We start from the raw sequence: 71,793 nt of genomic DNA on the forward strand, positions 1-71,793 counted from the left end.
ATAAGAATACATTTGTATTTATCTCAAACCAAATTCATGTATGTGGATAGTTGTGCAGATTACCAAGCACCATTAAAGAATTATTTTAAAGAGTGGGACAGTATAGTGTAAATGGGAGCAAAAGACAGCTTTCCATTCATAGACTTTTTTTTTTGTGAAGGGTGTCATTTAAGTTTCTAATTTCTTTCTTTGACTCTTGTTGTGACCGTGAAAAGCTTTCTTTAGGGAAGTTTGGCTCTGGTCAGTGTTCAGGGTTGTAGAGTTTATCCACTTAATGAAGCCTTTGAAGGCGTGATGACTCATCTTTTCCTTATTTGTCCCTAAAAGGTACATTGAGGTTCTTAATGAGAAATTCAGTTTCCTTTGGTGTAACTTTGCTTTGGTTTTAATTCTCCTCCCCTGATCACAAAGGGGAAAAAAAATGCTCAAGTGGTTCCTGCCACATTTTTTCTCAAGGTAGACCGATTACTCTTACAGGTCTGTTGGAGTAGTGAAAGCCTTCGTAATGCCTTCCTAGCAGCACTTTATTTTGAGGCCTCTGGAGAGATTTGGGGTCCTGAGTGCAAGTGGAGACCACACCATGAGCAGCTGGGGGCCTGTCTGAGGAATGAGGAGCTGAAGGAGGAAGTTTAGTAGAGCAGTTTTTCAGTCACTAAATGCAGTTCAATTTCATCTTGTTTTATTGGCATAGAAATAGAGCTCCTCAAGGGAGGGACCAGAGCTTGAAGAAGCTTGAGTTTTGCCAACAGGAAACACAGACTCGAGCTCTTCTGACTCAGCGTCCTTCACTGTAGAAAGCTCTGTGTGTGCTGCAGATAAACAGAGATTATTTTCCACCCCGGTTCACCTCTTTAAAGACAATCTATACTACCTCTCCCACCCCCACCTATTTCAGTATTCATCACTGTTAGAGTATTTGCATTTTCTTTTTTGCCCAAATAGGAATAACACATGAATTAGCTATTGTGATCGCTGTGTCTTGTTGGAGGAAAGAAGTTACATCAGAAATTTATGGGACTAACATCAGGATTAATATTTGCATGTTTGCTTAGTCATGTCCTGGATTTAAGTGCATGCAACAGGTAAAGAGTCCACACTCTAAATATAATTCTTATTTCAAAAAGACAATCTCAGGTGTGTGAAAAGGAAGTATAATCAGTGTCCTACTGGAGAGGAGGACTAGGTGCTGAGATGGTAGACAGATGTCCTGATATGAGGCCAGGCGGCTGTGCCCTGGGCTTAGCTGTGGCCTACTGGGCCCTTGAAAACCACGGCCAGGCCCACTGGGACAGCTCTGGAGGCCCTGACATCCCTGAGGGGTGTGGGAAGACCGAATGGCAGGCATCAACATGCTAGGAGGGTTCTTTCTGGCCCAAGAACAAGGAAATAAGAAAAACACAATTGAAAATTACACGACCAGCTACCAGTAGAGGTTACGTAAAACAGGGTTGGTTTTTTGGTTTGGTTTGGTTTGGTTTGGTTTGATTTTTTGGTTTTTGCACCAGATCTTTCTGATTTATCTGTATTTATTTTTTGTTAAAAGATATAAGTTAAAGAAAAACTGGTAAGAGCCCTGGGCCAAGAAACTGAGAACTCCATAATTCTTTGTTTAATCTCTAAGGCAAAGCAGATCTGTATCTAAAATTAAGTGGACATTGAATAAACTTAGTGTGTGTAAGGGCACTCATGCTTGCAGATGTCTGCATCTGTTAAGGGCAGGGTAAGGGGAACAGGAAGTGCTGGGACTTGTATTTTTTCTGGAAGAAATCGGCATTCCAGATGTGTCCCATAGAGTCTTTTTTCCTTCGTGTATGTTCCTAAGTAACAGTTTCTGAAAGAGATTCAGTCCTGGTTGGGGACTGGAGATGTGTTTATGCTGTGGGTTGTTAAATATATTTACAGCTTTCTGAGAGTTCAGTGGGGCTTCTACAGCTGGGCTTCAACAGCTGCTGGCTGGAACTAAACCAGTGTGATTCTTGGGAACATTGTAAATCGCTTCAGACTGTAAGGAGCAGTAGGAAAGGTAATTTGAAGGAAACTGCACATGTTGTTAGTGTTCTTAGTTACAGTGTGTCAGGAGAAGGATCTAAGATGGGAGTCTGTCTGTGTTTCAGCAGGGTGTTTGCTCTTACTCCGGGGCTGCCGGGAGGTTTGCCCACTCTGGTCCTATCAAGTCTGTTGACGCTCCCACCTGGGGACGGGGCAGAGGCAGTGCCGGCTCCTATTCGTGGGCACTGCCGCCGCCTGTGCATGGGGTGGAAGGTGCAAGCGTGAGATGCACGGGGCCTTCACTGTCCACTCTCTGTGACGGGCTTGACCCTTGGGGGACCCCCTCCAAAGCCAGGGAGCCGAGGTCTCTCCCTCACCTGCAGGATCAACCTGACCCAACAGGCATTCCCACCAGGGTATAAACTGGGGCTGCCATTTTGGAAGATTTGGGGGAATGTGTAGCAAAATGTAAAATATGCAGTTTAGACCAGTGCAAAAAGATAAATATTTAATGGTGCTTGTTATAACAGTTTAAAATGGTTCCCTTTAAATTACTGAGAACTCATATTCACACACCAGTGCCAACAATGGGGACTTGGTTTAGGAAATTACAGAAAGAGATTCAGCACAGATTGTTGAGTGGAAAAAAAAAAAAGGCAGCAAGAGCCCTTTGATCTCTTATGTAAAAGTGTGTGTGCACACAAGTGTGCACAGAGATGTGAGGAAGAATAACCACCAAACGTGGGTGGTGGCTTTTTCAGGTGGTGGGAGTGCCTGGCTTCCTCTGAGATGTGAGCTCGTGGAGACCTGCACTGATGTTTCCCACTGGAAGTGCCCAGTGGCCAGCGTGTTTCCAGTTGACACTGGGCGCTGCTGTAGCTGAGATGCCTCGGGACACTCTCCCACCAGCACAGTGCCTGGAAATGCTCTCAGTCTGTAAAGTGTGCGCTACCTTTGGACCTCGTCCGCTTTGAGAAGTTTAGCATATGGAATATAATGTGAAAAAATAATTTATCTCAAATCCTACCTCCAACAGTAGTGAGGCTCTACTCACAGAACTGATGTTGTGTGGTTTACATTGGGGATTCAGTTAGTGGTTTAAAAAGTTGTTTGATTCAGAACGTGAGCCAGTGTATTTTGTGGAGAAGTTCTTTAACAGCCACTTTGGACCAGGCCTTGCCATCCACAGCACCACCTCCCTTGCTCCCTCTTGTCCACTTGCTTCCCAGGCGCCTCCCCTCCACCCCATGCACCTCTTCCCCCAAGTGGGATCGGGTCCCGTCCTTGGCAACACTGTCCCTGATCCTGCAGGCAGAACCTGCTGGTTGGTTCCTCCTCAGTCTCCACAGTGTCTAGGACGATCCTGGCACCATCTCCCTCCAGACCTGTGCTCGCCGTGGCAGCCTCAGGAACAGCCAGGGTGGGGGTGAGGGTAGGGGTTCTGCTCCAGAAACACAAAACCCCTTCCATCCTCCTTCTCGTGTTGCTCTTTCTTGTGAGTCCTTGGTGTTTTTAAACAAAACCTCTCCCTGGAGTTTTCCTTTGGCCTCTGAGGCTGGTTCGAGCACAGATCTGCTGGTTCTCTGTGTTTGCAGAGAGAGGCCTCTCGTGCGTCCAAGCTCCAAGGCATAGAAGGTGCCTCCCTTTTCTTTGCCCTTACCCTCTCTGAGTCCCTCCTGATGTTGTTCCCCTTTCCATTTAGCCTGGTTGCCCAGGTGTTAAGGGAGAATCACTTCTCTGGATGGATCAGGACCGTTACCTGGACGATAGGTCATCCCTGCTGTGCTGGGGGGGTGCTCATGGAGGCAGGTCAGGGATCATGCGTTTATGTTCCTTGCAGGTTTTTTGAGTGTGGCTCTTCCTATTCAGTCCTACCAGTTAAATCCCAGTCCCCCCTTGGAAGCTGTCGGATGAGGGTACAAGTGTGCAGGCGAGCAGCAGATTCCTGTGTCCTGGTGCCCTCCCGAGACAAGCACAGGTCTTAGGCTGGATGGAGCTGAAGGCCTTGGGCACCTGCTCTTAAAATACCTCCACCTGCCTCTGCAGCCTTCTCCTGTTAGGCACACTCCCAGCAGCTGGGAGCCTTCTGGGTACGGAGCCATGTGAATTCCAAGACCATCTGGCTCTTTCCTTAGGGTTTTATCCATTTGCTCCTGAGCCCCTGGACTGACCATGTGCAGCAGTGCTTTTGTTTACTGAATGTGGGCGGGTGGGGCCAGGGGCCAGGGACGTGGGTGGTTAAAGGGTCTAAAAGATCTGAGGACCTTGAAGGAGGCTTAACAGACTGAAGAAAGAGACCTTTTTCAACTGGAGAGAATTTGCACTTTTGCATTATTGTTAAACTTAGTGTCCCATCCCTTGATGAGCATTTATAAGCTGCCTTTGTGCCTTGACCCTCTTGGTCTGTGTTACATCAGGTCTCAGAGCTGGATTGGTGGAGTCACCTGGAATTTGTTGGTGAGTGAGAGGCAGCCTGTGGGGTCAGCCAGACCCTGGTTCAAACCCAAACGCGACCCTTTATCATCAGCTTTGCACCCTTAGGGAAGTCTGTTAACATTTCTGAGCCACAGTTTTTTCAACAACCTAACGACTACCTCCAGCAGGGCTGCTGGGACGGTAGCTGAGGAAATGTCTGTGAGGGGAACCAGCGCAGCCTGACATGGGGTGGGTGCCCAGGGAGGCAAGGACGAGGCCGGCTGAAGACGCCGGCCCACGTGCGCGTGCACAGACGGGCGCGCGCTGGGAGTCGCCATGGGACCAAGCCCAGCCCCGCACACCCTCAGTCCTGGCCCAGAGTCTAAATTGCTGGGCCTGCACAGAGCCACGCTGCTCCTCAGAAGTAACAGTTGGGGAGGGGCTTGGTGAACTTTGGTGAAAATGCAATCCATTATTTACTTGAGTAGCATCCATTTAGAACACATGGTTCTTTATACCTTAAAGTTGGAATTACATATTCCGGTCTTTGAAAACTACAACTATCTGAAAAAGTAACTTTCTGCACAAGCTACCCGAGCGTAAGAACAGAGTCTTAAACTTGTTGGAAAATCCATCAATGTCTAGCAGTTAGTCCGTGATAAGTCCTAGATGGCATCGTGGATGGAGTACTGCATGCTCTCCTTTCTTCTTCCCCAGTTGGGGCTCTCGTAAGCATTTCCAGTCTTAAAGCAACTTCCTGAATTTCCCCCAAAGCAAGCAGCCGCCTAGTTGAATTTCACTGTCGTCGTAAAGTGGTACTGAGGCAGTCACATTTGGGGGGTGCCTGGATGGGAGAGCACGGTGGTGCCTCGGAGGAGCTGAGTCGAGATAAGAAACATTTCCATCGAGGCACAGAGGGAGGCACCATGCAAGCCTCTAATTCGCTAAGGTCCCTGCTGGCAGTTTTTAATGCCCTGTTGATTTTATTAAACATTTATAATAAGAAGTTGGAGTTTTGTTTAGGCTAAAACCATAATGATAACAGCTGTCTTCATCTCTCAGAAGCAGTGAAAGTCACATGGTGGAGGAATCAGCACTGGATGGGGAGCCGGCCCAGGTCACAGGCTGAGATGCAGCTCCTGGGAGGTACTGGGGGTATGTCTGGCCAGGGCGCCAAAGGGCAGGGGGTTTTGTGAGTAAGATTCAAAAAGACCAATGGTTCTGTTGAATTTATTTTACTCACAGAGGTATTTAAACTGAGGAACAAATACATAATTGTGTTTTTAACGCATCTAAGCAAAGGGAACTGAGTCTGAGTATTTGGGCTGGAAGAGTGACGCATTCAAAGGCTGTGGCTGCGAGGCTCTGTGAAGCCCCGGGGGACAAACTTAGGAGGGCGAGTGCGTCCAGGTCAGCCGGGGTGCTGGTGCTGACAGTGCCCTGGTCAGTCAGGGCTGTCATGGGTTAGCCTGTGGAGTTTCACAGCTCCCAGCTTTTCTAGTTCTTGCTTTTTGGGTTTTTCCAGTGGAGCCATCAGCAGGGTGGTCAAGAAGGCAATTTTGCTATCAAGCAAAACTAAGTTCAAATTCGGGCCCTGCCCTTGAGAAGCCAGAGAATGTGGGCAAGTTTCTTAATTTCTCTGGGCTGTGTTTACCCTGTAGGATGGAGATGCTATGACCTGCCTCGTGGGTAGTTCTGAACTGTTGCCGTCATCCAGCCAGCACCTCTTCATTATTCAGACCTTCCCTTGGGACCGTTGGCCATGTCCACAAAGAGAAATCAGACACCATTGCTGCCTTCAGAGGGCTTATTATCTACTTAATGTAAGACTTGAGAACAGTTTACATCAGAAAGTGAGAAAGACCACATAAAAGGTTCCAACAGAACGTTGTGCTGGTTCTGTGGGGAGTAAAGCATAGCTTTGCGAGGAGTTGAAAACACAGCCCTGAGCAGAGACCCTGCTCATTAACAGGGGACGACTTCACCCACAGAATTGTTTAATTTCTGTAAGAAAGCAAAAGCCAGCAAAAGAAAAGCTTCACCTGATTGGTGTTATGCAAATTTTGATGGATGGAAACAAAAATCTGGAACCTGTAATGGATCTGTGGAGGGATTTGGTGCTGGCATAAGTCAAAGCTGGTGGTATTGCCCTATGGGTTTTCTTTCCCTGAATTTATTTCTCTCTTGTTAAGAAAAAGTAAGAGTTTGCTGTGCCAAAAGGACATGGAGTTAGGTTGAAACTAACCATAATCATTTTATTTGTTTCATTTACTTTATTATGTGGATTAGTTGAGAATTCACCCATTCTTAAAATATTATTAAGAAAGGATTGAAAAATGATAAAAGGTTGGTATTTTGTTATTATATATTTTTAGTAAGTGTGGTGTTCTAGTTGAGTCTAAGACTTGGAACAGTGTTGAAATTGTTTATGAGTGGGAAATAGATGGAAGTAAATAAAAAAGACTTATAGTTAGTGATTTGTTCAGTATCACTTAGCAACATCAATATTTTTGTCCACAAATAAAGGTCCCCTGTTTTGTGCATGTTGAAAATATTTGTACACTGAAGTGTTTATGACCTTGTGTACACAGTGTCTAAGGCACTAGGACATTTTGGTCATTGCTGGGTTTGCAGTACTTAATTTGGGTGTCTAGACTCTGGTTATAGTGACAGAAAACCGTCTGAAAATATGAGACAGGATTTTAAAGAATGACACTCTTAAAATATGTCTGCAAACTGCCTCTTAACACAGAAGTAAATTAAATTACAGACCTAGAAATATCTTAAATTAAAAGGATTTCTGTCTTCGAAAATAATTATTTGCATGGTTTGAGCATCACTTTTTCCTCTTCTGAAGCTGAAACATTATGTTCCGTGAGCTGAACCAAGAACAGGGGCAATTACTATTAAAAACATGGAAATTGATTAATCTTCAGTTCTCTGGTACTTGATTATCTGGATCCTGACCAGCTCAGACACAGTGGCTCTTCATTTCTCCTGCTGACAGCAGTGTCCTTCGACATAAAACCACAGCCTGGGTGTCAAGACAGGTGGCAGTCCTGGCTGCTCTCATGATGTGGTCTTGACCTGGGAGCAGGTCAGGTTAGCTGATCTGTCCCTTTTGTAAGTCTGTCTGGTATTTGTTCACTGAAACTGCCATTCATACAGCAAATTACTGAGTAAGTCTCACTGTCCAAGGCTCTGTCTGGATGTCTCTGCCTAGCCCATTTTCACCCCCAGGATGTTTTATTTCTTCTAATTATTCTAGTCACATGGCTGGAATTTAATCCCATTATCCCACTTGTTGTCTGTCTTGTGCTTGAATAGATCATAGAATTGCCTTGTTTTTCTCTGCTTCCCTGAGCCTGGTGCACAGTGGGCGCTCATACACGAATGGTTATTAAGCCAATAGACTGATGGACGGGGTCAGAGACTGTGCAGGCATTACATACATTCTGTATTCCAGCTGTTAGCTCAACATCAGGTGTTCAAACTTAAAACCATAATTCCCATGTAAAAATATTACAAATTATGGCCAAAATTGAAAATTAGACCATGGTAATGTATATAACTGAGAATGTAACAGATTAGTTGTTTATGTGTTTTTCTAAGTCAGGAAGCCCGTGTATGTTCAATAAAATAGTTGTACATTTTTAGTGCTATTTCAAGCATTTAGTTTAAAACATGGCTTTAAACGGGGCCTCTTCTGTTGATAGTTCACCTTCAAGTCTGATTTGGAAAGGGAGTGTGTGGGCTGTCTGGACACCAAAGGCTCAGGGGCCAATGACACCTGCAAATGAGCTATTTAATTTTTGCTACAGTGAACTATTGCCCTTTAATATTATTATTTCCTTTAGGGAAAACTGATGTTCAGGAACATTATAACAGAATTTAAATTTTGGTACCTTGACGACTAAAAATAATATTTTAATGAGTAACTTGCACATATTTTCAAAAGGTAATCAGTAATTTATGTAAATGTTGCATCCCCAAGGATGGAGCCTAACTCCTTACTCCTTAGGGAGGGGCTATACGTACTTCCTGCCTTCCAAGTGTGTGACACACAACGGGGGAAGAGGAACTTCACGGTGGAGAGACCTGACAGCCACAAGCTCGGCCAGGGCAAGATGGCAGCGATGAGTCATGTTGAGAGCACTGGCTTTTTTTTTTTTTTTTTTTTTTTTTTTTTTTTAACGGTACGCGGGCTTCTCACTGTTGTGGCCTCTCCCGTTGCGGAGCACAGGCTCCAGACGCGCAGGCCCAGAGGCCATGGCTCACGGGCCCAGCCGCTGCGCGGCATGTGGGATCTTCCCGGGCCGGGGCACAAACCCGCGTCCCCTGCATCGGCAGGCAGACTCTCAACCACTGCGCCACCAGGGAAGCCCCCTAGAGAGAGCACTGGCTTTTGATATGACATGACAGAGATGACTCTGGGCTTTTATGGTCTTCCTCCACAAGACCGAAACGTGCATTCTAATCACACAAGGGAAAAAATCAGACAAATCCCAGTCAAGGGGAATTCAACAAAATACCTGACCAGCCCTGCTCAGAGCCACCGAGGTCATCAAAAACAAGGGAAGTCTGAGAAACTTGTCACAGCCAGGGGAGCCTAAGGAGATGTGGTGACATAATGTAACATAGTGTCCTGGACGGGGTCCTGGAACAGAAAAAGGACATTATGTAAAAAAGGAAATATAAATACACTGTGGACTTCAGTTGATTTTTCTTTGAATTGTAATCCATAAGAGGAAGGCTGACATCCAGTTGAGTCCTGCTGCCTTTCTGAGCTAGTTCGGGACACGGCATCCAGAACGGTTGTGATAAGATCCGTCATGGCCTGCCTCCTCCCACCTCCTCCTCATCTCTTTCTCTCCTCTTCCTTTTTTAAGAAATTATTCTGCTAGATTACTTCTGATGAAATGTCTTGATGTTCTCTTACCAGTGGGATGCAATATTAGATAAACTGCTGATTTTCAGGTTACTATTTTCATTTGAAATGGGCCAGAAGATAGTAGACTCTAAGTGTCTAAATTTTATTGTGTGGCTCAGTAAGATAGAAAGCAGTTGTTGCCTTAGGGCACAAAGAAATGTAGATGAGTTGTGTTTTGAGTTGAAAAATTACTTGGTCTGTCCTAATAAGCAAGCCAGGCATGCCTCAGAGAAACTCACTGTTTTCAGACAAAGAATTATAAGTTGAGAGAGAAGCTTATAGGGTATATAGTTGAATGATCTTACTCCATAGGTGGAGTAAATCCAGAGTTAGATGATAACCTAGAGCTTGTTTGGCAGTTGTATTATCTTCTGAGAAGGTGGGTAAGTAGTTTTTTGTGTATGGATTAGTCTCTTGCATCCTGTTTTAATAGCTTCATCAGAGTCTTCCTTGTGGCTTCGTTATTATAGAGAGAACGTGAGTCTGTGTTAAGCGTTAGACTTATTACCCATCTGGCCTGAGGCAGATGATGGTTTTGGAAAGCATTCCTGCCCTATCTGGTCAGTCACTGAGAGCGATAACTTGCATACTCATAAATTGGGTAAAAATACCCTATCTTCTTAAGCATCAGTGTATGTTGTTTTCTATAATTCGTCATGTCTGGAAACTTGATTTAAGTATGAGCTATTTATTTTCACTTTGAATTTCTGAAACTATTGGTTATCATTTCAATCAGGGAACATTTTTAGTGAGCAGAGCTTTCCTTCTTGTGATGGGGTCATCATCCTTTCTTCATGTTGTCAGGAGGTCACAGGGCCTCACTGGAATGAGTACATTTGAATTGACAGAAATTAGATAGGTATAAACCCTGCTTTCAAGAACTTTGCAGTCCAAAGAAGCACATGATTACTTGTAATATATGTCTCCTGAAGCGTGTGAAATACGTAGGTGAGGAGTAACGAGGATGCTTTGGGAGAGGTGGGCTTGGCTCTGCCTGAACCAGATAAGCTTTTCATAAGAGGAGGAGTTATGGGCCTAGATCAGATGGCCACATAGGGACTTCTTTCTGAGAGCAAGGATGGCTCTGTGGAGCCGGTGGCCTGGAGGCTGGATCTTTAGTGTCAGTAGGTTTCCAGAGGTGCAGGATGCCTTTGGGGAGAAAGGAATTTCAGCTGTTAAAGAAAGACATACCACTGGGGAAAGTTGAAATATATTTGGAAAATTCCATGATGGGGGATTGGCTGTTGCTGAACCTCCTAGTCTTCGTACATCAGATCAAGGGTGATATTGCCAATGTGATTTATGACTGTGGATGCCGGCCCTCAACCTGGTTGAGGTAATGTTTGTCAGCTCTCTTCGCTGTAAAGTTACTGTCTTCCCCTTATCCAAAGGGAGCCACCCTTTAAGGGGTGGTTAATGCTCTATAAAACATAGGTATTATCAACATATTGTGATGAAAATCATGGATATTCCAGACCAGTTATCAGGCCTAAGAAAATAGTAAACAAACACTAAACTTTACGTACACTTTGAAAAAGAGCCTCATCTAAACTTGACCTTCTCAAAAACTAGTACCTAAAGGTAGTTTCCTTTAGGCAAGGTTTGTTATAGGGAGACCAGAAGTTGTTAAAGAAATGAGTTAAGAAATGACACTTGTCTTAGCGACTGGTGTGGACTAATTACTGTGTAAAATGTCAGGCTTCATTTCCAACATCACCTTTATCATCATCATCATCTTCTTCATTCTCATTGAATAGCTGAAGCTCCCAGATACTGGACACCAGCATACCCAAATTCTTGATAACCAATCTTATTATTTCCACTTTGAATTTGAATTTTTAAAAAAGTTTTAAAACAAAAACAAAATCTAATCATTTTTCAAGGTATAAGGAATTTCATACGTTGAAGCCATTCATATAATGAATGGTTTTTGCAAACTTCGGCACTTTAAAAGGTGTTGGTATAGGCCACTCTGGGAGATTGCCTATTGATTGCACTGTTAATCAGTTCCTAACCAACCACTGCCAGATTTATCTGCACATTATACAACTTGTATGTTATCCAAGCTGGTTGAAATTCTTACCCTTGTACAAATATAGACCAGGGAGAATGGAGCAGGACTGCACTCAAGCATACCTTCCAGGAGGCGTGTCTCTGGAAGAAGAAAACAAGAAGCAATGAGTTCTCATGAGGAGGAAGACTCCCTGGGAGACCACCCCAGGATGGGCACTGCTGTGGCCCCGTTCTCAGTCCTCACCCGGCTTCTCTGGCCAGCGGGGCAGCTGCTGAAGTGCTGGGGAGAGGCGCTGCTCCTGGGGAATGCGGTTGCCTCTGCTGTCGGCAAGGTTGCCGTGAGCTGCTGTAGCCGAAAGGAACCCACGAGTCTAGACGGTAAATCACCAATCGTTAGTGGCTCTGAAGGTCTCTTGAAAAAAAGAGCGAATCCCTACTTTGATTTTTCCTCGATTAATAATTGTTGACTAATTACTAACAAAGGGTTCCTCCAGAGCCCAGTGGTGATTAGAACAACAGCAGCTTCACGACAGGGCTCTGAGGCGTTGCCAGCTTCTTGTGGGAGTCACCCCCTGGCCTGGGAAGGGATGAAGGAACAGCAGGGACCTGGGAATGGCACCTGCCTTAAAACAGCATTCATGGAGAATGTCTAGATGCTTCAGCCAAGTTATTTTTATAAATTGTTAATTACATATGAAGCCCAGTCCACTAAAAACTGCAACAGGAGTATTAGCCTCTATTTGTCTAGAATTGGAATTTCTAAATATGTATATGTGTGTGTGCATATACATGTTTGTATGTATATATGCACATATGGATAAACACATGTTTGTGTGTGTGTGTGCATATATGTACATATAATCTACATATTACTTCCTCGAAGTCTGGATACCAAGGTCACACTGCTTGAGCGTCAGGAAACTGAGTTCTCATAGCAGCTCCACAAATTACTTTTTCAATGATCTTGGCTAAATCATGCCTTTTCCTGGCCTCAGATTCCTCGTCTCAGGAGCTGATAGAGATCAGTGAGGCCTCTTCTAGTTCCAAGATCACATTGTTTTTGAGATTACTCCTGTATCTGGGCAGCACCCTAATGCCCTCTAACCAGGGCAGGGTGTCAGTCTCTGCCTGTGAAATGTCCAGTTTGCCATTCGGAATCTACCGGGTTGGGTGTTGAAACCTGCAGCAAGGATCCCTTGACCAGTCCTTCCGTCTGATAGTTTTCTCATCTGCTTGGCACTTTCTAGCTTTTAGGTTAAGTGTTAGCAGAAAGGGTAGAACTCCTCAGTTCCTGGTTTGCTTTTATTTTTTCTTTCCAAAATTATGTTGTTCAAAACAAATAGAGGAACCAGGGAATTATCTTCAGGGATTTGAAGCCCTCAGTAGGTGAGGTGATTGCACGAGTGTCCCTTTGCTTTTGTGTCTGTTGGCAGGTGCCAGCCACGTCCCCAGATACTGTAGGCCAGGCGGCTACAGCAAGAACCCCAAATCACTAAGAGTCTGTCTGGCTGCTGGCTTTTCCTCTGTGGCTTCTGAGCAGGTTTTCAGAAGTGATAGGTAACTCGGCACAATCTCAGAACCAAAGGGAATCTGGTTCTTACTTCCTAGGCCGTGACTCTGTCTTTGCCAGCCCCCAAAGAGCCTGCATCTTAAGTACCGTCTCCGGACTGGCAGGAAGAAGTGGGGCTCCCTCCTCTTCCAGGGGACCCCTGAGGACGTGCATTTCACATGACCCAGCAGGACTAAGTGGGTCACTAAAGTGACAGGATTTTGAAAACAAAATTTCTTTTTCCTCTTCCATGAGTTTTGAATTTAATCTTTTTTTCCACAAGACAAGAAATCAGACAGTTTATCTTCTTAGCTTGTCTGTGAAAGGGTCTTAATGAGATCAAGCCTCCTTTTTCAATCTTGACCTTTTATTTTGAGAATAATATTTAAAGAAGACTCCAACCTCAGCATTGATGTGCAGGAAGTAGCAGCTCCTATTGATGTGGTTGATGAGATGTGGGGCCTAGAATGCGGAGCTGGGGTTGAAGTTACCTGTCAGAGTCTCCGGGTGAGCAGTGAGCTGGTTGGTGCTGTAACTGTGGTCTTTTGACACAAAGCTGTCAAGTATGTGTGGAATAAAGGAAGACCATGAATCTAATCCTGTGTTTCCACATGACCTGTATGACCGTAGGAGAGTCTAGAGAGCTCTGTTTTCTCACTTGTAAAATGGCTTCTGATTGTGTCCTGTGCCTCGAGGGTGTGTAAAACACCCCAGTTTGCAGGTCTTACCGTCTCAGGGGACGTCCCAAGTAGGTATTAGGGGCCCTGCCCTGTAGCTATTCTTTAGGTTCTGTGTTTGAAGGGCTGAAAGACTTTAGGGTTTTTAACTGGACATGAACTGGTAAAGTTATTTAGGGGACAGTATGTAGATAATTTGTTTTGTTTGTCCTTTTGAAATGGGCCTCTTAGTGTATCTGTTGCACTTTACCCTTTCCTTAGGGCACCACCCACTTATGTTTCCTCAGGTCATAGAATTTGGAATTCTGAAAATTTCTCAATGAGAAATAGATGCACACTTACAGCTCCTTAAGATCTTGTGCTTGTAATTAAATTTTTGAGCACCATTTTTATATTGGAGTAGATGAGATAATTAAGATTTTTCAGGAAGAAGTATATGAGAGGATAAGCGGTTTCTGCCATGTGATTAAACATTGCGGCTGAGATACTTGATGAGCAGAGGAGGTGTTTTTGGAAGTGCACTTCACCACCATCCCAAGGGCTGTCCTAATGGTAGTTCACGACAGCTGTCCAGAGACCTAGAGTGTGGTGACGCCCATTTACGAGCACATGCCGTAAAACTTACCTTTATTTGATGGAGGATTTACACTGATGGTCCTTGGGCCTTGTGGGAGATCAGGCATGAAAATGTGCATGGTTTACTCTAGTGATCCAGAATATTAGGAGGATACACTATGAACCTAAAGGTTCTTCTGACTGTCAAATCCTCGTGTAATTATAAATAATTATTGTTTTATATACTAGAAAAAACTTTAAACCCGAGGATGTACAACAGCGAATAATAGTAAGAAAGAAAAAGTAGAAAGTCTAAAATATCTAGTGAGCATTATATATGTCCTTAATTTTACTCAGCTGTCTGGCATCACCTCTGGGATGGCAGAGTGATTGAAAACCTTGGGGTTAAGGAGATTCAGGCCCCAGATTCATGACTTTGTGTGCCCTCAGGCAAGTTGTTTGGTACCTGTACACTTCTGTTTCTTCATCTGTGAAAGGTGCCTGCTTTATAGGTAGACTGCCGTGGGCGTCGATGATGATGAGCCCTGTGTTTGGTCGAGGGTCTGCCCTGGATGACATCATCCCTGGCCCCCAGACTGGCCACCTTGGGACTTTGAAACTGACGTAACTCAGTTCAATCTGAGCTCCTCTCATTTCTCCACCCTCTTAATTATGTCCTTTCCGTTTCAAATTTGTTTTCAATGAATTTCAATTTAAAAAAATTTCAGTAAAGGCCATTAACAGGATGTTGATGAACTTATGAGAGATGCAAGTTCTGAGTTGGCGCCCCCCGCGCATGGAACCCCTGTTTCTCCCAGGCTGTGCCCTCGTGTGTGAGCTGAAGGTGGGAAGTGGCACGCTGGCTTCTGGAAACGTTCAGCTGCCAGGTTTCCTGTGCTGCAGACTTAAAGTAGATGAGACTTGAACGACTCTCCCCTCTAGACTGAGACTGTTCTGCTTGCTCTAGTGTCCCTAGCACAGTCATTCCTTGGTTAGGAGTGGAGGAAGCTTAAACCCCAACTTCCCATTTCTGACTGTTTGGGCACAGACCTGATGGCTTACCCTGGGTACCTGAAGGGTTACTGTTTCTTGTCACTCTGTCTTTTTTTTTTAATAAATTTATTTATTTTTGGCTAAGTTGGGTCTTTGTTGCTGCGCACAGGCTTTCTCTAGTTGCGGTGAGCGGGGGCTACTCTTCGTTGCAGTGCGCAGGATTCTCGTTGTGGTGGCTTCTCTTGATGCGGAACACGGACTCTACGCGCATGGGCTTCAGTAGTTGTGGCTCGCGGGCTCAAGAGCACAGGCTCAGTAGTTGTGGTGCACGGGCTTAGTTACTCCATGACACGTGAGATCTTCCCGGACCAGGGCTCGAACCCGTGTCCCCTGCATTGGCAGGCAGACTCCCAAACACTGCGCCACCAGGGAAGCCCCTTCTCTTTTTCTTTTTTAAACCATGATAACTTCTTTTTTATTGAGAAATAGCTAATGTATAACATTTTATTAGATTCAGGTATACAAAATAATGATTATTTGTATATTCAGGCATACCTCAGATATTGCAGGTTCGATTCCTGACCACTGCACAAAAGCAAATACCACAATAAAGTGAGTCATGAATTTTTCAGTTTCCAGTGCATATAAAAGTTATTTTTACACAATACTGTAGTCTGTTAAGTGTACAGTAGCGTTATATCCAAAAAATACATAATTAATATACTTCATTGCTAAAACATGCTAACCATCATCTAAGCCTTCAACAAGTCACAGTTTTTTGCTGTTATAGGGTCTTGCCTCGTTTTTGCTGGCTGCTGACTGATCAGGGAGGTGGTTACTGAAGGTTGGGTGGCTCTGGCAGTTTCTTAAAACAGCCATGAAGTTTGCTGCCTTGATGGACTCTTCCCTTCATGAACGATTTCTCTGTAGCATGAAATTCTGTTTGATAGCATTTTACCTACTGAGCTTCTTTCAGAATTGGAGTCAGTCCTCTCCAATCCTGCCCCTGCTTTGTCAACTAAGTTTAGGCAATATTCTAAGTCCTTCGTCGTCATTTCAACACTAGTCATAGTATCTTCACCAGGAGTAGGATCCATCTCAAGAAACCACATTCTTTGCTCATCCTTAAGAAGAACTCCTCATCTGTTCAAGTTCTGTCATTAGATTGCATCAATTCAGTCACATCTTCAGGCTTCATTTCTAATTCTAATTCTCTTGTTGTCTCTACCACATCTGCAGTTACTCCCTCCACTGAAGTCTTAAACCTCTCAAACTCATCCTTGAGGGTTGGAATCACCTTCTTCTAAACTCCTATTAATGTTATTTTGAACTCTTTTCATGAATCATGAATGTTCTTAATGGCATCTAGAATGTAAATCCTTTCCAGAAGGTTTTCAATTTACTGTGCCCAGATCCATCAGAGGAATCACCATGGCAGCTATAGTCTTACGAAATGTATTTCTTAAATGATAAGACTTGAAAGTCAAAACTTACTCCTTGATCCTTGGGCTGCAGGATGCATGTTGTGTTAGCAGGCATGACAACAACAGTGCAGAGCTCAGCGGTCACCTGTGGCTGAGGTAGTGAGACGTGACGCATCCTGTAGTTGTCTGACACACGCACACGTGGTTTTATTTGATCTTTTATGACACTCTTAGTGCATGTAGGGGTGATGAGGAAGAAGGTTGTGTGACTCATGCAGGTCAGACTATCATCAATGTATTTATAGTACGTTTCCCATGAAGATGGAGTTTTGGGGAAGAAGCTGACTTACCTTGTTTAATTGGGAGAAATGAAATACTTGAATAGTCAGTTACTTTTTCAATGGGTACCTTTCAAACTTTTTTAACCCTGACCTACAGTGAGAAATACATCTCTTATCCCAACCCAGTTCAAACACAGATGCATACATGCAGAGCCCAAGCACACCTTCCACAGTGCTTATCCTCACTATTTGCTCTCTGATATTTTCCATTCTATTTTGTGTCTTGAAATGCACTATTGCACTGACTGCCTAGTGGATAGCAAGCCTGGGCTTAAAAATCACTGTTCAGTTTCCTTTCTCTCTGAAGGCCAGAAGGGTAACCCGACGGTTAGGGAAGCGGGTGAGCTGTCTTCCACAGCCACGTGGGAAGATGTGCTTTGGGCCAAAGCATTAGTAGTATTTGGTAGAGTGTATAAGATGTATTGTCACTTGTATGCTTGATGGGCTTGGCACTGGGTGGTCAACTAGGCTTTTAACCCTTTTAAGGAAAATTCTTACACGATAAAGAGTGTAGGTATGATTTTTCCAAGGTGGGATGATGAACGGCGTGAGCCCTTCAGTTTTTAATGTTACATTTAACTCTTGGAAATCCAAGATGAGAAACAGGGCCACAAAAGATAAAATTTGTAATCTACAAATAGTTTAGAAGGAATTTAGTTTCTTCTGGAAGTTATGGTTCCCAGTTGGAGTACAGAAGGAAACCAGAACTTGGTGAAGTGATCTAAGTTCGAGCTGTTTCTTATGAATTTATTATCTGACTCTCATAGTTTAAAACTTGGTTGTAGGAATGAGCATTTACATGTAGAGATATTTTTAAACTTATGAAGGGCTATTTGCAAAATAATAGTATTTTTTAAAATTTCTCTAATAGCTTGACTTTTTTTTTTTGGCCTAATATTGTTTCCCCAGCAAGACTGTGAGGTTTTGTGAGCTCGCCTGGCCGTGGCAGTTCCTGTTCGTCCACATGCTGCACAGTGGTGGTTACAGACCCTGGGGGTCTGGCCTGTAGGCAGAAATGGAGGAGGGTTGTGCAGGAGCACAGGGTGGGGGCATCGGCAGCCTTTCTACATTTTTCTTTTCCTTCCGAACTTCCTTATACCCTGATTTTCCATCACTGACCTCATTTAACCTTCGCCCGTATCGTATGTGCACACCCGTCCCAGGGTCCCAGAGAGCCTGTATCTCCAGAGCGGTACTGGGGGGCCGCTCGCCCCTCCGAGGCAGCTCCTGGTTCCGTCCCTTGGTCCGTCTGCCACTCAGCTGACACTGCCAGCCACCACGGTGGATTCTCACCCTACTGGTTCAACTAGACCTTCCTCTAAGCAATGTTGTTTAATTTATACCCTTTGTGAACCACTGGTTAACAAAGAAACACTAATGTTGAAATACTAGTGAGGATGTTAAAAATCATAATCACTCTGCAGATTTCTTTCAGTGTGGTCTCAGGTCTCTGTGTTCCATGATACTGATAATGGAATATCAGAATAATGATACTATTCTGGTTTTTCTGGTTTCTGGTTTTTCAAAATTTAATGTTAAAGAGGAAAAATATGTTGATAATTATATGCAGGTTAATTTTATATTTATTGAGAATAAAGATCATCCACAGCTTAGAAAGATGCTCGCAATCAATGGCACAAAACAGAAATATTACAAAAACAAGCCCATTGATTATTAAACCTGGAAATACAAAAATTGTAAACATCAATTAAAAGTGATCGTAATTGTTAGTGTTTAAAGTAATTTCATTTCATAGTTCTTTTTTATTATACCAGCTTTATTGAGATATAATTCACATATGCCATACAATTCCCCCATTTAAAGTGTACAATTCAGTTGTTTTTAGTATATTCACAGAAGTGCACAACCATCACCATGGTCTAAATTTAGAACATTTCTGTCTAAAAAGAAACCTCAAGCCCATTACCAGTCATCTACCTTTTCTCCCAAGCTCCCAGCTCTAGCCAACCACTCATACTTTTTGTCTCTGTAAATTTGCCTATTTGGGACATTTCATATTAATGGTCTTTTGTGACAGGCTTCTTTCACTTAGTGTGATATTTTCAGGGTTCACTCAGGTGGTATCATATATCAGTGCTTCATTTCTTTTGATGGCTGAACAATATTTCATTCTGTGGATATGTGACATTTGTTTATCCATTCACCTGTGGATGGACATTTGAGTTGTTTCCACTTTTTGGCTGTTATGAGTATTACAGGATTTGTAAGGACATATGTGTTCATTTCTTTTGGGTGTATACCTAGAGTGGACTTGCTGGGTCGTGTAGTAACTGTCTGTCTAACTTGGTGAGGAGCTGCCAGACTGTTCTCCACAGCAGCTGCCCCGTTCGCACCCCACACATGATGCAGGAGGTTTCCAGTTCTCCATGTTCTCACCAACACTTGTTACTGTCTTTTGATTCTCGTCATCCTGGTGGGTGTGGAGTGGAATCTCAATGTGGCATTGATTTGCATTTCCCTGATGAGTAATAATGCATCTTTCATGTGCTTGTTGACCACTTGTACAGATTCTTTGAAAAACTATCTATTTAGAACCTTTGCCCATTTTTAATTGCACCTTTATATTATTGAGTTGTAAAAGTTTTTTATATATTCTTGATATAAGTCCCTTATCGGCTCTCTGATTTGTAAAAAAATTTTCTCATTCTGTGGGCTGTCTTTTCCCTTTTCCTTGATGGTGTCCTTTGAAACACAAAAGATTTTAATTTTGATATAGTTCAATCTATTTTGCTTTTGTTGCTCATGCATTTTGTGGAATAACTAAGAAGGCTTTGCCCGATTACAGATCACAAAGATTTACTGGTGTGTTTCTTTCTAAGAGTTCTAGTTTTTTAGTTCTTCCATTTAGATCTGTGATCCATTTTGTGTTAGTTTTTGTGTTTGGTGTGGGGAGGAGACTCAGCCTCCCTCTTCTGAGTGTGGACATCCGGTTTTCCCAGCACCATCTGTTGAAGAGACTCTCCTTCCCCAAAGACTGGTCATGGCACTTTTGTCAAAATGAACGAACTGTAAATGTGAGAGTTTATTTCTGGACTCTCAGTTCAATTCCATTGATAATGCTCAGCCTTATGCCAGTACGTCATCATTGGATTACTTGTTTTGGCTATTCTGGGTCCCTTGAATTTCCATATGAATTTTAGGATCAGCTTGTCAATTTCTGGGGGGGAAAAAAAAAGCCAACTGGGGTTTTGATAGGGATTATGTTAAATTTCTAGATTAATGTGTGAAGTATTGGCATCTTAGCAACATTAAGTCTTCCAATCCATAAGTATGGGGAATAATCCGTTTAATTGTGTCTTCCTCAGTTTCTTTCAATGATATTTTGCAATTGGAAGAGTATATGTTTTATACTTCTTTTGTTAAATTTATTCCTGAGTATTTTCTTCTATTTGGTGCTATTGAAAGTGGAATTGTTCTCTTAATATCACTTGCAAGTTGTTTATTGCTAGTGAATAGAAATATGCTTGGCTTTTGTCTGTTGAACTAATGTCCTGCAACCTTGATGGGCCTATTAGTTTTAACAGTTTTTTAGTGGATTCCATAGGATTTTTCACATACAAGATCATGTCATCTGTAAATACAGATAGCTTTACTTCTTCCTTCTTAATCTTGATAACTTTTATTTCTTTCTGCTGCTTACTTTCCCTGGCTAGAACCTCCATTAAAATGTTGAATAGGAGTGGCAAGAGTGGAGATCCTTGTCTTATTCCTGATCTAATTAGAAAGCCAACTTTTCACCACTAAGTATGATATTAGCTATGAACTTTTTATAGATGCCCTTCTATTCCGGGTTTGTTGAGTGTTTTTATGATTAAAGGGTATTGGAGTTTTGCCAAATATTTTCTCCATATCTTTTGAGATGATCATGTGGTTTTTGTCCTTTGTTTATTGATAGTAGTGTATCACTTTAATTGATTTTTGGGTGTTAAGCCAACCTTGCAGTCCTAGAATAAATCCCAGTGGGTCATGATGCATAATTCTTTTTATATATTGCTGGATTCAGTTTGCTAGTATTTTGTTGAACATTTTTTTTTATAATAAGAAAAGCAATTTTATTTTTGTCTCCCACTGATACTTTTTTTTTTTTAACATCTTTATTGGGGTATAATTCCTTTACAATGGTGTGTTAGTTTCTGCTTTATAACAAAGTGAATCAGTTATACATATACATATGTTCCCATATCTCTTCCCTCTTGCGTCTCCCTCCCTCCCACCCTCCCTATCACACCCCTTCAGGTGGTCACAAAGCACCAAGCTGATCTCCCTGTGCTATGCGGCTGCTTCCCACTAGCTATCTCCCTTATGTTTGGTAGTGTATATATGTCCATGGCTCTCTCTCGCTTTGTCACAGCTCACCCTTCCCCCTCCCCATACCCTCAAGTCTGTTCTCCATTAAGTCTGTGTCTTTATTCCTGTCTTACCCCTAGGTTCTTCATGACATTTTTTTTTCTTAAATTCCATATATATGTGTTAGCATACGGTATTTGTCTTTCTCTTTCTGACTTAGTTCACTCTGTATGACAGACTCTAGGTCTATCCACCTCATTACAAATAGCTCAATTTCGTTTCTTTTTATGGCTGAGTAATATTCCATTGTATATATGTGCCACATCTTCTTTATCCATTCATCCGATGATGGGCACTTAGGTTGTTTCCATCTCTGGGCTATTGTAAATAGAGCTGCAATGAACATTTTGGTACATGACTCTTTTTGAATTATGGTTTTCTCAGGGTATATGCCCAGTAGTGGGATTGCTGTGTCATATGGTAGTTCTATTTGTAGTTTTTTAAGGAACCTCCATACTGTTCTCCATAGTGGCTGTACCTTTGTTGAACATTTTTGCATCTAATTTGTGATTTTCTGTTCCTGTGATGTCTTTTTATGGTTTTGTTATCATCTCATAGGATGAATTGAGAAGTGTTTTCTCCTTTTATATTTTTCAGAAGAATTTGTAAAGACTTAGTGTTAATTCTTCTTTAAATATTTGGTAAAATTCACCAATAAAGTCATTTAGCCTGGGCTTTTCTTTGTGGGAAGTTATGAAATTACTAATTTAATCTCTTTTTATAAGTCTATACAGATTTTCTATTTCTTCTTGAGTCAGTTTTGGTAGTGCCTTTCTAGGAATTTTCCCGTTTTATCTGTTGTCTAATTTGTTGGCATACAGTTGTTTATGTATATTCCATTATAATCCTTTTTACATTTGTAAGATAGATACTTAATTTACTGGAGGGCAGGTCTAACTTAACAGCAAGGAAATGCTCACGGGTACAGTTCATTCTGCGTCCAGCACTGTCTCCCCTGAGGTGTGCAGACTCTCTTCTCCACTGCTGGAGGTCAAGGTTCTGTCTGTGCAACTCCAGCCCTCTCAGGAGCCTGGGTCTCAGAGGGGTGATTCATTCCTTGAATCTTCTACACGGGACTTGTATACCAGGGCCCTTCTAAAAATAGGATTTGGCTCAGGGGTCATCCTGGGACCTGCCATGAGCAGAGCCATTCTGACAGGTGGTCAGGAGTAGATCCCAGGGGAGACTTCTGGTTCAGGTCCCAGCACGGCCACAGTCACTGTGTGACACCGCGCAGGTCACACGTTCTCTCTCTGTGAAACGGGCAGTCACGTGTCCTCGGTCTCCTAAGACACTCGTAGGGGTTCCCTGGCTTGATTAAACGAGTCGAGTGCATTGGAATACTGCCTGACACAAAGGAAGCACCGTGCCCGTCGTGCAGGGTTTATGTGGTTGTTTAGGTTAAGTGTCCTGCTTTGTGCTGCTCCCACGGGACCCTCACCCACCCGCCCACTCACCTGGACAAGGAAGAGGACAGCTGTGTCTCTCTTTGTACCCCTGTCCCCTCACACTGACTGGCGTGTGGTCACTGCTCGGCTCTGGACTGACCTCCCGTTTTCAAAGGTGACTGAGACCGGAGAGCCGTGCTTCTTGTCTTGGAGCATCTGTGTGACTCACGGGGCTGGAGGAGCCGAGGGTGAGAGCAGAGGGCAGGTGTCCAGTCTGGGGAGACTGAGGTTAACTCGGTATTTTGGCCTGTGATTTTTCCAGTGTTTGGCCTGTGCTCTTAACACAGTAACTAAAACCCTGGAATGTGCCATGACTTTATCTCAACTTTTGAAGAAATTAATGCTTTTGCCAAAACCAGGAACCTAAAAGGTCTCAGAACTGTCTGGACACGTCCCAGAATTTATAAGCAAGATGAAGAGGAGCCCCAGAGACAATTGCGGGCACGTCTCTCCACATTCAGATCCTCCGAGAAAGGCTTGTGGTTGCGGAGTGACCACTGCCTTAGAATCTTCCAGAGTAGTGATCCCAGCGCTGCCCTGTAATTTAGCAACAACACACACCAAACGTGGACACGCACGTGCCACAGCTGTGTGTGCAGAGTCACGGCACCCACGTGGAGTGCAGGCTAACGCAGTGGGTGCCGGCTCTTCAGGGACAGTCAGAGTTCTGTGGGAACTGGCATAGTTGTGTCTAGGATCTGAGTTATACCACAGTTGTGGCCCGCCCAGACCTGTAAAGGTTTTTCAGCCTTCCAGCTTTTGGATGAAATTGAGAAATGTAATATATTTGAAAAGCAAAATAAAACATTTTTCTGAATAGCCACTTTGAATATTTTAAATATTAAAATATTCAGTGTGTTTTAAACTACGATACATATACCTTTCACCTGAAATGTGAAGTGGCAGAGCAGACCATTTCCACCACCTCTTGAAAGGGCCTCCCTTGACCCTGGTGTCAGTTTAGAGCCTCCCTTGACCCTGGTGTCAGTTTTGTGAGGGCACCACCACACAGCCCTGCTGGTGGGGAAGGCAGCTTGGGGGTGCCCTGAGCTGACCACTGGCAGAACGCATGCAGCAGACGTGGAAGCTGTTTCTGGAACTTTCCAGCCAGGACTCTACTTTCCTGGTATTTGGCTTTCTCAGGCTGGGGAGGCTGGTGAGAGAGCTAGGCCGGTTCATAGGGGTGGACCGATGGCAGCTGCATAATTCTGTCTTTAGAAAGAGTCTGCTTCTGGCAATTGAGTTTTTCCAGAGGCAAAATTAGAATTCTTTCTTCTTTCCTGAGGGACTTTTGGAGTTCTTATTAAGAGTGCTAAATATCCCAGAAATTGTATTCCGACACCATAGCCTCTGTTACCACAAGCTGGTTGGCTGTGCCGTTCTCGTGAGCCCTGACAGCACCGTCCGCCCAAAGGGTGTGATGGGTCAGCACGGTGGGAGGACAGCGGGAAACACCTGCCCTGTGGACCAGGGCTGCCCTCGCAGCATGCCCAGTTTACACGTGTGCACACAGCGTGCTGAGCACCACTCTTGAAAATTGTGTTGAGTAGCAATCACTTAGGCCCTGATTCTGCCTTGTTTCCTCTGTGTGGTGTGTACAGGTCACAGATTCTCCGAGCCCCAGTTTGCTAATTTAATCCAAATGAGGAGTTTGGATTGGTCCAAAGTTTCAGAAGCAACCTGGGGGTTTTGTTTAAACGCACGCTCTGGTTGAGCCAGGGTAGGGGTGGTGCCCGAGATCCTGCATTTCTAACCAGCTCCTTGGACCACACTTTGAGTACAGGCTTAGATGGGTTGTTTTATTTCACCTTCCCAACGGCTGTTTGATGGAGGACTCTTAGCCTCATTTTACGGATGAGGAAATGGGCTTCACAGCTGATAGAGTCAGGTGGCAGGACTGGAACCCAGACTGGGGTCTAACTGCCCTGAATTTATCCACTATAAAGACTTCATACTGCTTTCCATTTTCTTCTGGGTTTGCAAGAGTAGCTGCTGTTCTCACAGGAGTAAAAGCCACTTAGTAGGGAGTAGCTTAGCTGTTGTGAAAATCAATACTGCCATAAACGCAGAATAACAGTAATTTTTTTTTTCCAATAGAGGGAAAAAGTACCATAGTAGCATCAACAGTGTGTAGGTAAACTCCATGGTCTGTTAATATAGGGGTATCGTTGCATGTTAGGAAACTATTTAATTTAGACTGATTTATTTAATAAATGTTTAATCCGCCGTCAGCTTGCTAGCTCTGTCATGCTGCATGACATTTCTACAAAATGAGGGGCGTCAGGTGCTGTGGTCAGAGCACGTATAGGGCATTCACATTGCTATATAAGAACTTCTCTGTGTTGCAGTTTTTTAAGCACTAAGAATACATTAGTGAATTATTCCCTGCTATAGGCTGACGTCCACAAATATCAAATAAACTATTACTGTGTTTTGAGTCTGCAGGAATATAAAGTTTGTGTTCTTTTAAAATCCTCATTCATGACTTTGTCGCAAACTTACTAAAATGTACTGTTTTGTTTTTTAAAGGCCAAATTCCAGGGCTTAAGTTTTATGTGGAAAATTTCATCTCAGGGCAGAATTTTACAGCGTAGTCATAAACCTCAGAGAACGGGAATTTGTAATGGACAGAGGCATCGACTCTTACTGGAGTCGCGTTAACAGGCATACGAGACACGTGAGTGGCTCCAAGGGCCTCTGGCAACATGTAGAGATACAGAATCTTTAACATGGTTTTGCAAGTTAGTGCCTCAAAGGAATACAAGTAAGTCCACAGCGATCTGCTGACCTCCTCCGGTTAGTTTCAGGGCCCTTCATTTATGATTGGGGAATTCTGAGCTCCCAGCCTGCCTCTCGGCAGCCCTTGAACCTTGGACAACATGCTCACCTCCCCGAGCCTCGCTCCTTCCCCTGTAAGGTGGGAATGAGGTGATGTGCCCTGCTTGAAAGTACCTAGAACTGAGCAGTGCCTCTTCCTGAAGGTTTACAGATGCTAATTTGCTATGCAGCCACGTAAAGACATTCCTAACTCTCCAAATGGTGTTTACCTGTGAAAGTCTCTGTGGGACACCCATGGGGTGTGGAACTTGGTGGGGACACAGGAGGCAGGGCCGAGACGCCCATGGTGAGTAAATGGGAAGATTGGACCAGGCTGGACGCCGACCCAGGTTCTCTGTGACAGAGACTCTGGCCTAGCAGAGCAGCTCTTTGCCACCCGAGATTTTCTCTGAAGCTTATGAGCTCTGAGGTAAAATCCCTGCCCTGTGCTGCCTCGTTTGGCGATTCAGGTCACTCCTCTTGTCATGTTTGGATCTTGGCTGGAAGCCAATGCCTGGAGCTTATTCAGTTCCTTAGATCAGCAGTTGTCTGCAGACAGAACCTAGGACGAGTCCACCCGACAGCGAATGCCTGCCTGCCAGTCACGTTCAAGGTCCATACGTTTCCTCCTAAGGACTGTCCACGTGGTGTGTATGTGTCACACGGATCAATGAATGGAGGACCTTTGCAGAGGGAACCTTGGGGATGAAGGCAGAGGCTTTGGTCCTGGTTGCCATCACAGCCCCTCGTGAAAGTGTGTGTCTTAGGTGCCCCTTCCTGGCACCATCTCCAGGGCCTCGCTGCACATAGGCAGCCTCAGGCAGCTTGGAGACGTTTTGTCACATTAGTGAAATCAGCCCATCAGAGCACTCATTTTAAAGATGTACATGTACAGTGAGGAGGGAGGAAAGAGTTCTTGGCCGCACGTGGTTTTACACTTTCCTGCTTGTGTGTTTGTGTTCAGCTGAGCACTTTCCCCACACCCTTCTCGCATGGGTGCTGCTGTGTTCTCTGAGTGAAGGGAGAAGAAATCCTGGCACCTGTCAGCTAAAAACATGTTGTCAGGGTCAGCGGGAGTGAGTGACTGTTAGGGCCGGACTCCTGGATCAGGTCAGGCAGTCCTGCGTTCCTCCCGAAGCGTCCTCCTGAGGCCACTGCTTAAAAGGGCAGAGGAACAAAAGTGAAACCAGTTCCTGAGGCTTAGCCCTGCCAGTCTTCACTGAGGCCAAGGAGAGGGGCCAGGCCCGCATCAACCAGGCAGCGAGGCTCACAGGCCAGACCGGCCCTGCTGGGCTCCCCTCGGCCAGGCGCAGCCAGACAGCGTGCACCTGCTCTGGGGTGTGGGTGCCTGCCATCCATAAAGACAAGCCTGTTTAAGTGATTTTTAAACGATTAAACAAAATGCACAAGGAGCTTAATTTAGATAGACTCCCCTGCCTCCAAATGCCCCGTGGTGAGGAAGCCAGCCCAACAAGTGGGTGTGTAAAGGCAGAGGGGGCCCAGCAGCCACCAAAAATGAAAAAATGTTGATTGTTTTGATGCATGAAATATACATCTTAAATAATGTCAGGGCTTTCCTGGTGGCACAGTGGTTGAGAGTCCGCCTGCCGATGCAGGGGACATGGGTTTGTGCCCCGGTCTGGGAGGATCCCACATGCTGCAGAGCGGCTGGGCCCATGAGCCATGGCCTCTGAGCCTGCGCGTCCGGAGCCTGTGCTCCACAATGGGAGAGGCCACAACAGTGAGAGGCCCACGTACCTCAAAAAAATAATAATAATAAAAATAAATAAATAAATAATGTTAAACCCCAAAGTGGACTCTTTGCAACCATTTCAACATGCAATTATGTCCCTCAGCAAAGGACAGAACAGGTTTTCAGGTCTCAGATTGATGAAACCCCTACTTTTCAAGAACCAATTCACTTGGGGTCTTATGAACATCCCTGCCTGAGCTGACCAGAACTGCCGGCCAGGACCTCAGCTGCAGGGACGGGGAGGGTCCTCACCCAGCCTGTGACTGCGAAGAAATCAAGGAAAGTGTAACACAGGGAAGGGAGTTACGTTTTAGGATTTTCGCTCAAGAAAAGTCAGGCTGGGGCTTCCCTGGTGGCGCAATTGTTGAGAGTCCACCTGCCGATGCAGGGGATGCAGGTTCGTGCCCCGGTCCGGGAAGATCCCACATGCCGCAGAGCGGCTGGACCCGTGAGCCCTGGCCGCCGCTGAGCCTGTGCGTCCGGAGCCTGTGCTCCGCAACAGTGAGGCCACAACAGTGAGAGAGGCCTGTGTACCGCAAAAAAAAAAAAAAAAGAAAAGTCAGGCTGTGTTGAGTGACACTTGCAAATGTGTACAACTGTTAATTTTCCTACTGAAATTCCTATTTCTTTTATCCACGTGAAATCTCTGAAAAATCTTCTAGATGATCCTTTTGTACCTTCCCTGCCTGTCCCCAGTAGCTAGAACAGAGGGGTGGTGTCTCTGGCCGACCCAGGACCGGTGGACATCAAGCCCCTGACGACTGACCACGGGGCGGGGCCGAATTCACTGTCCTGTTTCTCTGCTGGTCGTTCCAACAGAGTTTAGTTTTGCTTTGACCACACGTCCTATGGCCCACGTGCCATCGCTGTTTGCCCTAAATAAGGAAAACAGAGGCTCTTCTGGGCCCCCAGCAGTGCTTGTAGCGGCGTTACTGGGCGGGGGCTGGCCTGATGCCCTTTCCCCCGCAGCCCCAGGGTAGCAGAACCACTGGAGGTATTTTCTGTGCATGAAACAAGCTGTCTAGACTGTGGGGAGAGGGAGAAGTCTCCTCGGGGGACAAGGTCTGTTCTTCTCATTACCTGTGGTTCTTGTAAAGTAACACTGGGTAGTAAGGAGAGTCCTCACTGTATCACTTCTCTGTGGTCTGTTTGTGCTCCCTGAGGCGGGGGTGGGGGGTGGAGAAAGGAGAGAGAGAGAGACGCGTGGCGGGGGGAGGGAGGAGGGGGTGGTGGGAGGCAGCCAGTGAGGGTTCCCTGCTGTGGCCCTGACTTTGCCAGCTGGGCTGCGGCTGCCAGAGCTTAGCCACAGGGGCCTTACAGCTGCTCTCAGCAGCGAGCGGCCCTGGGGCACGAGGAGCCGGTTGGCCAGGCTCTGGGCTGCGGGAGGGATGCCGTGCTCACGCAGCCAAGGGACCCAACCTGCCAAGGTTAGCGCTCCGTGGGCGCTCTCTCCACTTCTCCAACTCGGCGAGCTTCTAGCGGAGATCAAGGGCAGGAGTGTGGTATTTGACGGGCAGGTTCCCCCTTTTCTGCCTTGTCTGGCCCGAGGGAGACCAGGCGGCTGGTGCAGGCGGGCCCTTGCTTTGTGTTGTCAGCCTGTCGCCGGGTGGTCAGCTGCCCTGGGGGGCAGGGCGCTCCGAGACCCTGTGACACCCTGCTTCCCGCCACAGTCCTGATTCCTGGGCGGCTGTTGATAATTGGTGGCCATGGCCTGTGGGTGGAGCCACAGCGCTTGAGTCTGGCACCCGGGCTGGGCGCCGATATGATGTGATGAGGTGAGGTGGGGACAGGCAGACAGCCCCCTCCCCGCCCCCGCTCCCCCCCACCACGCCTGCCCGCCGGCTCCCACTGTAGCTCCGAGAGGCGAGGAGGCGGCCTGGAGCCGAAGGGATGCTTTCAGCGGGGCGGGGGGGGGGGGGGGGGGGGGGGTAGGACCCTTGGCAGAGGACTGATTATGTCCACTGAGCCCCTGGGCAATGGTACCCTGAAGGAAGCCCCATTTAAAAACCTAGTCTTGAAAAAAGGTACATTCCAGACCAGCCGGGGAGGCTGCTCTTGGGCTTGTGGTGGTTCTCAGAGTTTGGTCTGAGGACAGAGCTGAGAAGAGTAGAAACTCTTTCCAGAGAAGCTGGCGTCTGCCTGGAGGGTCTGTCGCCCTGGGAACCCTGCAGGGCTGGCCCTCCTGAGGAAGGTGTGCTCTAGACTCTTTGGTTCCTATAGTGGGAGGAGCGCAGTGCACACGGTTGTCAGTTTGGAGTTTTGTTTGTTCAGATGCTCTGTGCCTGAGGCTGAAACCTCCCCTGGAAATTCTGTCACTTGCTGCCACACGTGTGGGTTCTGTTTTTTTCACCCTGACTCTTTGAAAACAGCATTTTAAAGGAAAGGTGCATTTCTCAGGATGTGGGGGGTTATTGGGCAGTTTCTCAGGTCAGCAGTGCAGTAACAGTAGAGGTTAGGAAGGGAGAACCGTGACCCTGACAGGGAGAGACGGACAGACAGATGGATGCCAGCTGGGGAGCCCTCAGACGTGACTGCTCTTAACCGTGAACAAGGCGGGGACTTGTGCAGCTGTGTTTCTTCCTGATACACTTTCCTAAATTAATGATGTGGGGGTGGAGGTGAGGGTGGATTTTAAGTGAACGCTGTGGAGGAAATTATGGTTTTATGTATGCATTTTCCCCTATTGATAGCAAAGGGATAGACGTTTAAAAGGTTTGTAATTGCTTAGTCCTCTTCTGTGTTTTCAGAAAATCCTGTCAATCATCTTTGATGGGAACATATTTAACTAAATTTCTTTCTGAAGAGATCATGAAGCTCTAGATTATAAAATGCATGAAGAGCTGTATCGGGCGCCTGCTTGAACCTCAGTAGATTAGAAAGATGCTCTTCTAGCTGGATGGACTCGCATTGCAACTGTCACCGCCTGCCCGCTGGTGCGTCCACGTCCCCCAGCCTTGGCCTGGAGTCAGCAGGTGTGGTGCAGGCACACCTGCCCCAGAGGCCCTGTGCCATCCCTGTGCTCGGCTCCCCTCTCTCCTCCCACAGACAGTAGGTGTCACCTCCCACTTCTATTATCAGGCAAGACATTTTAGGTAAACATATGAATAGAAACAGTAACTTTTATTAACCATGGGGGTCCCGCGGAGTAGTAACAGCATAGCGGGATGGCGGGATGGTGTTTACAGGTGAGAGGCTTTAGCAGAACCTGAGCAGCGCGGAATTTGTCAGCGAGGGTTTGGTGGAGTGCGGTTCTGTGCCAGCACTGTCCAGAGCAGGTGGCATTTCTTCCTCGCTTTGTCTGTCACGAGCCCTGAGGTGTGCTGCCTGCCAGGGACCCCGCAACAGAGCGCGATGTGTCCCAGGGTCTCTCCATGCTGGCGCTGGGCCGGGGCTGCAAGTCCGCTCTTAAGGGGCCGTGAGGAGGTGTCTGAAGGAAGCGGAAGCCAGGGTGGCACCGTAGCTGGGGTTTATGGGGGTGGCTCTTTGCCCCTTGTGTTGTTCTGCTTGTCGTAGGATGGATGCGAATAGCCAGCCCACCCCAAGGAAAAGAAAATTCAAAGTATGGAATATGACCATCCTGATGATGGCTCTTAACTGTTTTGCCTTCTGAACTTCAAACTGTGAAGTTATTCATGTAACACAGGCTGAATTTCCCTCCTTGACCACAGTGTTTAATGAGTGTGAATTTTCATTCAGCCGCTAAAGTCTCCAAGAGTATTTTTATACTGAGTTCACAGACTTGAGGCAATTTTAGTCTGTAGACTCCATCCCCTGCTCCCACAGTCTTCCTGCCCCCCACTGCCCCATGTCTATAGGATCTGGGAAAGAATTCACTGGCCTTTAGGAACATCTAGCACTTTACAAGTGTCACAGAGCCGTAAGAGTAAGACACCCCAAGGCTGTCATCACCACACCCATGCCCAGGGGGACAGGGCACAGTTCCTGTGCCCCAGTGGACATGGGGGCCTGGGAGAAGCCACCTGGAGGGCAGCCCTGGGGTCTCCACATCCCTGTAGTTTCCAGCACTTGGGGGAGCGATGGGGGTGCTGCCATGGGGGGTGGGGACAGCAACCCCAGGTCTTGTGACGTCACCGTGTTTTGTGTGATGCCTCCTCTGAGTGAGGCCGAGGTGTCCGCCTGCCCCCCGCCCCATTATCAGGGCTGTAAGGGCATAAACTATACATCTGGGGCTTCAGAGTAGTTAAATGTTGAGAAGAGGGTGTGTGTGGAGGATGATGCGTTCATTGGGGGACAGGCCTCGTGGAATGGGGGGTCCACCCTCCCGAAAGCAGAAGCGAGTGTCGTGTTGGGAGCCTCAGGCAGCAGAGCCAGGCCCCGTGTTCTTTAAAAATAGCCCAGACACTCGTGCCTCTGGCAGAGTCAGTCCAGCTTCTCCCTGGACGATGTGCTTCTCTTGCTGCTGGAATTCTCCACGCAGCCTGGAGTTTCTTGGAGACGTCTCCATAAAAATAGGGAGATGCCATCATCACCTTGTCCCTGTCACTGTGAGAGATGAAATCAGGGTCTGAGATGTCTTCTTGTGAACTTGAGACGCGATGCTGTAAAACCCCTGGTTGGGTGGCAGTGACTCATCACTACAGCATCATCAGCCTACAGCCCCTGGAAAGCAGGGGGCGTGAACATTTGACTTTGGTCTAAAAGTCTTCCCTTCATGGCCTGCTTTTTGGCGTCCTTCTGCTGACGTCGGTAGTTGTTGGAATCAAGAACTGCCCAGTGGGCTGTGTCCAGACTCCATTTTGAAAATTTGGAAACCCTGAGGGGTCCTATTATTTTCTCAGAATGCTATGGTTCCTGTATACTTGTTTTTAATAGTTCTTCCAGAATTCATTCTCTTCTTCCCCTGGCCTCCCCACCCTTCCTTTCCGTGTACCCCCATTGCACATCCCCTCCCCTGCCACATCCTGCGGGGCCGGGGCGCGGGCGGACAGGGCGGGAGAGGCAGCAGGGCCCCACCTGCCACACTTCTGTGTCACCCGGGCCCAGGGCTGGGTGCCCCCTTGGTTCTCGGGAAGCCGTGGTGGGCTCGAGTCTGTTCCATGGGTGCAGCTCTTCAGGGCCTGTTGGGAGTTCCCCGGGGGGCAGGTGACAGGCCTCACCGCACCTCCTGCAGCGCTGTGCACAGCCGGCACCCTGGGCCTCCCGGGCTGGGGGGAAATTGGGGAGAAATGAATGCGGTGTGAGGTGGCGGGTGTGTGTGTGCGCCTGCATGGGGAAACTGCTCCTGAGGAGGGCGGTGGTCTCAGAGGACGCGGGGAGCCCTGACTGCAGTCCAGGGAGTGGCTGGGCTTCGGGCCCCAGAAGCCCCGCAACGTCTGTGGTTGAGACCAGAAGTGAGAAATCTGGAGACGGATACCGTGACGAACAGGTGTGCTGAATTTCATCCGATTCTTGCATTCAAAAGTGGGGAATGCAGGGCTTTGTTTTTGTTTTTTAATGTGAAGCTTCTTCTACTTGTCCTGTGGAAGTTATTTTCTTGAGAAGGTGTAAAATCAGGCCGTTGGCGACAGAGCCACGTCCGGGGGGCTGGTAAACACTTTGGGGCTGAGTGCCTCTGAGCCGTCTCCACAGCGGGGTGGCAGGAGGGGGAGGGGGGCTCAGGAATCGTGAAGGAAGAGGGGACAGGAGTCACTCATCTGTCACTGTTACTACAGAATGTATGTGGGGGTAGCAGCTGGCTTTGGGGGTCTCTGAGCCCCTTCCCACCTACCATCCCAGCTTCAGATGTCCTGCCACGTGTGGTCTTTACAGTTCGCCTTTTATGAGGTGTTTTTAGTAGGATGTTCCTGCTTAAAGTGAAGGAGACCGTGGAAGGACAGGGGTGCCCACACACCCCCTGCTAAGCTTGGAGGGGCTGTTGGTAGCACAGGACCTGGGTCTGGATGACACCATGCTTCTCCCCAGGAACCATCTCTGTTTCCTCCAGTTTTCACTCCGGACCACTCTTTGGGGGGGCAGGGGGAGTATGTGTAGTCCCAAAGAGAGTAAAGCCTCGCACTTTCCAGTTGTTAGCGTTTGAAAAAGCAGTCTGTTTTCATGGACTGGTTCACCCAGAGTTCAAAGTGAAGGGCTTCTGTCACCCAGGGCTGCCGGCCTCAGCTAGTGGCGCCCTGGAGGCCGGTTCCTGCCATCCTGTGCCCGGGCCCCCAGGAGCTGCTCTGAGCACATCTCGAGTCCCGGCGTTAGCGTTTGTACTAGAGGGCCTGTCATCAGTCCGTGTGGACCACCCGTCCTCCAACTGTGGCCACAGGACTCCCAGGAACCCCAAGACCCTCCAGGGGGTCAGTGAGGCAGGACCTCCTCCTTGTACCTCAGCCACATGTCCCGCCAGTGCAGGTGAAGCAGAGGGGAGGCCACTGGGAGTAAAGAGGTGAGCACTGTGTAAAGTGTGGCAATGGGAAGTTATTTTGTAACATGTGTTAACATGTGGTGAGTTCATTTTTTAATGAATAAATATTTAACATCTTCAAGTTTTAATTTCAAATACGGTAAAGACTGGTAGACGTCATCCACACAGAGCTCTTTGGGGTAATTGGTCATGTTGGGGTACAGAGCAGCCCTGGGACCAAAGCCCTTGAGGGCGGCTGATCTCCGAGCAGGAGGGAGGGCCTGGGGAAGAAGCTCTGCCAGTCTGGACACGTGGGGACGGGGGGACACTTCTGGTGCTGGCACCTCAGCAGGGACGCAGCAGGGCCCAGGGCACAGGGCACGCCGACCACAGCCTGAGAGTAGGTGGTTCCCTTTGAAAGAAAGGTGGGAGCTTCTATACAGTTTCCCACAGCTGAAGTCTGTCTTACCCTTGTTTGTGCTGAACTTTTTAGTTTGATATTAGATCAGAAGATTCATGCCTATCAGACAATATAAAGGGTTCTACATGCTGTCTCAGACCAGAAGAAATAAAATCCAGAGCAGGTAAAGATCTGAACAGAAAAATCTTGGAAGAAAAATATTTTTAGAATACTGGAGAGAAGACCTTCCTAATCAATGGGAAGCTTAGAAGCCATAAAGGAAAAAGATTGCGACAATATTTGATGACATAAAAATAAAAAAAATTTATATCATCTACAGAGAAACTCACACCAAAGTTTAAAGAAGTGACAGACCAGGAGAAAATATTTGCAACGCATGTAGCAGATAAAGATTTATAGCCATAATATGTAAAGACTGCTTACAAATAAAATAAATGAGAAAACTACAAATAAACTAATATTATGAAAAAGAAAAATACAAATTTACCAGTAATCATAGGGAAAGATCACAATCACTAGTAACCAGGGAAATACAAATTAAAACAAGATACGTGTTTTTGCCCATCAGATTAGTACACGTGGAAAGGACCGAGGGTCTGGGACCATGAGGCAGGAGACACCCTGCCCTCTCCTTGACAAGAGGAGCATTTACAAGGTTGTATCCATTTTTGGAATTTTTTCATAGGGATGCTTACAAATGTGGGTCACACACTATCTTTTGGTCATGGTAGAAAAAAAAACAAAACCCAACCACCTAACACCCATCGCTTGGAGAATGCAAGTCCCAGTGTTCTGTGTTTAGGAACCGGCAGCACCACAGGGGAATGATGTTGGTTCACGTATTTTCTTGTTTAAAGGTGTCTGTGATGTATTGAGTGGAAAAAAGAACAATATATTTGTACAGTGATTCCATTCATTAAAAAGAAGAAAGCCCTTATTCAACAGGCAACACACAGATACACACAACGGGTGAATTGTGCCCCGGACGGCGTGGGCGTGGGGGTCGCAGTGAGAGCTGCCGGCCTGTGCAGGGGAACTTATACATTATACACTATTTCCATCTATGTTCTTTGAATTTTAAAGAAGTCTTCATTATTTTTATAATAAAAATGCTTTTCAAATGAAACACATATATACCCCCAAATGTGCATAGAATTATGAAAATGTAATTTGATTGTTTTGCTGCAAATGGTCATCTGCATAGCCTTCCATATTCAGGAAAAGATGACCTAGAATGACATCCTCCCAGTGAAGAATTAACACGCAAAGATGTGTGTGGGGCCCCTCGTCGTAATCATCCAAAAAGCAAAGCAGTTTTCTTAAGAAGAGGAAACATTTGTCAATTCCAGGGCACGATTTAACCTGAAAGGCAAGTTTTGAATACTCTGCTGTTCATTCACAAAATAAAAATAAAAGTTGGTAAAACAAAGCATTATTTTGGGTTTAGTCTTCATGCTGCATTAGTCGCCCTTGACTCCCTGCTTCCTATCTGCTTGTCCCTGGAGCAGGGGTCCGTGGGTTGGTGGCTCACCCTCCATACATCTCCTGAGATGCCCCCTTGTGCTTGGCAGCCAGGGTGGGCCTCACCCCTGCCTGCGGGAGCCGTCCTCTAGGTGGGCACCTGTGCAGTGGGCTCCAGAGTCTGTCCTCAGTCCACCTCTTCATGATGACGCTGGGCCCACCCATGCCTGATGCCAGGAACACAAGGTGATGAAAGCAGGTCCCTCATCGCTTACGCACACAGCCTCATCCTGTGTCGTCGATGACGAGGTTTGGGGTCCAGATGCGTGGGCACCTTGTGACACAGGGTGTCCTGGACACAGGACAGTTGTCTGCAAAGGCAGGGGGTTGTGAAGACGTGTTTCTCCCTCACAGGTGTGTCACACACCCCATAGCGCATGAGGATAAACGAGGTCACGCTGGTATCTGTACTCCAGCTGCAAAGTCCCAGCCTAGACCCTCCGACAGAGAGTGATTTCAGTTTCCAGGAGACTCCACCTTGAAGATTCTGATCGTCCCTGGGAGGTACTTGGGTGGCTCCCTGGGGGCTTCCTCCCCAGAGGAAGTACAAGCGCAGTCTCCTGCCCATCAGTCACGAGGCCTCTGGGCGTCCAGAGAAGAAAACTATGGTGGGGAGCCTAACATGTGGGCTCAGCGGCCCCGCCCCTCCTGCTGCTGGGGCTTTGCCTCCGGCACCTGCTCAGCCTCCAGCCAGGGGTGCGTCCACACCTGCCTGGGCCCTGCTGCTCCCCACGGGGGGCTGTGGGGTCCTCAGGCCTCACACTCACCTGTTCTGCAGCGCACCCCCTCCCCTGCCTGGGGCCACTGGCCTTTCCACCTGGTCAAGCAGGCATGTTTGTCAGTCTTTGTCCATCAGGTGTGCGGGGTGGAGGATGGCTCCACAGGACAGGACACAGTGGGACCCAGGAAGACCCTCCCTCTACCCCAACGGGGTGGATGTGGGGCGGCACCCAGCCCCTGCCTGCGTTGCGCAGGTGTGAGCCTGCACTTGAGAGCAGTGTACCCACTGGCCGGTGGCCTGAGCCCTGCTGCAGCAAGAGGGTGTGCCGTGCGTGCACGTGTGTGTGCCCGTGTCCACACGTGTGTGCGTCCCAGGCAGCACCACCGCAGACAGGGCTGTCCCCCTCTTGCCCTTCCTGCACTGTGCCCACCCCCTGCACAGCCACCTCCGTTCCAAGTGTGGGGAGAACAGGGCAGCACTCGGCCCGGCGGGAGCGGGAAGTCTGGACTGACCTTAGCCCTGGGCTCCACTTCCCCTGAGAAGCCGAGGGCTGGCACCCTCTCCTTGAACTGCCCGTGAAGGTGCCCAGTGGGGAGCACGTGGTAGCGGTTTAGACGGGCTTCTGTAACAGTGTGGTCAGAACCCAGTGGTGCCACAGGACTGGAGACCATGGAGATGCGTCTCCTCAATCACCTCCCCTGGTGGGGCCTTCTCAGAGCGGAGCTGGGGCTCTTTGTCAGCGTCTTTTCCCTCCAGTGTGCTACACGGCCCCTGCGTGGAGGTGCTTTGGGAATCATACTTTCCACCCCCCTGGGGGTTGGGGGATCTGGCAGGGATGGGGCCCCAGAGATTCTTGTGTCCCAGGAGATGGCACCCAGGAGCTACCTGCCCTGGGGAAGGTCCCTGTGTGGTGGCTGCCCATGCTGTGCACACGGGGCTGGACCTGGTGTCCTGTGTGACGCCGGCCCATCACAGCGCAGCCCTTCGGGAGGTCCCATGGGGCCAGTGGGACACGCTCGACCAGGCCTTTCTCAGGACAGAACCGCGAAGATGAGGTCTGTCCATGCAGCTGGGCCTCCCTCCATCATCTGCTAGCCACACAGTGGGGCTCTCGGGTAGCAGGCCTGGGGGAAGTCGTTTCTGTCCCAGGAGGGTCTGGGGAGCAGGGTGGCCCTGGGCCTGGCTGACGCACTCTCCTCTTCGTCACAGCGGAGCTGGAGTTCGCCCAGGTGGTCGTCGTGGTGGTGGTGGTCACGGTGATGGTCGTGGTTGTCGTCTGCCTGCTGAACCACTACAGAGTCTCCACCCGGTCCTTTATCCACCACCCGGGGCAGGGCCGGAGGCAGGACCGGCCGCAGCCGGTAAGTGTGGGCTGAGTGGGGCCGGGAGCCTGGGTGCAGGATGGCCCTGAGCTCAGCGTGTGAATCCCACACACAGAAAGCCCAGTCCGGGGGCCCAACCGTGAGGCCAGTCCCCCACCCCCACCCCCCAACACAGTCACCACTGCCTGGACGGCAGTCAGCACACTCATTTCTCCTGCTCTGAACTCTATGGACTGTGCAGTCCCTGCCCTTTCACATCTGGCTTCCTTCCCTCAGTGTCATACATGTGAATTCCATCCATGCTGGGACATGGTCCAGGGTCAGCGATGCATCCTGCATCCCCACCTACGCCCATGAGACGGGGGCTCAGCGGGGCAGGACAGGGAGGGGGTTGGACCCTCTGGGGCACAAGGGTGGGCAGGTTGTGTGGGCCTCACAGAACAGCAAGGCTCTTCAGGTTGGTTTAAAAAAAAAAAATTCCTAGCTACTTCCTGCCCTGAATCACCACCCTCTTCTGGGAAATAAAACACTGATATTCAGCTAAACTGCTCTATGATCTAACGCAGGAGCCCAGGGGCCATGGAAGGTTCAGGTCCAAGCTGGCTTTGCTGTCTGTGGTTCCAGTGGCTGTCAGTGAGAGCTTGGGGACACTGAGTTTAAACAATTGTATATTCTTGGCTTCTGTGGTGGATGGAGGAGGCTGAATCCCCAAGCATGTTGGGACCAGGGCTGCCTGGTGACTGGCCTAGGGAGGCTGACCTGAGTGTGGGGGCAGCTGTCCTGGGGTGACCCCCTCACACTTCATCGGGGACAAAGTCGCTCGGCTAGCCTTCGGGTCTGCTGTCCCCATGGGTAGAGCTGAGGTTTGCCCAGTGTCCTGTGTCCATGGCAGGCAGAGCTGGGGGGAAGGGTGAGGCTGCTGTGTGCCGCCCCCAGACCCACAGGGACGAGATGGGTGCTGGGGGCTGCAGCTCAGCCCTGAGGAAGACGCTCTCTCCCTCTGGCTTCCCCTCATCCTCCGCTGTGCCCTCCCTGCTGTTTCCTCCGTGCAGCCCGGTCCGTGCAGGGCAGGCGTGTCCCGAGGCTTGGGTTTTCCTTCTGATAAAATGGGAGTGTGGATACTGCTCACCGAGGTTTCACAAACTCATGATGTACTTTTACACGGTGACCAGAGACAGTTTAGGCGCAGGCCAGACCTCCATTTCATGTCTAGTCCAGAGGAGAAGCCTCTCTCTCCTGGACAGGGACATAGATCCAGATCCCAGGAGCACTGGGGGTCACTGCCTGAGAACGTGCCCCCCACCGGGCTGGGCTTCTTGCCTCTTAAGTATCTCCTCCTTGCTCTCGATTTCTAAAAGATGCTGCTTCCCTTCATCACGCTCTGGGAGAGCAGTGTGATCCTTTCTTTCATACTCATTGTTCCTGTCCAGGGGACCTTCAGCAATGCGGGGAGATGTTTTTGGCTGTCATAGCTTGGGCACGGTGTTGCAGGGATGCTCTGAACGTCCTCAGCTTATGGGGCGGCCCTGCCCTCCTCCCCGGGGGCCCTTCAGCGTGAGACGGGGATGCTGTTAATACACGTGGATCTCATGGTAGGCTCAGGGGCGTCAGCAGAGTGAAGAGAGCCTTTGCTGACAGCTCGGTGGGGGTGGGAGGTGTCCACAGGGAACCTGCCCCATCAGACGGTTTTGGTCTGGGCTCTGCCTTCCTTTGCTCACTCTGTCAATCAGTGGATATGAGCCTGGCACCCACCAGACAAGGAAGAAATGATGCAGCGAGCCCCAGCCTCCCCCCATCAGCAGCGCCCACCTGGCTTGGTGGTATTTTCTCAATCTCGGGGGAGGCCAAGGGGTCTCCAGGGGCCATTTGTGTGTGGGGAGGGGTGTACATCAGGAGGCCGTAAACTGTAGAAGGGTGTGGGGTGGAGCAGCTTCAAGGTGCCTTTCTGGGTGGCCCCCTGCCCCGCTCCCAGCATCCAACCAGCCTCCTCCCGAGGGGCTTAGAGGGGCAGGCTGCCCGTGGCCTCGTGTGGTTTGTGCTCTCCTAGGGAGAAGGTGGCCGAGGCTGGAGGTGCCTGGGGTCGCCGTTGTCAGGGTGGTTCCGTGTCTGCTGTCAGAGCATGCCAGGAGCTGCTGTGCCTGCTGTTCGGCAGCTGGTGGGTGTGGGGTGCCCCCTGCCGGCCTCACCGTGGATGAGCATCCATGGCTCTGAGCCTATGCGTTGCTGGGACCCCCACACTTCTGGGGGCCTTTTGGCCCGTTTGTTCCAGAACTGTGTGAGGTCTCCATGACCATGTTAGTAAAAAGTGTGTTTATTTTAAACTGCTGTGAGAAGGGCTGGGCATCTAATTTGTCAGCTTCTAGGTGATCTGGCTTAACACTATTGGTTAAGGTTACTTTTATATATTTCCTATGGAAGACTTGATAGTCAAGATGGAAAAATATAGGACAGTAGTTGGGATTTTTTTTTTTTTTTTTTTTTTGGCTGTGTCGGGTCTCAATTGCGGCACACAGGGATCTTCGTTGCGGCACGCAGGCTTCTCTAGTTGTGACACATGGGCTCTAGAGTACGTGGGCTCTACAGTTGTGGTGCACTGGCTTAGTTGCCCCACAGCATGTGGGATCTTAGTTCCCTGTCCAGGGATCAAACCCATGTTCCCTGTGTTGGAAGGCGGATTCTTAACTACTGGACCACCAGGGAAGTCCCTGGCTTTTGTTCTTGAGAAAGAGGCTGAACATGTAGATGTTCTGATGTGGTTGAGGAAACCTGACTCCCTCTCTGCACTAACGGGCTTTCCCTGGTTCCCAGGGAGAGTCCTCTGGAAAAAGGTGGGTTGGACCAGTTGCCCCTTTGGGCCCAGCTTGCTCTGATTCGGGGGGTTTGCTTTGTGCAGTCACAGCCCCTTCCTCATGTGGCCCCTTGCCACCTCCATTGCCTGTGGGCGGACACACTTCTGTGCCAAGGGAGGGACGGATGGAGTCTGTGTTGGCCGAGGCCAGTCAGCCTGCATCACCACAGCGTCCCTGAGACGCCATTCCAGGGGAGCAGGGCGATGGGATGGACCGGCCCTGAATTTGGTGGAAGCAGCCACTTCTGGATGAAAATGAAAAAGAGTGATCCGCTTCAGTTAAGTTACAACAAAAGTAAATGCTTAAATAGTGGCAGCAGCAGTGAGTGGGTTTGTGATAAAAAGCTGTACGTGTTCTTTCTGAGGGAGCCTTGCCTTAGTGTTTAGAGCCTGGCTTATGTGAGTTCGGCACTTTGAGACTGTCTAGGTTTCTTTTCATCATCTTAGACCACCAAGTAATAGGAAAACAATAAAAGGGCATAAATATTCCAGACACAGCCCTGAGAGATATTCACACACGTCGCTGGAGCCTTTCTTTCCTGAGCCAGGGGAGGCCCGCATGGCCTTTTCTGACAGCCTTGCCTGTAGGCCACCCCGCAGGGCCCACCAACCTGCCTGGACAGCAGGCAAGGCGGAGGTGGCCGCCCATCTACTAGGAACAGCAGAAGGATGGGAACGTTCTACTTAGTTTGAATCATATAAAATTGTGGGTGTTCAGCCATTTTGACCTATAAAAGCAGCAATTTCAATTTTAAAAATTAACAAAAGGAGTCACATCAGGCATTTTTCTTCATGACCAAATGCTGCAGGAATTAAATCAATTGTAAATGTGCAGTGCCCGGCCTCCCTGGAACCAGAGCAGCGCCTGGCAGGCAGTGGGTGCACCAGCCCCGCGGGGAGGGACGGGTCTGTGGTGCAGAAACTCAGGTGTGGGGGAAGTCCAGGCCCAAAGACCCTCCCTGCAGATGGCCAGACCTGGGCGAGTGTGTGGCCAGTGTGTGTGTGGTTCCCCCGGCAGGGTGTTTTGACAAAACTTGATCCAACTTGAAAAAACTGGGAGATTTCACGTAAAAATAGAAATTTACATCTTTCCTTGAAAAGTGAGCATATCAGCCACACTGGCCTGTGTTCCTGCTTGGCTCCCCCAGGCCAGGGCTGCCAAGCAGCCTGTGCTCACCTTCCGCTGTGGTCCCAGCCCCTGCACGGGCCTCAGAGGTGGGCCGGTTTGCACAGAGGTGATTGTTTTTGGAGCAAACATTCTTCTGCATTCATGCCTCTACCACAAAGGTGAAAACAGAGATGGACCAAGGGGGCCACTGGCTTCCGAAAAATGGGGAAACTTCTTTGTGGAAGTAAAGATCATTCCTATGAGATGAGTGGTTCGGCCAGGTGAGGTGGGTCTGGGTCACAGGACGGTGTGTCCCGGGCCTGCTGACCAGTCCCGTGCTCGGAGCAGGGCCCTTCTCTCTGTGAAGGGGTCTGGGCTCCTCTCCACTGGCCCGGACGCCTTGCGAACCAGGGCCGGCAGTTCCGTGCAGGTGTGTCCTGGGGCCCCACACAGCTCACTCCCACTGTGGCTGAGAGCCCGGCAACTGCGCACCTGCCTAGTCTCATTTCTACCTACTTCAGCCTGTGTTAGGAAAGCATTTCTAAAACGATAGGAAGGAACCATTTTCAGGAAGGCGCAAAAAATGAGCTGAGGGCCTGCCTGATAATGCAGGTGAAGCAGGCGAGTCTGTGACAGTCTGAGTGTAGCATCGGCTGGTCCAGGGCGCAGGCTCCCTGCGAGCAGGTGGATTCTTGCTGCACTGTGAGACTGGGGGGGTTGCTGCCCACCTTGTTTCATGAGCATTTCCAAGTGTCCAGGGGCCACGGGCAGCAGGTCAGGCCTCCTTTAAGCATCAAGCATGGGATCCTACTGTCTACCTCCTGTTTGTCTCAGCAGGAGCGGGGCGTTTGCAGACTGGCCATTTAAAAGGTTTTACCCTTGAAGCATTAGAAGATAAACAATTTTAACAGCTTGAAATGAGAATGTCTCCTTCTGAAGTAAGAGAAAGGAGGCCAAGTTGCTGGCGAAAATTGGATAAGGATCCTGGGCCATAGCTGTTACACAGCAGAATCTCCAAGATCTTTAAAGCTAGTAACTTAGATCATCCTTCTGCTGTTGATGTTGCTCAGAAGAGTTTTAAAATTACCTTCAAAGCTTACAGGTCATTTTTAGTAAAATTTTCAAGAGACATTTTAAAAAAATTCTCAATGTTGGCAAGCCTTCCTCTTTTTAACTTTGTTCTCTGAGGCTGGGTTTGATTTTTGGTACCAGCCAAAATCCATTTAGATGTAGCTCATCAAGTTACTGATACAATGTTGGTGCAAAGTCAAGTGTGACCATTAGTAAGGCTGATGTTGTTTACGCTGCAAGCTGATGGTGCAGAGAAAGGCCAGGAAGGACCCAGGAAGGGGGAGGTGGACAGAGGGCCTGGTCTGTGTTGTTAAGGCTCTTGCGATGAGGATGTGTTCATGCATTACTTTTGCAATTAAAAGACACACTATGCTCACATAAACTGATGCTGAAGACAGTTTCAATAACATTCTGAGCATCTGTAATCTATAGACTCCCAAGGTAACGTATTTCAACACAGCTGGTATTGTGACAAAGGTATGCTAAAATCAGATTTTTTAATAAAATTGATAAAAAATTTTATAAACAATTTTTAGTAACCTTCTAAATAGGCATTAGCATTAATAATCTAATGGTAAAGTTTGTTTTGTTTTTACTTAGTCCTTAAAAACTGGTGTGGTTTGTTCTGGGGGGAAAAAAAGCTCTCTAAATTACCCTAATTCTGAGAGGCCCTTGCTGGGGAGGTGTACAGGGCCATCAGAGACTGCATGGGAGGTAGCTGGGATCCGGCTCTGTTACTCCCCTACCAACTCCGAGACCGTGGGGAAGGCACTTGGCTTGTGACCCTCACGCGTGAAGGAGGCTCACAGTGTGTGGTTCCACGTCGCCCTGAGCTTTCTGATTCCAGGCTGCTTTCTCTTGAAGCCTGACTGCTCACTCTCCCCCCCCACCAACCCCCGGAGGCATCACATTTCTCCTTTTCTGCTTGCTCTTGGGGGCCTGTAGGCCTCCCTGAGCCATTGATTGTTGTGGAAATATAAAGGATTCCCTTTCTTTTCTTCCCAGCAGAACTTCCTTCTTGATTTGTCTTTCTCTTAAGGGACGTGCCCTAGATTGAGTAGAGTTGGGAGGGAAATAGCCTTGAGAAGTCTGATGATGGAATCCCAAGGAGGATAAAGGGGAAATGCTGGAGAGAAGAATCATTGGCATCTAAGCTGATACTGCTGTCAAGGGTGGAAAAGTGAGAACTACTAAAGCATCTGGATGGTGGAAAGGTTGCCTGGGAAAAGGGAAGAAACAAGAGAAAAGTGATTTTATCAGAAGGAAAAGATGTTGCTGAATATCCAAACATCATTTTTACCTATGCTTTGAAATTCACCCTGGGAAAGGGAGTAAAATCGATTTTCAAATATTTGAGGCCATATGATATGTTCATTCACTGGGAGGAACCCTTGGGTAGAAGCCAAAATATCCAGCAATGGCCTTGCTTTACACAAACTGACCATGTCACCTCCAGTGAGTCGTACACCCTCCTTGGGCTTCAGTTTCCTCCCATCCAAAATGAGGTAGAACTGGCTTAGATCAGAGACCTTTCAGATTGTTTCTGACCCCTCTGACCAAATGTGTAGGAAACACATTTTACATCACAATCCACAATATTCACATGAAACTGAGGCAGAACTTTCACCAAACAGTACTTAAAATGTACTCAAGATGTTTTCTGTCTGTTTTATCTCTGGAATGCTGGCTGTGACCCACCTAAATTGATTTTCCAGCTCTCTAAGAGGCTGCAGCTCACAGTTTGAAAAACACTATATTGGGTCTTTCCAGTCCCCAAATCTGATGATCCCTGTGGTCCTTTGTGTGTGGAAAGGAGAGTTTAGCAGCTGAGAGCTAAACCAAGAAAGTTCAGAGCATGGGGTGGTCTCACATGTGGTGCCCAAGGACCCAAGGCAGCAAGCAGGCTTCAGCCGCAGCTCACAGCAGAAGCCCGTGACTCATGGTCACAGATGACTCTCTTTCAACGCTCTAAGCATTGTATCCTTTGGGTGGAAAAAGATCTAAGTGATACAGAAATAAAGACTATAAGAGTACTATGAGCAATTGTATATCAACAAATTGAATAACCCAGATGAAATGGAAAGATTCCTAGAAACACACCCTACTAAGACCAACTCATGAAGAAATAGAAAATATGAATAGATCTGTAACTAGTAAGTAGATTAAATCAATAATCAAAAACCTCCCAACAAAGGAAATTCCTAGACTAGATGGCTTCACTGGTGAATTCTACAAAACATTTAAAGAACTGACACCAGTCCTTTTCAGATTCTTCCCCAAAATTGAAAAGGATGGAACACCTTCTAACTCATTTTATGAGGCCAGCATTACTCCAATACCAAAGCCCCAGACAAAGACACAACAGGAAAAGAAAAACCAAAGACCAATATCCCATATGAATACTGATGCAAAAATCCTCAACAAAATACTAGTAAACTGAATTCAGCAGCATAATAAAAGGATTATACACCATGACCAAGTGGGGTTTATTCCTGGAATACAAGGATGGTTCCACATTATAAAATCAATCACTGTAATGCACCTCATTAACAGAATGAAAGGAAAAAAACTACATGATCATCTCATCGATGCAGAAAAAGTATCTGACAGAATTCAACACACTTTCATAATAAAAACATTCAACAAACTAAGATAAAAAGAAACTACCTCAACATAATAAAGGTCATCTATGAAAAGCCCACAGCGAACATCATACTCAATGGTGAAAGAAAGACTGAAAGCTTTCCCTCTCAGATCAGGAAAAAGGCAAGGATGCAGGCATGCTTTCACCACTTCCATCTAACATAGTATTTATTATAAGTTTTAGCTAGAGCAACAAGGCAAGAAAAGGTATTCTGTTAGAAAGGAAAAAAAGTAAAATTATCTCTCTTTGTAGATGACATGATCTTATGTGTAGAAAATCCTAAACATTCCAAATTAACTAATAAACAAAAAGCTCCACTAGAACTAATAAATTCAGCAAAGTTGCAGGACACAAAGTCAGCCCCCTAAAATCAGTTGCATTTCTTTACACTTACAATGATCAATCCAAAAAGAAATTAAGAAAACAGTTCAATTTACAATAGTATCAAATAGAATAAAATACTTAGGAGTAAACTTAACCAAGGATATGAAGGGTTTGTACACTGACAACTATACAGCGTTGCTGAAAGAAATTAGACACAAATAAATGGAAGACATCTTGTGTTCATGGACCTGAAGACTTGATCCTGTTAAGATGTCAGTACTACCCAAAGCAATCTACAAAATCAGTGTAATCCCTGTCAAAATCCCAATGATGTTTTTCTGCAGAAATAGAAAAGCCCATCCTAAAATTCATGTGCTATCACAAGGAACCCCCATCCCCACCTACAGCCAAAATAATACTGAAAAAGAATAACAAAGTTGGAAGTTTCGCACGTCTTGATTTCAAAATTTACTACAAAGCTACAATAACAAAACAGTGTGGTGTCAGCATAAAGACAAACATTTAGACCAACAGGATAGAATAGAGAGCCCAGAAATAAACTCTCCCATGTATGGTCAAATGATTTTCAACAAGGGTGCCAAGACCATTCAAGGAAAAAGGACAGTCTTTTAAAAAACGGTGTTGGGAAAACTGGATATTCACTACAAAACAATGACATTGAACCCTTATCTGCTACCATATACAAAAAATTAATTCAAAATGTATCAAAACCTAAATGTAAGAACTAAAACTATTAAACTCTTAAACAGTAGGGCAAAAGATTCATGACACTGGATTTGGCAATGATATCTTGGATCTGAAACTAAAAGCACAAGCAACCAAAGAAAAAAATAGGTAAATTGGACTTCAAAAATTAAAAACTTAAACTTGTCAAAGGACACTATCAAGAGACTGAAAAGGCAACTCATAGAATGGGAGAAAATATTTGCAAATCAGGTATCTGATAAAGGATTAATATCCAAAAAATATAAAGAACATTTACAACTCAGCAACAAAGTAAGTGAACCTAATTTTAAAATAGGCAAAGGACCTGAGTAGGTATTTCTCCAAGGAAGATATATACAGATGGCCAATAAGCACATGAGAAGAGCTCAGATCACTAATTGTGATGGTTAATTTTATGTGTCAACTTGACTGAGCTAAGCAATGTGTCTATGGGAGTAATTCCGGAAGAGATTACCATTTGACTCAGTAGACGGAGTGAAGAAAATCTGCCCTCACCAATGTGGGTGAGCATGATCCAACCCCTTGAAGGCCTGAGTAAAAAAAAAAAAAAATGGAGGAAGGGCAAGTTCTTTCTCTCTTTTCTTGAGCTGGGATGTCGATTTTCTCCTGCCTTTGGACATCAGAGCTCCTGGTTTTTGGGTCTTCAGAGTCCAAGACATACCAGTGGACACCCCTCCCACAGTTCTCAGCCCTTCGTATTTGGACTGACTTATACCACTGGCTTTTCTGGGTCTCCATCTTGCGCAGAGCAGATTGTGGGACTTCTCTGCCTCCAGAAACAGGCAGCCAATTCCTATAATCAATCAATCAATCTCCTATTGGTTCTGTTTCTCTGGAGAACCCTGACTTAATACACTAATCATACACAAATCAAAACCATAGTGAGAGGGGCTTCCCTGGTTGCACCGTGGTTAAGAATCCACCTGCCAATGCAGGGGACACGGGTTCGAGCCCTGGGCCGGGAAGATCCCACATGCCGCGGAGCAACTAAGCCCGTCCACCACAACTACTCAGCCTGCACTCAGGAGCCCGTGAGCCACAACTACTGAAGCCCACATGCTTAGAGCCCATGCTCCGCAACAAGAGAAGCCACCACAATGAGAAGCCCGCAAACTGCAATGAAGAGTAGTCCCTGCCCGCCACAACTAGAGAAAGCCCGCTCTTAGCAACAAAGACCCAACTCAGCCAAAAATTAATTTTTAAAAAAACCATAGTGAGAGGGCTTCCCTGGTGGCACAGTGGTTGAGAGTCTGCCTGCCGATGCAGGGGACACGGGTTCGTGCCCCGGTCTGGGAAGATCCCACATGCCGCAGAGCGGCTGAGCCCGTGAGTCATGGCCGCTAAGCCTGCGCGTCCGGAGCCTGTGCTCTGCAACAGGAGAGGCCACAGCAGTGAGAGGCCCGCGTACCGAAGATAGTAGTTCTCTCTTTCAAGATATTCTCCATAAAAGTGCTTCTCTGAATGCCCTGCGTCACCCAGACTGAGGCTGATCCTCAGGGAGAAAGCTCTATTAACAGATCTCACCCAATGCAGTTTCAAGGGTCAAATATCCCCCAGTTTCTACCTGCTTTGGGTCATTCTCAGTGCTTTCAAATAGTTGTTATACATGCACAACTCCGTTATTTGTCAAATTCTAATATATAAACTTATAAAAAAAAAAAAAAAAAAAAAAAAAAAAACCATAGTGAGATGCCACATCACACCCACTGGAGTGACTATTAGCAAAAAACCAGAAAATAACCAGTGTTGGCAAGGATGTGATGAAATTAGAACCGAAATGGTACCACTGCTATGGAAAACAGTAGTGGTTCCCCCCCACCCCAAATTAAACATAGAATTACCGTATGATCCAGAAATTCTACTTCTGGGTGTATCCTCAAAAGAATGAAAAGCAGAGATATTTATACACCCCTGTTCATAGCAGCATTATTCATGATAGCCAAAAAGGGGAAACCACCAAGATAACTATGAATAACAAAATATGGTATGTACCTGAAATGGAGTATATTAGCCTTAAAAAGGAATGAGATGCTGACACAGGCTGCAACATGGATGAATCTTAAAGACATTATGCTCAGTGAAATAAGGACAGTATTGTATGATTCCACTTAGACAAGGTTCCTAGAATAGTCAGATTCATAGAGACAGAAGGTAGAATGGTGGTCACCAGGGGATGAGGGGAGGAAGGAATGGGGTGTTAGTGTTCAGTGAGTACAGCGTTTTCAGTTTGGGAAGAAGACAAATTCTGGAGATGGATGGGGGTGATGGGTGCGTGGCAACGAGGATATACTTAATGCCATAGAACTGTATGCTTTCAAATGATTAAAATAGTAAATGTTATGTATAATTTACAACTTTAGAAAAGACAATTTTGATTTTCCACTCACCACCCAGCCAAAGTGCCAAACAGATTTAAAAGGAAAAACTCCAGTCATTGTGTTCCAGGTCTGCAGACGACACATCTGGATCGTTGGGATCATAAAGACAAGCACTTGGAAGAGCGCATGATTTTTTTATCTTTAATGCAGACGTTTTAGTGTCAGGCAGATTCAACTTATGGGAAAAATTTCTGGCCACGTGGCTGTTTATCATTCAGAAGGGGAAAAATACAATGCAGATTCCTTGAGGGTAAAGGAACCTGAAAATGCACATCTTCAAGCCTGCGAGATCCGGAGTTGTCCTGTGTCCCTTTTCAGAAGATGCAGATTCACTAGAGCCCCTCAGGGTGGCCCAAGGCTTTCGTGGGCCTGGATCTTGGTGGCCATGCTCCCTGGGGCACCCACAGAGGCGTCTTCAGGGCTACCAGGGACGCAAGGGCGCAGGAGGTCCTCTGTGGACGCAATGCGGCATTAGGGAACAGTTCTCACAAGCAAAGAGCTACGAAAGACGCAGTGTGTATGGGTCCGCAATAGCGATACTAGCAAGATTTTGTTCCTGTTGCTCAAAACTCTGTGAGCTACTATCTTATTTCCCAGCTTATTCCATCGTGGTCAGAGGACCCGGCTTCCCGCGAAGGGTGGCGGGGTGGCTGGGCCCTGGTCTCTCAGGGCTGTTTCTGGTACACCAACAGAGGCCAACCTCATGGCCTCCCCTGTGAAGCCTGAGCTCAAGGCAGCCGCCAGCGAGCAGCTGAGTGAGCAGCAGGGGCGGCGGCCGAGGAGCAGGTGCGTGCCCTGCGGAGGCTGTGGTGGTGCAGACCCATCCCGTGACGATGGCCCCTGGAGAGGAGGGGGTCCCTGCAGAACCACAACATTCCACCTGTGCAAGGTTTGGTGTGGATCTCTTTTAGGCACTTTTCCAGTTTTGCTAGTTTCTAGGAAAATAAAGCCATTGAGAATAGTTATTGCCATTTTCAGAAAACGTGCTACTACCCCTCTTCTGGGTCCCTTCCTGCCCACTTCATTTGGTGCTGTGACATCTGGTTGTCAGGCTGCGCCCTGTGCTTTAATCTGCTGTTGCCAAGGGTGGAATTCTTAAAACAGTGGAGGATGCTCTGTGCTGTACTCAACGCGGGAGTGACATCGCCCTTGACGCAAAGGAGCACTGCCTAGGGCTCGGACACCTGGTTAGAGCCACTCTGTCGCCGTTACATAGTTGTATAGTCAGATCTAGGGATGCCACCTGCTCACGGCGAGGGGGGCCGTGGTGAATGCCCGCCTGCAAGGATCAGGGGAGGTCGCTTTCACTTCTTAAGACCTGGGGCTGTTTGACCTCCCAAGTCCACCGGTGGGCACTTTCAGGTCACAGGAGGCCATGATGGCAGGAGGTCGTGTGTGCACATTCCTGGGAATCCAAAAATACAGGCATTTCTCTACCCACCACCCCGTTCTTCTCTTAGGAGTCACAAAAGCCCCGCAGACCCTGCTATAGCCTAGTTGGGGTTCAAAAGGGATACCACGCTGAAATGCTCTGTAGACAAGTTTATGGTGTTAGAAGTGATCCTTAATCATGCCTACTGTTTGCTCATCACCTTGCTGGTCTGGCTTTTTTTTTTTTTCTTTTTGGTTGCGCTGGGCCCTAGTTGTGGCTCGTCAGCTCCTTAGTTGCAGCATGCGAACTCTTAGCTGTGGCATGCATGTGGGATCTAGTTCCCTGCCGAGGCATTGAACCCAGGCCCCCTGCAATGGGAGCATGGAGTCTTAACCACTGCACTGCCAGGAAAGTCCCTGGCCAAACATTTTTTGAAAGATTACTAAGCAACTAGATGTCAGGTTCCACACTCCTCGTGAGCATTTGTACTGAGGAATCAATTCATAAGATTCACAGAGGGCTCTTAGGTTTGGGAAACTCAGTCTGAAAGCCGGCGGTGTAGATAGGCACACCATTCAAGGCTACTGTGGGGAGACCCGAACTGTTTGACTTTCCTGTGGCCACGACTCCTCTGGGGGTGCAGGTAACAAAAGGCTGGGGCTTTGTGGTTCCGGGTGTTAAACAGCCTGCGCTCAGCTGAGTGTGATCCCTTGGCTTTGGGTGCTGCTGCATGAAACTAATGATCTTCCTGTGGTGTCCCCCACCCCCCACCCAGGAAGGGCGCCTGTGGCCTTCAGACAGATCTGGACCTCGGCCCACCTCAGAGGTAAGGGGTTGGACACAGGCGGGGTGTGGGTGGCAGGGGATGCGTAGAGGGGGATGAACAAAATTGGTGGAAGGGTTGAATGTGTCAGCACAGATGAAGATCAAGGCCTGTGCCTGTAACTTGGTTTAAGAGGTGGGGGAGGGGTCTTCCCTAGACTCTCCCAAGGATTCTTTGTGCCTGGCCAGAGCTCCTTCCAGAAAACAGTCAAGAATCCAGGATCTTCACTTGATGCCTTAGGCTGCTGATAATGAGGTGGTGGCTGTCGGTGTAGCTTATAAACATCACCGCTTGATCCACCCCATCTCCCAGTTTAATAGTATGATTGTAAAAATAATGTTTTTTGCCTTTAAGTTAAAAACATGGTGTGAGAGAAGTTGACAGGTGGATCTATACTTTATATACATATGTCCTTCCTCTAGAAGAAAGTGAGATGGTGGAATAGATGAGAAGCTATGCAAGAGAGTACCTGGATTCTTTCGGGGGGAAAAAAAGTCTATAATCATACTTACTTTGGAATATAAAATAGTTTTCATGTCAGCTGCTAAAAATAACTACAGGAAACTTTTATCCAGAAAGAAAAAAAGTCACTTGTTTCATATTTTTAAGTAATTGATAGGGCAACAAGCTCCTATAAATAACTCATAAATTGACCCAATGTCTTGTACCTGCTCCAAGTACCATCCTGTGAAGTTACAACTTACATTTACAATGAAAATTCTTCACCCTCTATATTCCTCTGAATCACAGGAGTGGGGTCCGGAGAAGGTCACATGGTGGGCAGGCCGGGCTGGGGGTGGGGGGCTCCTGTATTCTCCTTGACCAGTGGGAAATGTATACAATAACTCCATCAAACCTACATTTTCAGGTAACCACAATTATCCGTTGCTGAACCGTCCTGGGTTTGGCAAGGTGAGTGATGTAAAGTCATTAGGAACGAAAAACCTCTGTTTTTCTGGAATAGCCTTTTTTGGGGGGAAAAGTTTTCAGATGGGTGAGAACAGACGTGAATTTCCTTGCTGCCAACACATCCGTGGTCATCACTGTGCCAAGAACATCTCCCAGGTGTTGCTCTTCTCCCTGCAGATCATGTACGCACCGCGGTCCAGGAACGGGGGGACTGCCCCAACCTTTCTCCAGAGGGATCGGTTCAGTCGTTTCCAGCCCACCTACCCCTACGTACAGCACGAGATCGACCTTCCTCCCACCATCTCCCTGTCGGACGGGGAGGAGCCGCCTCCTTACCAGGGGCCCTGCACCCTGCAGCTCCGGGACCCCGAACAGCAGATGGAACTCAACCGAGAGTCTGTGAGGGCCCCACCCAACCGAACCATATTTGACAGCGATTTGATAGACGTGTCCGTCTACAGCGGGGGCCCACGCCCACCCAGCAGCAATTCAGGCATAAGTGCCAGCACCTGCAGCAGTAACAGGAGGATGGAGGGGCCACCCCCGGCCTACAGCGAGGTGATGGGCCACTGCCTGGGTGCCACTCTCTTCCACCCCCAGCACAGCACGCACAGGGGGAGCAGACTGCCGCTCCAGCGGGACGGCCCTGGGGGGCACCGAGCTGCCCGTCCAGGGCAAGGACAGGAAGCCCGGGAACCTCATCTGACCTGCGTGCATACCTGACTTAAGAAAGGAGGAGGGAGGCAGTGGCACTGCCCCTCCGTCCCCAGCACAGCAAGTTCAGTAAAACAGTGATTCCTTCCACAGGGGCCGCACGCAGGCTGAAATAGTACAAACCTCCTCCAGTCTGGCTGCAAACGGTGTTCATCTGGGGCAGTGATAGGAAAGGGCAGGTTTTGGCAAAGGGTGGGCATGAGAACACAAAGGGGTGCTTTGAAGACATTATGAAATAAAACCCACAGAGGCATCTGACTTGACTATGAAAGCAGACGCAGCAGGGGAAGAGGCCAGAATGGCCTGTTTTACAATTAACTGAATACAGAGGAAAACGTTATTATACATTATGGGGAAGAATTGCCAGTTTGCTTCCCACCCCCAAACTGTGGAACTTTTGTTTTAAAAATATGATTCTAAATTCCTGTTTTGTGTGCCAAGGTATAAAGTGGAGAAGTCAGATGAATGCAAGGGGTTAATCAGTGTTATGATGCTGTGTTTTAAAAGTTGCACTACATGTTTAAGATAATGAGGAAGCTTTACTCGAAGTTCTGTATGTTGTCTTTTCACCTGTGGATTATAATTAGGCCCCATAATCATCTCCCCCATAATCATGCAGGAAAGGGTGTTAGGGGAGGTAGCCTAACGTACACCACTTACTTACATTCACCAAGAAAGTCACCACACAGCAGTGAATGCGTCACTGAGGCACCTGGAGACTCTGGATGGAGCAGAGGAAACTCCTGCATCCCGGGTGTGTTGAGTCCCTCCAGCCTCAGGCTACGTGTTTTACACCTGCATTTACACACCACACAGTGCTGCCCTGGCCCTCCAGCAGTGCAGTTTCTGTGGTAATTTAGATTTTTTTCACTGTAGCATGAAATATACTCAGATAATACACTATTTTATGCAATAAATTGTTTAAAATGCAAGGTGGCTATTTTTATACTGCTGAAACACATGACTTCAGAGTGTTCCTGCGGTCTCTCCTTCCCCGGATAGTGGAGTTCAGGCCTGGATGGCTGGTCAGCAAGACTTAGCAGTCGCTTCTGTGCAGCCCACTGCCCTGTTATGTGCGTGACACTGGCTGCAGATACTGTGTAGAAGCCCCTGGGACTGAGGAAGGGACCCATGTGGCCAAGTATGCGGACCAGCACCCGGGAGGAATGCAGTGCTCAGAACCAGATGCGCTCCCAGGGGTCACTAAGCCTCTGCAGTGGAGGCCAGAACTGGGCAGGGAGCAACTCAGAGCACAGGGTAAAAAGCACAACTTGCAGCTAAAATCAACTAGAAAACTAACCTTAAATATTGCAACATTCATTCTCACCTAAAGTAACTTCCTTCACAGAAGCATCTGCCTTTGCTGCACCCGGGTGGGGTGCTTCTGTGCAGCCCCTGCCTGCTCTCGCAGGGACCGAGGGCTGGAGGGATGACTTGGGACCCTGACCTGCAGTTCCGGGTGTCTGCTGTTGTGTTCTCAGAGGTGGCTGCCCAGTGAGGTGCCCTCGTGCTGCTGGCAGAAAGCTCTCAAACTGCTTTATGCTGCTCCTTTCCGAGGCTCCTCTTGGTTGGTAGGTCCCTGGGTTTTGTTTGGAGAACTGGAATCTTCATCGATTTCACACAGTAACATCCACACAAGTAGTCAATCTCTTAAAAGAAGATGGTGGTCAACAATTGTCACTCATGCTTCAGACCCTGTTGAGCAGTGTGCACGCTGAGGGCCATGGCAGGAGCTCTGGGACGGGCAGAGTCCTGGGGGCCTGACCAGAGGACACCCACCCACCCACCGTATCAGATGGCCTCGACCTCAAGCCTGTGCTTAAAGGAGGCTGGGACTCTGCGTGGCATGAGGTTTCCCCTTGTGTTGCTGGTGAAGGTGGGAAGGTGCCTGTCCTCCCCATCTTCAGGCAGATTATCGGTCAGGCGGTTTCCCTTAGGTACAGAATGAGGAGGTTGGCTGATGGTGTCATCATTCCAAACCTCACCTGCACTTCTGGTAGAGTGGGTGAACACACCCAGTAGTTCTAGCTCAAAATGGTGAGTTATGCTCAGAAACTTATAAATTCCTTAGTCACTTTGCAAGTACCCAAACATTCTGCAGATGTTCACAGTACTGGTAAAACAATTATTTAATTCAAATAACTTTAATTGTTCTTCAAAACCGAGACTGCTCCCTTTCGGCCACCCTATTAGATAATTGCCTCTAATGTAAATAGTTATTTAATGATGCAGACATATCAAACCATGACCTGAATGGTCTCTGAGGCTGGGGCTCTGTAATGAATTAGTTTAAAAGCCAAAGTCATAAATTGAATTAATAGTCAATTTCCCTTCAACACAGGAAAAAGGTAATTTAGACATCTGCTCTTTCGACAGTTGTGGCTGACATGGTGTGGAAAGAGGCGTGACTGTGAAGCTGCAGCTTGATCAGTGGAGCCTGAGGGTCCAGGTTAGAAACCAGAGGGTTAGGGAATCAGTGAACAGTGGGTGGGGAGCTGGGCTCCATCATCTTAGCGACTCCCTGGATATGAACCCCAGGCACCTTGAGTCCCACTTACAGGAACACTCATGTGTCTGCTGGCTTTTTCAGCAAGCCTAGTGTTCCTCAGACACTAAGGTTGTCCTTTACTACAAAAGAGATTTTGCTGAAGAAATTGTGCATTTATTGCGCTGGCCAAAAAGTTCGTTCAGGTTTTTCCATGTTACAGAAAAACCTGAACGAACTTTTTGGCCAACCCAAACACAAAGTTCTATCTGGGACCAAAATTCAGTGTTAAAAAAGCTTGACAAGCATACCCTCTGTCCTCCGTACCACAAATACACTTGGACACACAGCTCAGACAGCAGAGGAAAATGTGCAAAACTTGGGAAGGTTTGTCATGAGGATGACACTTAAGTCCACTAATTGCAGCTGGGAGAGGAGGACACAGCGGCCAGCAGGAAGCGGGGGGCCTTCTACCCCAGCATAGGGACCTGTACTCAGATAAGCGTGTCTCCAGCTTCAAATTATCCCCCTCTTCACCTATATTTTATAATCATAAGAATGAGAAGGGCTCAAAGGCAAGCACTTTTCAAAAGCAGCTCAGATCTGGGAGAATCCATTCAGATCCCTGCCCTCCTCAGAACCAGTGGCTGCATCCTGACAGGTGGGCCTGGATCTTACCTCCACCTGCTCTTCTGTCCAGAGAGTCCTTGCAGAGGCTGTCCAGGTCCACGAGCCCCTCCAAAGCAGCTTCCATTTGCTGCTGGCCACCAGGCTCCCACACTGGCCTGGCTGCGAGGCAGCGGCTAGGGGCTGTTCCCCAAGCCTTGTGTTTGCTGTGCCAAGGCTCCTGCTTGAGGTCTGCTGCTTAGAACAGCAACATGTTAGTGTACCGTTCATTTTTCTTAAAATTTCCAGAGCTGAGCAGTGTCTATGAAGGAAAAACTGGGAAAGATAGTTGTGCTGGGCGCGGGGCCTTGCGGTGACAGCCCCCCACCCCCACCCCGCACCTTGGTGGAGAAGCAGGGACCAGGATCCCCTTCTGCACAGTCACCTTGGCCTTGGCGAAATGGAGATGCATTGGCAAGTCCCCCCCAGTGTAAGGACGCTGTGTCTAAAGGGGCCCAACAAAAGCAGATGAAAGACCTGCTCTCACCCCGACCACAAGTGGGTCCCAGTAGCTCACGTGAATTGTGCGAATTCCACAGGAATCAGGATTTCAGCTTTAGCTTATTTTACTCCCCAAGTGCTGCATCTTGCACAGTTCAAGTTTATGTTCACGGCCAGGGTTAGACGGCCACTTGCTGCTTCTGCCTTCAGGCTGGTGTGCAGGGAGGGACGCCTTGTGAGCAGCGCTGTCCTCAGTGTGTGTGAGGTGCTGGGGTGAGAGCTGTACAGAGATGCAGATGGTGAAGATCCACGTCCTTTCATAGAGCTCAGCGTGGCAGTAGTTTTTAAGCAGCCAAGGTGTTTCATGTTCTAACTTCTGCAGATGCAGGAACCCAGCCCCCTTTGTTGTGCCTCACTCACAATGGTGCTTTCAGTGTCTGTCAGGCGTTCATTTGTAAGGTGCTGTATATAACTTGACTATATTACGCACATAATCCTACCCAATGGGTAGAACAAAACTTTGTTAATACTGCAATATAAGGTATAGATACCAATTTTAAGAGAAATGGCATAGAATTTGTGAATGCCTATGTGCTCTGTCCTCTTTTATAAGGAAATGTGCAAATGGATGCATACAGATAAAAGTCTATGTAGTTTATTAATAAATATCAGTATTATAACACAAGGGAAACAAGTCTGAACAAGCAAGCACAGCCTATGAACAACATATGTACAGCAATCAGAGTTGCATCTTTGCTGTGAAAACACTTAATAATTTTTTAAAATACCACAGCCTTTTGGAGCCACCAGATGCTTATTTTAATCCCTTCGATAATGTTCAGTTGGACCAGTATTAGCTATAATCAGAAAAAAATGTGGATTTTTCAACTTGCTTTATGAAAAAATATTCTGTTTCATGTTGTAGAATGAAGAGGGCAAACCCAGTGAAGAGTGCACTTTTCACTGAAATTGCAAAACTTAGGTCAGAGTGAGCACATCAGCCTGCAGCAGAGGACTGTGCAATCCAGACACATTTGTGACCATCTGTCTTTCTGTGCCTTTTTGACAAACGGAAGCTGTGGAACCAATGAATGAACAGTAGCATTTGCAGGAAAAATAACTTAGGACAAACCAGTCCACTTGAGAAGACCCCAGTCTCAGAAAGATTTGTTATGGGTTATAATTAGCAGATTGGCAACCAGCCAGCCGAGTGAATTCTTATGTCCTGTCCCTTCCTTTTGGTGTCTCCTGGTGATCACGACCCCAGAAACAAACTAGGCTTTGCCACTGACCAGGGACCACGTCACACCCCCTGACTCAGCATCTACTTACAGCTCTGTCTTTAGTGTCTGACGGTGACCTCTGCATTTATCTTCAAATATTCTAATATTGAAAATAGAAAAAAGAAGAGCCTATGACAATGTTCATTAAAACCATGGATGAGGGGCTTCCCTGGTGGTGCAGTGGTTGAGGGTCCACCAGCCGATGCAGGGGACACGGGTTCATGCCCCGGTCCGGAAAGATCCCACATGCCACAGAGCAGCTGGGCCCGTGAGCCACGGCTGCTGAGCCTGCATGTCCAGAGCCTGTGCTCCGCAACGGGAGAGGCCACAACAGTGAGAGAGGCCCGCGAACCCAAAAAAAAAAAAAAAAACCAACCATGGATGAAATCGTGGGTGTGGGCATCCTTCCCAGTGCCATCCACAGTTTCGTGAAATTCTGCCCACCTGATCCCTATTTCCAGTTTATTCTGTCATCAGAGGATGTAAATTCTAATAATTCCTTATTTTTTATTTGTTCCGTGGTGTATGTTTTGATTTTGAGAATCACAACGGAGTCATACTTTTGTCCTCCACAAAACAATTACTGATTATCCTTAAACTGAAAACACCTCTGCAACTCTTGATGCTAATGGACCAGAGGTCAGCCCTTCTTTGACTGTGCTTTGCAAGGCCACAAGAAGATGGGGATCTGTGTTTTCTGCACCCACTGCCCCCGCTGTCTGCTCACTGCCAATGGCAGTGGCCCTGGTGGTTCAGGTCAAGGGTGGAGGCTCCTCCCTGTTAGAAAAACTCCCCCAGACTTCATCTCTTGGGAGGACTGCTGAGCAGGAGTGTCATCTGAGGATGTTCTGGACTCAAAGGCACTAAATTTGTTACCACGTCATGGCTTTTCTACAGGACTAATAGAGGCTTAAACTTTACTGTTAATTATACTGGTTCATCTTAATGTGCTTGCTGGTATATTGCTATTCTTCATTTCATGGCTTTCAAAAATCACACTTTCTGGTGTAAAAGCTATTTTTAAATATGTACAATACTATGCATCGCATTTAATTCACTTAGTTTTCACTAGGCTGCTTTATAATGAAAAAGTACAACTTTATCTGAACTTTTCAACAGTCGTTCACGTGATCTATAATAATCTGAAGTTGTTAAAGTCTTTTTTTTAAACAGACATTTGTGCTTACTGTTCAACATAATTCCCAGTTATACACAGAGAAAGATTTCCAGCTGTCATGTATCTGCCTCTTTAACTGAGCGAGGGGATGTAGTTCTTAGACCCAAGGTCTGTAACCGCAATCCGGACTTTTAAAGGAAGATGTTGCTCTAAGTGCTGTGTGTTATGAAATCAGCCTCTTCTGCTTGTTTTTAATGCTGTGTTCGAACCACAGCTCAAAATCATTAAAAAAGATCACTGATACACGTGTCTCTTTTTTTTTAAAAAAATATTTCACAGACAAAGCATATGTCGGGGGGTGGGGGGAAAACGACTTGCATTTAAAAACCTGTCTCAGAAATGGTCCTTATGTTTCCCCAGGTAACCGTCCCATTCAGTTCTTATTTACTCTGACTTTTCAGAAATCATTATATTTGCTATAAACCCTGGCAGATCACATCATACAGTTCTGGGTTCTACAGAGAACACTCAGGGATCGTCACCTGAGTTGAGGTGTCACCTTCAGGCTTCTGGAAGCTGTCACAGACAAACTGAGTCAACTCAGCCCAAAACGTGAGCAAGACTTCTAAAGAGAATTGTTCAGCAGACACCCTCAGAGGCTAATAAGGTCATTAGCATCAGAGGTTTTCAGTTCGTGATGATGGAGCAAAAGGAATCTAAGTTTCCTTCACTGAGAGATTAGAATGATATCTCTAAGCTCTAAGTAAGTATATGGATTCACAGATTACATAATTGTGAAATGTATAAAACTTCATACAGGGCTTCCCTGGTGGCGCAGTGGTTGGGGGTCCGCCTGCCGATGCAGGGTACGCGGGTTCGTGCCCTGGTCCGGGAGGATCCCGTGGGCCGTGGCTGCTGAGCCTGCGCATCCGGAGCCTGTGCTCCGCGGCGGGAGAGGCCACAGCAGTGAGAGGCCCGCGTACCGCAAAAACAAAACAAAACAAGCAACAAAAAAAAAAAACACTTCATACAACCTACCAAACTACTAGAATAAGTGAGTTTAGCTTGGTTACAGGAAATACAATTAAAATATTTTTGCATTTCTATATGTTAGTAATGAACTGTGGAAACAAATGAACTTTGGAAACTGAAATCTTAAAATACCATTTAAATAACTGTATGGGCCCCAAACTCTAGTTATAAAACTTTTTTTTTTTTTTTTTTGGCCACACCGCACAGCTTGTGGGATCTTAGTTCCCTGACCAGGGATTGAACCTGGGCAACGGCAGTGAAAGCGCCAAGTCCTAACCACTGGACCGCCAAGGAGCTCCCATAAAACCCATTTTAGATTCTGAATTAATTTTTTAAGACAATTTTGGAAAGGGGATTAGAAAGCTATAAGGAGGAAAACAGCTGTAAGAAAAGGATTTCTTTCTATTAAAACAGCAAATAGTCACTGATAAACCACATTATGCTCTTAAATAAATTCTATAATCTCTTATTCAGCAGATATTTGAGAAATTTTAAAGAACATTCCCCAAACTTATATCCCTCAGTGAAGGTAAGACCAGTATAAACTTTCGTCACAGAAGGAGAGGAGATTCCAGGCTTGATTCCTACTGGATTGGGTTCAGTAAACCCATTTCTATATGAGGTCGCCTGGTTGGCTGGGTCTGGGTGCAGGGAGGTTACTTGGAGCTGCTCTGAAGGAGGCAGGAGACGGTCAGGGTGGGCCCACTGTGTCCATCTGGGCAGCGGGGCTCAGTGTGGCGCTGAGAAACCAGAGACTGCACTCTTGCAGGACAGGAGGCGAGACACTGATCTCCACTGTCGGGGGCCTGTGGGACCCCTTCCCGCAGCCCTGGCTGTGCACTGAGAAGGCTCTGAAGACTTCAGAAGAAGCCCCAGGCCAAAACCAGACAATAGGCCTGGAGGCTGCCCGTGACCCAGGAGCTGTCCATCGGGCTGGAGCTGAAGTGCCAAAGGCCAAGGAGCCCCTGTGGGCCCTCGAAAGCCGAGGCACCGCCAGCCACGGAGAGAGACGCCAAGGTCTGGACCCACCGTTTTCTGCTCAGGCTACACTCAGCACAGGACATAACAGAGCCCAACACCTCCCTCCCTGGCGATAGGCTCCCTGCTGACCCACCTGGTACATGGGGAGCCCCCAGTGCACTTCAGGGCCTGCACCGGATCCCATACCCCACCAGTCTCTGGCTTTCTTGGACCGACTTCTGTTCATTGGATCGTTTGTGAAACAGAAGAGCTGCCAACAGCTAAGTAGATGGACTAGCAACTCAGGCAGCCCTCTCCCTGCACCCTCGAGGACATCTAGAAAAGCAGTGTGCTCGAAAGAAACCTCCAGAATCCTTCAGAGAGCCACTCACAGTGGCCTTGGAACAAACACTTATTTCTGACTCTCCATGATGACACTTGCACAAAACAGTTTATAACGAGCCTGTTACTTAAAACATCATAATTTCTCTCGTTACACTGTTCTGACGCTTTGCTTTGAATGGATTCTAATTAAAATGCATGTTTTAAAAATAACAGCCAAAAGGTAAAAGCTGTGCATTTGTAAATTTCATTGTTTTGATGGCATGTGTCTGTCCAGACTTTGGGCTTTTGTGCTAATAATGTAAACCTCAGTCACCCTACTTTAAAAAAATCAAAAGCTACAGTCTTAGTCATTTGAACACAGCATGGTGTTAACTGCAATACAGACTTTCAAAAGGCTTTACCAGGAAGCAGTATATATACATTTACACACACTTGTGTATAGTATACTGCTCCTATATGACTTAACCTGTTTACAAAGCCATTTACATTTATAGAGTTTACTGTGGTACTACCACCAGAATCTGGAAGCACAAAATATTCTAGCAGTCTACACTAGCAGACAGAGTAAGCATGCTTTCAAATCAAGGTGCTGACTTTGGCCTCTCCCACGTGGCAGGCCAGGGACCCATCCCCTTGGCCCCACCTGAGCCAGGCTGTGTCTGCCACCCTGGCTTCGGTGGGGGACCCTGAGGTCCTGCTTGAGATTTCCTGCTTACAGTTCAAGGGCAGCACAGGCTCTGGAGCCTACAGACCTGGTGGCCTCAAGTATTAGCTCTGTCTCAGGTTAATGTCTTCACATGTCACGCATACAACAGGGTCACCTGCGCGAAGACTGGAGGAGAGGGTGTGCTTGCCACATGCGGCCCCCACAGAGGGAGCTGTGCTGCTCAGCTTTCACTTTCCAGGTTCACCCAATTCCTACAGACTTGTAAATAGCACTCTGCCTTGGCATGCTCTCTACACTAACACTGCAGCTTAAAATGCCAGTGACGGGGGCTTCCCTGGTGGCGCAGTGGCTGAGAGTCCGCCTGCTGATGCAGGGGACACGGGTTCGTGCCCTGGTCCGGGAAGATCCCACATGCCGCGGAGCGGCTGGGCCCGTGAGCCATGGCCACTGAGCCTGTGTGTCTGGAGCCTGTGCTCCGCAACGGGAGAGGCCACAACAGTGAGAGGCCCGCGTACCGCAAAAAAAAAAAAAAAAAAAAAAAAAAATGCCAGTGACGGAAACGGGCCAAGTTAGTGCCAAGCGGGTTGGAGCACCTGTGTCAAGGCAGAGACTGAACCACCAGGACCCAAACCTCCTCGCCATGGTTTTAAGTAAAATACATCTGTTTCTTTTCTCATTACTCTAGATGTTGACAGTTTTTTTGGTTAAAAAACCATGTTGTGTGTGTGTCAGGGAGTGTTCTTACAACCTTAGCAATAAAATGTGAACATCTGAAGGGAGAATAGTTTTAAAAAAATAATTTCCCACCTTGCCCCCATTTTTTCCTTCTCTGGCTTCCTTTCTGTGAGGGGTGGGGGAGCTAACACTGATCTGAGTGCTGTCACAGCCTCAAGGAAACCGCAAGGACCCCAGGCTCCTGGTGCCGGGATCCTGTACCACGTATGCATCCTCTTCACCAATGCTGGCACACTCCCTTCCTTCCGGAACCATCCACGAGCACATGGTTTTGCCTCACTGTCAGCCTCCCGTAAACCTCCCGCACACACATTCTCCACTTCCAGAGAGGCCAGCCTAACAGCTCTTAGTCGGGGATACACTGAACTTCCCAGTGAGAAAAGTAACCACAAAAGCCAGCTCCTGATGCTTCAGATGTTCCATCGATTGACCCCAAGGAAAAGGAAAATTCCAATCTGAGCTGTTCCAAGTGTCGCAAATGCAGGCTCAGGTGCTGTGACCACCACCATGACCCTCCACACAAGTGCAGTAGGAAAAGCAAACTCACTTTCTTACCACGGGAGGATGGGGTATTTTCTGAGGCTGAATCCTCTTTGGATAATGAAATATCACTCTAAAGAAAGAATTAAAGAAAATTATGATGCCACAGAGCAACTAAGCCTGTGCACCACAACTACTGAGCCTACGCTCTAGAGCCCGTGAGCCACAGCTACTGAGCCCACAAGCCACAACTACTGAGCCCACAAGCCACAACTAGTGAAGCCCGCACACCTAGAGCCCGTGCTCCGCAGCAAGAGAAGCCACTGCAATGAGAAGCCCGAGCACAACAGAGTAGCCCCTGCTCACAGCAACTAGATAAAGCCCATGTGCAGCAACGAAGACCCAACGCAGCCAAAATAAACAAATAAAAATTTATTTAAAAAAAGAAAATTATGAAGTTAAAAGGGAAAAGATGATAGAAGTCACCAGAAGAAGACAGAGGATTAGGAATATTCATAAATTGGCTTCAGCTCCAAAAATACAAAGAATTTTACAAGTTCCAAAGCAGGTACTTACTTTACCTTTCTTAGTTCCTGGATTTGAACGTCTGACCCGGCTCTCCTGCGCCTTTCTTCAACTACAGCTACTGGCCTCAACATTCTGAAGTGACCCACTAGAGGGAAAATTGGGTTTATGACTGAGAAAACTTCTATTAATCTAAAATGCTTCCAAAATAATGCAGTTACAAAATGATCTACATTTCTCAACAGAAGTTGCATTAGGTTTTGTGGACAAGTGTTTTACTGATAATAATATTTTCAACTTTTTTGGAAAGTAAAACTTGTCCCTTATTTCCAAACCAAAAGAAGTGAGGAATGCAATTACAACCTACCAGTATCTTCCATCTTCTTCAGGAGGGGAATAACAAGCACATGGTGATGGAGCACGATGGCAACCAAGCCCTGTAACTCTACCTCCAGACCAAGGTGAATGGCAGGGCAGTCAGTGTTTGAGGACTGGACAAACTGTGCCTTTGGGACCCTTGCAAAGAGAGAACCCAAACAGCCACTATTCTTAGAGAAGTAAAGCAACAGCCATAATTAAGTCGCAAGATTGTATCCAAAGAAAATACTGACTCAAATTCAATAAAATACAAATTAGTCAAAATGCGCTTCAAATCATTACAGAATCTCAAATCTCATACTTAGAGGTGCATACAAAATAACAGCTTAATATTTGTGTATATAGAGGAAATGCTGTATGTTTTTCTTTAAAAACAAACCCTCAATTAGTGTTAAGGAGCTGAAACATCTCATTGTTTTACCCTATTTAGATTATATTAGGTAGATTTCATGTAGATTATATTAGATATATTTCATATATGGTACACTTAAAAGTAATCTTATGAAATTACCCAAATGGAGTAAAAGGCTGACTTTCAGCAGGTACCTGATTAGAAAGTCAGAAAACACCTGCAAGCTTTCTGTCCTGCTCTTACTGAGGAGTGGGCCATAGCACCTGCCCACCAGAGGGAGGGAGAACCACATACCGGCTCCACAGGACAACCAGGCACGCTTGCATGCAAACTCGCCTTTTTCTTTTTCACTTCAAAGAGAGTTTTCTACCATTTAAAATGGTCAAAATTCAAAGCAGAAAAAGCTGGACATAGGGAGGGAGGGAGAGGTGAGGAAAGAAGGAAGAAAGGTTCTATGCATTCCTCACAGTCAGGAAGAATGAGAATATATTGTGGCTACACGTGGAACATCTCTGACCTGTCCTACAACTTCTACTTTTATGGACCATGCTGTCCCAGAGAAAACACAACGTGAAAGCGCTTTCTGTTCGTCTCAGGCTCCATGAGCCCTCTTACTTGTAGAGAGAAAACACAAGTGCTGAGGAGGACTTTGGGGCTGCCTGTGCACTTCCCACGAGCACTGTCCAAGTCAGCGGAATAATGTCATACTCTGCCTTGAAGGCTTCTGAAGTCAAGCCACATTCTCTCTGCTGAGAGAATCATTCTTATCAAAATAGCCAGATAACTGCCACAAGATAATTATGATCTGTCATCATTACTGTTGGTGGCTGCCAGCGATTTACGGGGAAGAATACAGCTTGATTTTCAAAGCCTAACCCTGAAGAAGCAAGACAACCAAAAACTTGTTTTAATGAGTTAAAATGAACCAGCTTGACATGGAAGTCACAAAGGAAAAAAATCTCAAAGAGGGAAAACTATACCCAATCGGCACAAACTTAGCATTTCTCAAATGTAAGTTACAAGCTTAAAATGCAGGACAAATATCTTTCAAGAATCAGAAAGCCAGGCCAAAATTCACGGCTGAAGACGAATTCTGGCCAAGTCTCTAAGAGAAGGAGAATTCTTGCCTCTATTGTTCCTTTGGGTCAAGGAGGCAGAATCTTTTGGGTACTCCGTAATATACAGATGGACCAGGAGAGACCAAACAAAGCTCCTATTTGCAGAATGAATAATTAAAAGCACCCACCTCTGGTTCTGCAGATTTCTGGTTCAGGTGGTTAAATTCCAAGGCAACAGAGAGGCCCATACTTTTTATGAACACTCCTGTGCAACTCCGGCCTCTAGGCCAATGTGACTGGACGCACCGTAGACCATGGCTCGGGAAAAGCCAACTGAGTAAGCATCTAATACCAAAAACCACTTCAAACCAATGCTGGTAACACTTAATCTAAATGTATTTTACTTTCTTCTAAACTAACTCCATATCTTCCCTATGGAGATTCAATTTTGAAAATCTGAAATAAATGAAGGTCCCCATTTTAAAAAGTAAGATGTAGCCAACAGAAGAAATATGTCTATATTACCATGAAAGCAAGTATTTTTCAGACAGAATCCTTTAATAATTCAGAAATGTATATCTCACCAATGCATTTTATAAAAGTGGTATCATCTCAAAAGTATCAGGAAAGATGCATGTACTCTTTCTGACTCATTTGCTAAAACATTTTCTGTCCATTTCATTACCATCACCATACTCTACAATCTTCTACAGTGGCTTTGTTCAGAACATCTGAATTTGGATAAGAAATCCTGAAGATGAACCAAGTGGAAAGAACACAAGAAAGAGCTAGATATGTCTAACGTACAACTTGCTTCTTTTCTTCAAACCTCTTCTGCCCAAACTGTTAAGATGTTTATAAAATTCCTGGAATTACCTTCTGAGGTCACTGAAATAAGACAGCCAATAGCTCCATTGCTTCCTAGAGCATAAAGGACTACAGTAACGTCTTCCATCTGTAAATAAATGGAAGGCAGATTCTATAACAAATAAGCTGAAGATTATATTTGAAGGCATAGTTTTATTATTTTTACCAGTGGCAGGAAGGTGACCTTAATACATGAACTCTTTCTCCTTTGTTGGAATCTGCAAATAGCACCCTACTGTATGCAAAATGTTGGTTCAGTAAGAGACATTTTTGTGGTACTTTAAAAGGTTGGTTTTGCTATTTTTCTTGAATAAACTAAGTCTTTTTTTACCTAATCTATTTTTCATTTCAATTGTTAATTTGCTGAGCAAACACTTCTTATCTGTTTTTATAGGTGTTAAATTAAATCTCAGCCATGGCTCCCTCTTTACCCTGTCAAAAATCCTACTTAAATACAGATGCGCACACCAGACACAGCAAGTATAAGGCTTATTGTAAATGAAATGGTTATGATATTTACCACACACACACACACACACACACCTGGATAATTTAACTCAATGCCCACTATGTGCTGTTGGCCTGCTACGAATACTCCACACGCATATTCCAGGGGTCCCCCTTTCGGCTCTTTGTAGCTTCCCTTAAGGACTAGGTTAGCAAGATGAGAGCAGCAGCATTTGACAAGATCAGACATTCCTGATACCAAATAATGACAAAAGAACTTCTTACACCTTCAGAGAATGTTTTACTAGAGAATTTCAAAGCACTCCCTATTATCTCACTTTCTGTAACTGGACAAACACAACACGATTATGAAACTGGATGGCAACAAATCTCAAACAGGCTGAACCAAAGGTGGAAACTCAGGGTTATCAGTGCTTCTAAGACCCACAATTTATCCTCATTGGAAAACACGCCCTATGCAACGTGAAAAGTAAAAAGAAAGTTTCACACAACACATGATTTTAAACCAAGCAGTCTCAGTGGTTAAAAATAAACAAACAAGAAATTTGTTAATATCCATCTTAGCATTTAATATATGCAAAAATGTGAATTATTTAAGAAACAAGCTAAAACATGTTCACTGTTTTTGAATTTGAAAATGTGCTGTCAATTTGAAATCACACGTTTGATCTGTATCAGGAGACAAACCATCCTGCCTGATCGGGCCTGCATGTGGCAGAGTGAGCCCTGCCCCCTCACCACTCTACCCACCCCGACAAAGAAGAGTCCAACCACAGCACAGCCAATATAATGATGAGACATATCAAATGCAAACATCTTTTTCCCTTTAAAGTATTCTCTAAATTTGGCCAAACTCAGTATTTAATACGAAAACCCTGCCTCACAGCAGTGATGACTGCGGCCTTATCAGATCACTCACAACAAAGACAATCTAGAAAGAGGCCGTTCCCTCTTTCAACTCAAAGGTTAGAACTGAAGTAAAGGCAGTTAAAGCAAAAGGAAACACACAAACACATCCTCAAACACACCCACACAAATTGTGGCAACTTTCACATCTGACAACAACTGAATTTCATTCCAAGCAGGTTTTAATGACAGCTTTGCTATTTAAAAAATTCAAGTAAAATGCTCAAGTAAGGATGTTTCAATGCAAGAGGAAAACAGCAGCTACAATCTTAAAATTTTACTCCATAATGGAATCAAGACCGACTCCGGTTGGTGGAGACCAGGTGGCAGGGACAGGCAGGTCCCATCCTCCCAAACCTGCACTGCCGAGAACCACAAGCTGCAGGCACTGCTAAGCGCATCTGATCTCCACCATAAACTTAAGGTGTGATGATTTTCCCTTTTCCTCTGAGAGATCAGTTGGAGAGGACATGATGCAGGAATAACAGTTTTACATTCTGGGTGAGAAAGTGCTATGACTGCACCGATTTGCTTAAAAAATTTGATTATGGCAAGCTTGAGGTAAAAATCATTTTTAAAGGGTCAATTTTTCATTTACATATAACCAATACATCTTATTTACATATATATGACCCAATTTTCATTCAGCTTTCTTTATATGAAGTCTACATTTTAACTGGTATGTAACCGTTATATACTATCTTTAGAGAAAGACTAAATATCCTCTTATTCACAGGCAGTTCTGATGATAACAGTTTGTCTCCACATTGAGAAGTGAATATTGTTAAAACCTCAAATAACAAAAAAGATGAAGACCTAGTGTTAAATCTGTGTAGGGCTGCACCAGCTATTCAAGGAGTCAGCAGCTATCTAAACACAAAGCACGGATGACTGAAGACATGGACCACTGCTTAACGCTGCTACTGACATGAAATTCTTATACTGGGTTCATTTTTTCTTTTCAAAAAACACTGATTTTTCTAGTGATGTTCAACTTTAAAAAGTTATCTTAGTTCTTTAACCCTCAGAGAACTGCTATATTTAGGCTGCTAACCAAAAAAATAATCAAGAGCATGTACCTTTGTCCAGTCCCCAAGGGTTAAAGTGCAGGAACTGTCTATAACCTGGTATATAAGGCACCCTATTCCACTTTTTTCTTAAAAGAAACCTTTCCTTTGGTTTCTTGCAGTTTTTCAGTGAGTCTGTCCTTTGTCTCCTCCATCTTCTCTGTGAGGCGCTCCTTTGTCTCCTCCATCCTGTCCTGCAGATACTCCTTCACAGGGGGTGGCGTCGACATGTAGCCACGGCTGCGCAGATACTTCACAGTGAAGGAGGTCCCCCCCAGGGTCACAGTGTACCGCGCAGGCGTTGCAATCTGTGGGAAAATGAAATGGACAGATCAGTACTGATTACAACTGTTGTCTAAAGCAAAAACAGTGTGACGTTAAAATTCCTGTTAATAACCAAACTATCAATTACTTTATTGCTTCATAAGGCTGTTACATCCTATATGGTTTTCCCTCCTAACATTCCGTATTTGTCACCTAGACACTGACCCAGGATTAGAGAACATTCACAGGGGCAGCTCCAAAGTTCTGTACCCATGTGCTAGTGAACCTGGGGGGCAGACTCACTGAGAACCAGAGGGAGGGCTCAGGACCCTCCCTATAACAAAGGCACATGCGTTTCCACTCCCCAGAAACCCTGCCGACCTGCACACACTATTCATCTAAACCAGAACCAAACTGAGGGGCAAGCACGGGCCAAATGTTTATTCTTTACTGAGTTTAGTTTAGTTTCACTTCCAAATCTCTTTTCTTTGGCTTTTCCAGGCTTTATGCTACTTTCTCATTACAGTCCATGCTGGGTTTGGCATCCCAACCAGGAACTTCCATGAGGCCAAAAAGTGGTAAAATGGCACACATATAGGAGACATGTACACATGTCAACTGACCAGAGGTTTAAGGTCCCAAACTAACTAGTAGATGAAGGGGAGAATTGTTAAGGGAGAATTGTTAAGGGAGAATTGTTAAGAGCACAGGCTGCATCACATTCTGAGGCAAGAAACCTCAGTGTCGGCCGCTCTACCTGAGAAACCAGGTTACAGAAACCAAACACCCAGGTGGACCCTCCACACCTCTTTCCTTGCACAGGAACATGAGCAGAGCCCCTGCTGACACCAGCCCACCTGCGTGCCAACCTTGTGTTTCAATTCCAAGCAGGCCAACAGGCACTGAGCACTGATGTGCCTCCAGAGCACAGCACAGGCACAGTGGAAATACAGAGAAAGAAGACATAACTCTAAATTCCTAGGAGCTCATGATCAAAGACAACAGACATTAAAAAAAGACTTAACACACAGACTGTGAAATGAGAGCATGGGATAAGGAACAGTTATAATTAGGGAAATGGTTTCAACCATCATGACAGTTGGATTAAGGTTAAATTATATACACTGTAACTAAAAACTTGATAATTTATTAATTTAATAAGTTTTAATGTTGAAAAACTCAGCAATTAAGCTTTAGCCCTCTAGTCAAAATTATCATATAAGAAATCTCCCAATATTTCAGAGGATTTTAATGAGGATGACAGAATAAAACAACATTATTTTTGAGTACTACTATAAACCCATAATTCTAAGTATTTTCATAACAGTAGTAAAATAACATCTAGTTTCCCAATCTCTTCTACCTGTTTTCTTAGGATAAAGCTACATAGAACCTAATTTTTTGTCAGTTGAGAAAAATTAGATTAATATAGCTAAATTCCACAACTTACAATAATGAGTCTTCTCTTCCAAAATAAAGACCCATAAGTGTAAAAACTATCTATTTACAAAGATGTCATTCTCTGAATCCAGACAACTGTAAAGACAATGAACTCCAAAATGAAACATACATTATATCAACAACTAAGTCTAAGGTTTATCACATAAAACAATTTGATTAAACTTTACTATTTTACTTTTTAGAAAGATAAACTATTATAAACAAAATAAATGCTAAATTTCACTAACATGTCAGGTGGCATGTGGATCTCTGAATCAGGAAAATTAATGTACTATCAATAGGAGAAATGTCACAGAGACAACCTGTTCATTAGAAATTCAGAAGTCTCACTTTGTCTCATCACAGCAGGTTATGAAAAACCTATCTATTCTTAAGGCAATTCTTCCTAAACCACCATTTTACCTACCCTTAAAATTTTTAGTTTACTTTTAATCATTAGACATGTAAGAGATGAAACACGGTATTTTAAGTTACAAAGGTAACCCTGGGAGCAAGCACGGAGTGTTACAGAGGTTCAGTGTGAGGAGCCATCTACCCACAGCAGTACCTACCTTAAACAGGGCATATGCTGTCAGTGCATTTCCACTCTGGGAATTTTTCAGAATGTTTACTACGCTGTCAGGTAACCCAATAAGTTCTAGAAAAGGAACGACATTCACTCCTCTAAGAAAGAAACAGAAAGTAATTTATATATACATATAGATAAACTTTTAGGGATAAATATTTTCAAAAGATTATCTGAAAACATCAAAACCAAATTCTGTTTAAAAGTCAATCCTGCACCACCAAGCACTCTAATTTCACTCTAAAGGAACAACATGTGCATGAACACCAGCGTCCTGCTGTGTCTCACTGTTCACAGCTTCTGTTCATGGACATCCCTAATTAGCACACTGAGAAAAACAGAATCATTTATCAGAGAAAAATTAATAGCATTAAGTAACCTAAGAGAAATGATCAGAAATGATTCTAATCATTCTCCTGATCTTATAATCTTTAGTTCCTTAGAATGATCCAACTCAAAGTTTAAGACCTAAGATTTTTTACCTCTAAAATTACATGTCAAACTATATACTATTATCATAAAAACAAGTGATATTATAACACCACTTACTGTATTATGCAAAAAATAAATGATTCTATGGGTTTCATGAAAACTTCAATTATTCTAAAAAGATGCTTCTATTCTATTATCAGACTTAAAAGGCAGGTAAAGAAGCAATTACCATGAATTGCAACAAATTTTTGGAGGGAGGGAAAGAAGGCAGAAAAAGTCTCTAATCCAACTGGTAAGCCCTAATTTCTTTTTAGTTTCCCTGAGTGTCAAGTTTGCCACGCCGGAACACTCGTGCTCTCCCACTCTCTCCCTCACTGCCTGTAGTTTTGCAGACATTGTGAGCCTTCACCTCAAATCACAAGGTTCTTGTTCTGTGCTTCTCCTTCATAAACATAATATAATCATCACAGCCAGGAAACTTAACATGTAGGACAGTATATAGAGTTAATACAAAAGTACGTTATTTAATGTTAAAATTCCCTGAATTGGGGCTTCCCTGGTGGCGCAGTGGATGAGAGTCCGCCTGCTGATGTAGGGGACACGGGTTCGTGCCCTGGTCCGGGAGGATCCCACGTGCCGTGGAGCGGCTGGGCCCGTAAGCCATGGCCGCTGAGCCTGCGTGTCCGGAGCCTGTGCTC

General features: G+C 46.3%; 2 protein-coding genes across 2 annotated transcripts in view; one reads left to right on the forward strand and one right to left on the reverse strand.

Moving 5' to 3' along the window:
• Window positions 1–29,226: 29,226 nt before the first annotated feature.
• On the forward strand, window positions 29,227–52,533 carry LDLRAD4 (low density lipoprotein receptor class A domain containing 4). The gene is given in 6 exon segments (XM_065890043.1): window positions 29,227–29,296; window positions 37,491–37,642; window positions 42,241–42,243; window positions 50,871–50,921; window positions 52,005–52,472; window positions 52,474–52,533. Coding segments are annotated over 6 exon segments (804 nt in total).
• Window positions 52,534–68,447: 15,914 nt separating this feature from the next.
• The window catches only part of FAM210A (family with sequence similarity 210 member A), an 8,933-nt gene continuing 5,587 nt past the window's right edge, over window positions 68,448–71,793 (reverse strand). Inside the window, exons 2-3 of the mRNA XM_065890526.1 lie at window positions 70,650–70,761; window positions 68,448–68,681 (exon numbers count right to left, since the gene is read on the reverse strand). Of these exons, the coding sequence (XP_065746598.1) occupies window positions 68,448–68,681; window positions 70,650–70,761 (346 nt within the window). The remainder of the gene's footprint in view (window positions 68,682–70,649; window positions 70,762–71,793) is intronic.

This window comes from Phocoena phocoena, chromosome 13 (genome assembly GCF_963924675.1).
Source record: "Phocoena phocoena chromosome 13, mPhoPho1.1, whole genome shotgun sequence".
In the NCBI taxonomy this organism is placed as follows: Eukaryota; Metazoa; Chordata; class Mammalia; order Artiodactyla; family Phocoenidae; genus Phocoena; species Phocoena phocoena.